General features: G+C 43.9%; 3 protein-coding genes across 3 annotated transcripts in view; 1 reads left to right on the forward strand and 2 right to left on the reverse strand.

Moving 5' to 3' along the window:
* The window catches only part of LOC310779709 (uncharacterized protein), a gene marked incomplete at its 5' end in the record, with an annotated part of 4918 nt that extends 4333 nt beyond the window's left edge, over positions 1-585 (reverse strand). The window contains 2 exons of the mRNA XM_083640209.1: positions 334-411; positions 513-585. Of these exons, the coding sequence (XP_083496335.1) occupies positions 334-411; positions 513-585 (151 nt within the window). The remainder of the gene's footprint in view (positions 1-333; positions 412-512) is intronic.
* A 17387-nt stretch (positions 586-17972) lies between these two features.
* LOC310780126 (low-density lipoprotein receptor-related protein 10-like) lies at positions 17973-30240 on the reverse strand. The gene is made up of 10 exons (XM_083640680.1): positions 30192-30240; positions 29171-29348; positions 28931-28963; positions 28463-28607; positions 27897-28090; positions 26399-27021; positions 25700-26136; positions 24622-24816; positions 22305-22434; positions 17973-20139 (listed from the first exon to the last, which is right to left on the reverse strand). The coding sequence occupies exons 2-10, from the start codon at positions 29217-29219 to the stop codon at positions 19447-19449; spliced, it is 2499 nt and encodes an 832-aa protein (XP_083496806.1). The 5' UTR covers positions 29220-29348; positions 30192-30240; the 3' UTR covers positions 17973-19446.
* Positions 30241-31032: 792 nt separating this feature from the next.
* LOC310780133 (matrix metalloproteinase-14-like) lies at positions 31033-55857 on the forward strand. The gene is made up of 10 exons (XM_083640687.1): positions 31033-31500; positions 45630-45778; positions 46204-46326; positions 47032-47339; positions 47636-47797; positions 48117-48256; positions 48709-48847; positions 49406-49556; positions 51851-51966; positions 53633-55857. Exons 1-10 carry the CDS (start codon positions 31420-31422, stop codon positions 53953-53955), a joined length of 1692 nt encoding a protein of 563 aa, XP_083496813.1. The 5' UTR covers positions 31033-31419; the 3' UTR covers positions 53956-55857.
* Positions 55858-61427: the final 5570 nt, after the last annotated feature.

A 61427-nucleotide genomic window follows, 5' to 3' on the forward strand; every position in this document is an offset into this window, starting at 1 on the left:
CCCTTTCTGAAAGATTTTTTAATGAATACAAAGGCATGTAACACTTTGAAAACATGTCCACATGTTAGGATTTTACCAGGAAAATATAATGAAATGTTGAATGGCTTAATTGAATGTTTAAAAAACATAATTAAAACGTACAGTGTCCAGTGATGTTGACTGCGTTGCTGAACTCTCCTGATCCAGACTCACACCAGTACACTGTACTACTAGACAGTATGCTGTTGATGTTGCATTTGGATCCAGTCATTGAGCCCCAGTCAGATGAACAGTGTGACAGGTCTCCTCTCTCATTAAACCTCTTCACTGTCCACTCAGTAGAGTTTCCCTCACAGCTCAGAGAGACAGACTCAGAGGAGAAGTACTGCGCTCTGTTGGGACTCACTGTGACAGAAGCTGATGAGCCTCCATCTGAAAGACAAAACACAATCAGAGGTCAAACACTTGTCACTCATCTTTATGAGCTGTCTACTTTGAAATGCAAAATAAGCTGTTATAAGAAACACACTCACCTCCAGACCAGATAAACTTAGGTTTGCTGTCATCAGTGTAAAACACAGGTTCTCCTCTGCCAGCTCTACACATATATCCTCCTGTGTGTGTGGGTCCATGAAGAATGTAGGAACCCTCTGCAGTGCCATTGTTGCTACCAGGCAGCAGCTCATAGGTGTAGGAGTTGTCTGATGGTTTGGGAACAGCCTTGTACCAGTAGAACCTCCATCCTGCAGATGAAGCTTCAACCTCACAGCTCAGAGTTACTGAGGCTCCAGGACTCAGCCACTCAGGAGAGACTGTGAGGACAGGTGTGGGTCTAGCTGTTGGAAAGAAGATTTATCAGAATTAAAACATGACATGAATATAGCCTCTTGCTGGTGTAATAAATGCAATGCTTGAGTGAAAGACAATCTGACTTACATGATACTGTCAATGTGGTGCGGTGACTCCACTCAGTAGAAGAATATAGGTCACTTCTCTGTGTGGCCTTACATGAGTAGTCTCCACTGTCAGACACATAAGCTCTGTCAATCTGATACACAGCTTGTTTCACAGGTTTGTTTGAGCTGCTTGTTCTCCATTCATACTCCCAGTCAGTGTCTCCTCCTCCCTGGATCTCACATGTGAGAGTGATGCTCTCTCCACTGTATATCTGAGGCCAGTTGGCCTGCAGGGTCACTATAGCGCTGTTTGCAACTGTTCACACCAAAAATCCACAATTAGGACACAAAAACAAATATAAAATCAACAGAGCAAATTGGGTAATCATGAATGCATGTTGTTTTATTACAAAACAAACTCACCTAGTTTGGTTATAGTGATGACATCACTGTACTGTGTGAAGTAAACCGGGGCTCCTCTCCCTCCTCTGCAGCTGTAGACTCCTCCCTCTGAGACTGAGATAGCTGTGGTTAGGATGACTGCACCATCCTTCATGATCAGTGTGGGAGAGCCTGTGGTTTGTTTGAACCAGTAGTATCTCCAGTCAGAAGAGCCCTCCACAGAGCAGGTCAGCATCACACTGCCCCCTGGTATGGTTGTTGGGTGAGCACTCAGTATGGCCTTTGGTTTACGTGCTGTAGAAGGAAAACATTTTAAAGTCACCATATGAAGACAAACACAGCTATTATTCACTATTCACACACTGTACAAGTTCAATTCTGCCAACAGCTCCTCTGTGTCACCACACTTTGACACCAGACACATGAACTTGAGTTAGAGTCTCACACTCAAGTCACACTGATGTTACAAACTGACTTCAGACTCCACTTTAAATCTACATGTCAGTGGGGGGGGGGGGGGTTGGTAGAGTCTTTGGTAGAGGGGGCTTTCGGGCCTTGTTGTTTAATTCAATAAATAAATAAATAAATAAATTCATTTCAAAAGCTGCAGTCCACTGAATGACGGCTCCTCCTCAGTTATTTCTTTCCGCACAAGAAGAAACCACAAGGTGACTATTTGTTCCTGATTGGTCCTGAGGGGACTGCATTATTCATGAGGGACAACATGTTTACTATTGTCTTGTTTAGATGTGTAGATAGATGAAAACATAAACACATGTGACATAGTGACATATTTATTATGAATGAAAGATGATCTGACTTACATGATACTGACAATGTGGTGGAGTGACTCCACTCAGTAGAAGAATATCGGTTTCTCTGTGTGGCCTTACATGAGTAGTCTCCACTGTGAGACTCAGAAGCTCTGATTATCTGATACACAGCTTGTTTCACAGGTTTGTTTGAGCTGCTTGTTCTCCATTCATACTTCCAGGCAGTGTCTCCTCCTCCCTGGATCTCACATGTGAGAGTGATGCTCTCTCCACTGTATATCTGAGGCCAGTTGGGTTGCAGGGTCACCTTGTTTGCAACTGTTCACACAAGAAATGCACAATTAGGATACAAATATACAAATAAAATCAACAGAACACAATTTGTAATCATGAATGCATGTTGTTTTATTTCAAAACAAACTCACCAAGTTTGGTTATAGTGACTGGATCACTGTCCTGTGTGAAGAAAATTGGCTTTCCTCTCCCTCCTCTGCACCTGTAGACTCCTCCTTTTGAGACACTGACAGCTCTCGTGAGGGTAGGTGTGGTTCGGCTGTTCCAGTAGTACTTCCAGTCAGAGCCCTCCACAGAGCAGGTCAGTGTCACACTGCCCTCTACTGGTATGACTGTTGTGTCAGCACGCAGTGTGACCTTTGGTTTAACTGCTGTTTTAGAAGTAAACATTTTACAAGTAAAGTCACCATATGAAGACAAACAGCTCTTCAGTATGTTCAGTACAAGTTCAGTTCTGCTGACAGCTACTCTGTGTCACCACACTTTGACTACACCAGGCATGACTCAAGTTTTTGACTTGCACTCAAGTCTCATACAAACCGACTTCAGACTCAACTCAAAATTGTAATTTAAACTACATTGTCCCAATGAATAATTAGTAACATTAGGTTAATACATATTTTCAGAATTTGAACATTTTTAAAATGTATTTGTGTGGGAAAACATTTGGATGGGGAGGGATGGTGGGCTCTGGCATTTTACAAAACTGAAATCTTTCCTTCACATTGAATTAAGTACCTTATTCTAAGTATTGTTACAGGCTTAATGGCATCAGCTGCAGTGCCGTTTTCAACAGCATTTGGTTACAAAGACTTTAAAGCTGAGCTTGCAGCGCAGCGCAGCACAGCACAGCACAGCACAGTACAGCACAGCACAGCACAGTACAGTACAGTACAGTACAGTACAGCACAGTACAGTACAGTACAGTACAGTACAGTACAGCACAGTACAGTACAGCACAGGACAGTACAGTACAGTACAGTACAGTACAGTACAGCACAGCACAGCACAGTACAGTACAGCACAGGACAGTACAGTACAGTACAGCACAGGACAGTACAGCACAGCACAGCACAGCACAGCACAGTACAGCACAGCACAGCACAGTACAGTACAGTACAGCACAGTACAGCACAGTACAGCACAGGACAGTACAGTACAGTACAGCACAGTACAGTACAGTACAGCACAGGACAGTACAGCACAGCACAGCACAGTACAGTACAGTACAGTACAGTACAGTACAGCACAGTACAGCACAGGACAGTACAGTACAGTACAGCACAGTACAGTACAGCACAGGACAGTACAGCACAGCACAGCACAGTACAGTACAGTACAGTACAGCACAGCACAGCACAGGACAGTACAGTACAGTACAGCACAGGACAGTACAGCACAGCACAGGACAGTACAGTACAGTACAGCACAGGACAGTACAGCACAGTACAGTACAGCACAGGACAGTACAGTACAGTACAGCACAGGACAGTACAGCACAGCACAGCACAGGACAGTACAGTACAGTACAGCACAGGACAGTACAGCACAGTACAGTACAGTACAGTACAGTACAGTACAGTACAGTACAGTACAGCACAGGACAGTACAGCACAGTACAGTACAGTACAGTACAGCACAGCACAGTACAGGACAGTACAGTACAGTACAGCACAGGACAGTACAGCACAGTACAGCACAGGACAGTACAGTACAGTACAGTACAGCACAGGACAGTACAGCACAGTACAGTACAGTACAGTACAGTACAGTACAGTACAGGACAGTACAGCACAGTACAGTACAGTACAGTACAGTACAGTACAGCACAGGACAGTACAGCACAGCACAGTACAGTACAGCACAGTACAGCACAGGACAGTACAGCACAGCACAGTACAGTACAGTACAGCACAGTAAGTGATCCTGAACTGTGCACTCGTAGTTCCCATCAGCATCTTTGTTTCGGTTAGGCTACAGTTCATCATCATTTACAAGTGGTGTGTGATGTAGTTAACAGGAGTAATCTAAGGCTCAGAAGGCTCAGTGGAGGTTGTACTTCCTACATCAGCTCAGGAAGTACAAACTGCCTCACGAACTGCTGAAACAGTTCTACACTGACATCATCCAGTCTGTCCTCTGCAACTCCATCTTTGTCTGGTTTGGGTTGGCCACTAAACAGAACAGGCACAGACTACAACAGACAGTCAGCACCACAGAAAATAATTATCGGTGCCAACCTGCTCTCCATCCAAGACTTGTACTCCTCCAGAGTCAAGAAAAGGCCAGGAAAGATCATCACTGACCCATCTCACCCTGGCCATGATCTGTTTTGCTAATGTCTAATGTAGCCTTCTTGCTTTGCCTCTTAGACACTTTACATCACACTTATTGTATATAGTTACTGTAAATTAGAGTTTCTGTAATTTTTTGCTAATGTCTAAATGTACCCTTCTTGCCATGGCTGTTTTAGCTTGTGCATACCTTTCTTACTTTTCTTTCTGTACGTGAGTACTTTGAGAGCAAAGCAAACTGGAGTCCAATTCAATAAAGCTGATTGTGATTCTAATGGAGTAGATTAGAAAGTTCTGGTAGAAGTAGCAGCTATAATACTCTAATGTAACAAGTGTAGTCCAACTGCCCAAACCCCATGTCAGTGGGCGGGATTCAACTGTGCTCAGGGGGCAGTGTGTGTGTGTGGGGGGGGGGGGGGGGCAATTTAAAAAAGGGCAGTCCACTGAATGACGGCTCCCCTTCAGTTATTTCTTTCTCACACGAGAAGAAACCACAAGGTGACATATGTGTTACTGATTGGCCCTGAGAGGGCCAATGCTGTTTTAGAAGTAAAACATTGTACAGGTAAAGTCACCATATGAAGACAAACACAGCTCTTCATGCACACAATGTTAGTTCAGTTGTGCTGACAGCTACTCTGTGTCACCACACTGTCTTTGACTACACCAGGCATGACTCAAGTTTTTGACTTGCACTCAAGTCCCATGTACAACTGACTTCAGACTCAACTCAAAATTGCAATTTAAACTACACTGTCCCAATGAATAATTAGTATTTCATAATTTGAACATTTTTAAAATGTATTTGTGTGGGAAAACATTTGGATGGGGAGGAATGGTGGCCTGTGACATTTTACAAAACTGAAATGTTTAATTTAATTTAATTGTTTTTCACTTTAAGGGTTCTGGTATTGTCATTTTAAAACGATACACAGGCTTAATGGCATCAGCTGCAGTGTCGTTTTCAACAGCATTTGGTTACAAAGACTTTCAAAGCTGAGCTTGTATTGTGTTTGTCCTATCACAGAGCAGTACAGTAAGTGATCCTGTATCAAAGCTGAGCTTGTATTGTGTTTGTCCTATCACAGAGCAGTACACTAAGTGATCCTGTATCAAAGCTGAGCTTGTGTTGTGTTTGTCCTATCACAGAGCAGTACATTAAGTGATCCTGCTGTACACTCATACTAGTTCCCAAAATAATCTTGCGACTCGCCAAGAGGTCTCAACCCTTAGATCAGAATCACTACTTTAGGTTAAGTTCAACAAAGATGGTATTGAGTGATAATAGGTTTGATGACTTACCTGATACAGTCAGAGTGACTTTATTGCTCTCCTTTGTATGGTTTCTGTCACCTTTGAGAACACCAATACACTGGTATTCACCACTGTGGCCTGATTCTATACGGAATTTGAAACGTTTAGACTTAAGGCTCAAAATGTGTTGACCATCTCTGTTGATTTCGTAAGTCCAGTCCTCTCCGTCTCCTTCCTTCATGTCACATATGAAGGTAACAGGCTCTCCAGTAAATACATGGGACCGGTCGGGTTCAAGGGTCAGAACAGCATCTGTTCTCACTACACAAACACATACAGCACTACACTATTAGAACAACACAAACACATACAGCACTACACTATTAGAACAACACAAACACATACAGCACTACACTATTATAACAACACAAACACATACAGCACTACACTATTAGAACAACACAAACACATACAGCACTACACTATTAGAACAACACAAACACATACAGCACTACACTATTAGAACAACACAAACACATACAGCACTACACTATTAGAACAACACAAACACATACATCACTACACTATTAGAACAACACAAACACAAACAGCACTACACTATTAGAACAACACAAACACATACAGCACTACACTATTATAACAACACAAACACATACAACACTACACTATTAGAACAACACAAACACATACAGCACTACACTATTAGAACAACACAAACACATACAGCACTACACTATTAGAACAACACAAACACATACAGCACTACACTATTAGAACAACACAAACACATACAGCACTACACTATTAGAACAACACAAACACATACAGCACTACACTATTATAACAACACAAACACATACAGCACTACACTATTAGAACAACACAAACACATACAGCACTACACTATTATAACAACACAAACACATACAGCACTACACTATTAGAACAACACAAACACATACAGCACTACACTATTAGAACAACACAAACACATACAGCACTACACTATTAGAACAACACAAACACATACAGCACTACACTATTAGAACAACACAAACACATACAGCACTACACTATTAGAACAACACAAACACATACAGCACTACACTATTAGAACAACACAAACACATACAGCACTACACTATTAGAACAACACAAACACATACAACACTACACTATTAGAACAACACAAACACATACAGCACTACACTATTAGAACAACACAAACACATACAACACTACACTATTAGAACAACACAAACACATACAGCACTACACTATTAGAACAACACAAACACATACAGCACTACACTATTAGAACAACACAAACACATACAGCACTACACTATTAGAACAACACAAACACATACAACACTACACTATTAGAACAACACAAACACATACAGCACTACACTATTAGAACAACACAAACACATACAGCACTACACTATTAGAACAACACAAACACATACAGCACTACACTATTAGAACAACACAAACACATACAGCACTACACTATTAGAACAACACAAACACATACAACACTACACTATTAGAACAACACAAACACATACAGCACTACACTATTAGAACAACACAAACACATACAGCACTACACTATTAGAACAACACAAACACATACAGCACTACACTATTAGAACAACACAAACACATACAGCACTACACTATTAGAACAACACAAACACATACAACACTACACTATTAGAACAACACAAACACATACAGCACTACACTATTAGAACAACACAAACACATACAGCACTACACTATTAGAACAACACAAACACATACAGCACTACACTATTAGAACAACACAAACACATACAGCACTACACTATTAGAACAACACAAACACATACAGCACTACACTATTAGAACAACACAAACACATACAGCACTACACTATTAGAACAACACAAACACATACAACACTACACTATTAGAACAACACAAACACATACAGCACTACACTATTAGAACAACACAAACACATACAGCACTACACTATTAGAACAACACAAACACATACAGCACTACACTATTAGAACAACACAAACACATACAACACTACACTATTAGAACAACACAAACACATACAGCACTACACTATTAGAACAACACAAACACATACAGCACTACACTATTAGAACAACACAAACACATACAGCACTACACTATTAGAACAACACAAACACATACAGCACTACACTATTAGAACAACACAAACACATACAGCACTACACTATTAGAACAACACAAACACATACAGCACTACACTATTAGAACAACACAAACACATACAGCACTACACTATTAGAACAACACAAACACATACAGCACTACACTATTAGAACAACACAAACACATACAGCACTACACTATTAGAACAACACAAACACATACAGCACTACACAATTAGAACAACATAAATATATACTGGAAAGTTTTGTTTTAAGTTATATCAAATTTGAAACACTTGGTCATGTTTTACAGACCTGTCCTGTCATCACCTTCAGCATGTCCTTGGTAGAGGAGTGTACTCATCACTAAAATAAAGATTAAAACCTCATCAGACACTATCAAACTGTCAAAATAACAATCAACAAAGTTCAAACAGCGTGACTTTCATCAATAAATAGAAACATTGATTACAGCCACTAGACTGTGCTCTATTCAAACTGTCAGTGACAAAGACATGAGACAAACCACTGATGCTGTGTTCTGTTCACCACAACATTGTCATTATTCTGCAGCATTGGAAGACAGAAAGTCAGTATGTTTTACTCACAGAATAACAGGAGCCCAGCACAGAGCCAGGTGCACCCCATCCTCACATCCAGCTCAGCTCCTCTCTGTCTCTCTGCTTCTGACTGACTGTTCCACTTCCTACAGAGTGAGCTTATAACCTCTGTGCAGGAAGAGACAGACAGAGAGCTGCTGTGAGACAGAATTCACACCTTGGCAGTCTGAGTTCTAACTTAGTTTAGACCATCGCTGTTTCCTTCCTCTTTATTGGAAGCCCTCACAAAATGTTTATTTTGACCAAGACATATTTTTAATATGTATGATTACAGGCGCAGAAAATACATGTAATTGTTGCATAAGATACGTATACGTCATGACATCAGATCCTTGCATCAGTGTTTTAAATAAAGTGACATCAGAGGCTGACATGGTGAGGATTGGGGTTAAGCAGTGGCATTGTGTAAATCTTTCTGTTTAAAGTTGACTCTTGTTGAGCACATATAGTATAATACTATACGTTGATGTACTGTATAACATGGATTGGGAACTTGGGACAAAGAAAAAGAGGTGTGTGTGTGTGTGTGTGTGTGTGTGTGTGTGTGTGTGTGTGTGTGTGTGTGTGTGTGTGTGTGTGTGTGTGTGTGTGTGTGTGTGTGTGTGTGTGTGTGTGTGTGTGTGTGTGTGTGTGTGTGTGTCTGCGCGTCACTGAGTGACATACAGTATATTAAATATGGACGACATGTCTCAACCTCCTGCTGGTATAGTGAGGCCAAAATACTCCAGATTCACTTTTAGAGAGCTCATATCCTGTCCATTCTGTCAATCAGGTCTGTGGTGTGTAGACACACCACAGAAGAAGAAAGTTAGCCGTGTCATAAGCAGACTGATCTCCAACACATGATGGAGGGTCGGCCAGGAGAGCAATAAGATGCAGGCAGGCCGAGGAGGAGAGAGTGCTCACCACTTCTCCTCAAAGCTCTCCACTTTAAGATCACCACTCAAACAGTGTCAGATTTTTTATTTTTACATAATTATTTCCTTTTCAAACAAATGGATTAACCGCCCTTTGATTAACAGTATCTGTTAAAAAAAATTATGTGGGGCTTCTTACCCTATTGTTGTAGAATGGAATTTCACCACTCCTCATCTGCTATATAATAATTAACAACACCTATGGTTTAAGAGCAGGCTTCACAGAGAATCACACATATTCACATAAGGACCTAGGCTGCACTGACCTGGTACAGTATATTGGAGTATTTGCTCCTCAACAGCTTTTTACACATGGATGTAGATACACATGACAAGTATCTACATGCTGATGACATGGTCCTGTAGGAGTTTCATTAAGTCCTGCTTGTTGAACATGTCTGATCTGCTGGGTTTACTAACATTATAAGCCAGCTGAAGGCTCATAGCTGCTGCTGCCATGGATTTACATCATAGTACTACAGTAGACTAGAGGAATAACCTGCAGTGTATCACAGTGTCAGTATCATAGTACTACAGTAGACTAGAGGAATAACCTGCAGTGTATCACAGTATCAGCATCATAGTACTACAGTAGACTAGATGAATAACCTGCAGTGTATCACAGTGTCAGCATCATAGTACTACAGTAGACTAGAGGAATAACCTGCAGTGTATCACAGTGTCAGCATCATAGTACTACAGTAGACTAGAGGAATAACCTGCAGTGTATCACAGTGTCAGTATCATAGTACTACAGTAGACTAGAGGAATAACCTGCAGTGTATCACAGTGTCAGCATCATAGTACTACAGGCAGTGGAGACAAAGTAGCCAGCTAGTGTTTGTTAGCCACTGGGCTACTTGTGGGATGAAAACAGACGTATATTGGAGTAATTGGGGGATTCTGTGCCTTGCTCAAGGTTAGAAGTCAGTGAGTGAAGGAGAGGATCACATGTGGTTCAAACTGGTGACTTTCCAGCATGGAGTTCATTTCTCCAACTATTACAAACTATTACTTCCATTACTAAGCATAATGTACAGTAGATCGATCTCCCTTGTATTTTCATGAAGTCCTCATTGAACTGTGCATATATCAAATGCTTGGTGTCAACCACTAACATTAGGCCCACTGATGGCTTACAGGTTACATTACACTCGGAAGAAAAAATAAAATAAAATAAACACTGAAGCAAAACTATTTATTTTCTTCTTCTTTTTGTCCAAGTGAAATCGTCTCTCCTGATTCTTAATATAGCTGACTCGCTTGGTTTGATCAATAAAACAATTTCTATTATTAAGCATTTTACTAAATGTCTATGGAAGAATCAATGGCTGATGGAATCTCTTGGTTCGTATGCCTAACCCAGAAGAGGGTGTGACTTTGGCACTTTATATAGGCGTTTAGCTTGACAGTTATTAGAGTGTGTGTACGGACAATAACGTTATATGCAGTTGGGTCCTCTCCAGTATTTCCGTGACCGGGAAAAAAAGTCAAGACGAACTCACCTCTCTTCTCCACACCACAACAACCAAAAATGATACAGCTGATCAACGGACAGGGCTGGCAGTTAATGAAAGCAGAACTTGGACACTGGCTACAACTTAAAGGTGAGCTAAGCTGTTACAGAAATCATCTTATAAAGGGTTATATAGCGTACAGATACCCCACCTTACATTTACATTTGTTGAACTTTATACTTACTTTATATTATTTATTTTGTTATTGAACTCGAAATTTATTACAAGTGTTAGATTATGATTTAGTTATGAGTTATGATTACAAGACTTACAAAAATTTTACTTGAGACAGGTGTGATGTTTACGTGTGTGTGTGTGTGTGTGTGTGTGTGTGTGTGTGTGTGTGTGTGCGTGCGTGCGTGCGTGCGTGCGTGTGTGTGTGTGTGTGTGTGCAGGGATAGCGGAACGCATCTGAACTTGGGGGGGCCGGGGGGGCGTGTTGGGGGGGCGTGTCCCCCCGTCGGGGGGGCGTGCCCCCCCCCCCCACACACACACACGTCTGTGAACCACCATCATTGATTATTATTATTATCATCATATAAAGATTTTGGTTGTTTGAAGCCAGATTCATATAGGAATATCTCATTTTAAATTAACATTAGGATTAGACGGTTGTGATGTCAGTATTCAGTCTTAACAATCATATATTTGCTCCTTTTCTCACTCACTCCTATGTCACCACCTGCTCTCACTGCAGGGTTTGAGATTCAACTTTTTTTTTATCACCAGCCAATATGGCTGCTAGATTTTAAAGTTACGAGCCAATTAATTTCAACTAGCCAAAATGTTTTTCTTGAAATAAACCAGAATATGAGGGCGACTGGGTTTTACAGCAGGGCTATTCAACTAAATTGTTCAGGGGGCCACATTGTCAGAAACCTAAGGGACCGGGGGCCGGACCGTTCCCCGAGCCAGTACACTTGACACAATGCGCCACCATATTTTTGCAGCCGCGCTGGAACTATTATTAAGTAGGGGGTGCTGTAAGAAATGGAATCTCGGCAGCGCCGAAGAAAATTTTATGTTTTTTGGACTTTTATCCATATTTAGAAGAATATTTAATTTTAAATTAACATTAGGATTATACTGTTGTGATGTCATTATTCAGTATCTTCTCCTTTTCTATTATTAGTATTAGTATTAATATTAAATACTGAGTATCTCATGAAAAACTATTAATATTGCATCTTTTGTGTTTAGCTCCGTCTCACACCAGAACCAAATTACAGAGGGGGCCTGCCCCTAGCTTGGGGGGGCCAAGGGGGGTCCGGGGGGATTCTCCCCCGGAAGAAGATTTTGTACATTTTAAAGTAAAATTCGTCAAACTGGTGCATTTGAGAGCAAAAGGAAGAGGCTAAATCTATGAGGAACTACACACATCTCTAATGTGTTGTGACTTTACAAATAGGCCTAAACAATTAATATTAAATGTATTTACACATTGTGCACAAATTGCATTCATTGTGACAAATTTACAATAGTTAATTAATATCCAGCCAGAATCATTGCAAATGGAGGTTCAAAGTAACAGTTAGCAATAGCATTCAGTTAATCAATGCCTAATGACAGCCAGATTCCGTTTTAAACTTTAAAACAGAAAAACGGAAAAACGTTTTTAGCACACACAAAAAAAAAAAAAAAAAATTGAATGGGGGGGCCAGTTTAGGGAATGGAGGGGCCCAGCCCGGTCAGGCCCCCCTCCAACGCCGGGCCTGTCTCACAGCATTGTAACATTGTAGTGCAGCAAGAAAGGAAAACTACTGTAAACATTTGAACCACATTTCTTGTTTAGAACCTATAGCTAGCAACATCGCCATCTCCTGAAAAACATTAATATTGCACCTTTCTTGTGGCTACATCACAGCATCTACTGAAAAACATTTATAGTGGATCTGACTTGTTTAGTTCACTTTAGATTCACATCACATCTGAAAAACAACCAGTCGAGTGTAATAAGTAAATGAGGTTTAATTGTAAAAAAAAAAAAAAAAAAAAAAAATCTAAAAAAAAAAAAAAAAAAAAAAATTTTTTTTTTTTTGGGAGATGAAAAGTACCCGGGCCGCGGCCCGGGTGGCCCGGGCGGTTCCGCGATCCCTGTGTGTGTGTGTGTTTGTGAATGAGTATGAAACCAATGAGCAACAGATAGTATTGGATCAGCATCTTCACGGTCGCTGCGGCCATGTTGTTGACACAGCGCAGCTCTCAACTAAGCCGTTTTCCCACATGCGTACCGGAAAATTACCTGTAAGTCAATATCGGACATTTCCCTTCACACCTGGGCGCTCGCATGTGGGAATATAGCAGCGAAATTGCCTGTATGTTGGGGGGCGGGGGGAGGGGGGGAGCTTATTTTGGGGGTCGGCAAAACTCCGATGGTGAAATAAGTTTGCTTGTCACACAATAAATCACACTCGTTTGACTTAAGAGCAGCGTCAAGCCAGCGTAATAAACACAGCCGATTTCCCCCCTCCCCTCTCTGCTCGAGAGAGGCCAGTCCTTCAGTCCTCCGCACTTCGCAGCAGCCTGACACAGGACAGACACAGCGAGAATGGCAGAGGCTTGCAAGCCGCCCAACGCTTGTAGCCTATGTATGTAGAGAAAGCAAACGCACGAAGCGAAATGTGGAAGTAGTTTGCTTTGATGTGCGTGAATGATTAGATGATGCACGCTGGAAGTGAACGTTAAGCAACGTGTGTACACCTCGCCCATGAGAGAAGGACCGGCAAATGACTGGACCCGTTCTACACTTGTGTCCCTGATCGCGCATACCGCTCTTCTGACTGGCTCGAAACTGGTGAAATGTCCGCGACGACGGGGTCGCGCTTATACCGGAAAACAACTTTCACACATGAAGGCATTAGACCGCGTTCCGGTCATTTAGCGGTAAAAAGCGCATGTGGGAAAACAGCTCTAGTGACAGCTTCTCTGAGCAGCGCTTATAGGAAGCTAGCCACCGTTAGCGTTACCTCTATCGTTCCTGTTGTGTTAGGATGGTGGCCTGAGTTATACATGGCTGTGGTCATGACAGCAATAAAGTCCCTGACAGCTCCTCACAGCAAAGTCTGTTCACCTCATTGTTTCTTTTGTTTATTATTACAGGCATTAACGGCAGCATACAAGCAACAACCCTGGGGTTTTTATTGCTGTCATCACCATCGCCATTTAGTAATAGAACAGAAAGACAATAAGGCTGTTAGTAGCTGTCAGCTGCAGCGCTGTGCGTGCAGGACGCCATGACCGCGGAGACCATGATGATGCTGATGCAATAGCATCTATACAGAGAAACAAAGTGTTAAACAGGATGAGGTTTCATTTGCGTATTGACGCATTATGACACCTCTCAGAGAAACACAGGCGTGTGATAAAGGAAGTGACCTGCTCTGGTTTCATACCAACATGCAACAAGTCAAGACAACCTTACATATATGTTATAGGATGAATGATATACATGACTAAGCCCTTTGACTATAGGGCTATAAGTTAGTGACAACATCATGTAGTTCAGGCTATCAGGCTCTGTCTCAGGGCCTCCTGAGCATTCAGTTCTCCATCCATGGCTCTAATTAGGATGATGCTGTGATACAGTTTCAGTGAAAAGTTTGTGTCAGTGAGGCCATTTACACCTGGCATTAACATGCGTTTTCTGCCATCAGATTGCAATCTGATGTCAGAAATGGTTGTCCTCTCAATCCGCAAAGGAAATTAGGTGTGTGGAAGAGAGAGAGAGAGAGAGGGGGGGAGAGATAGGGGGGGGGTGGGGGGCAGAGGGGTGGTGGGAGGAAGAACGGTGAACATGCAGAGGAGGAAGTGGTCACCAATTCCCGTCAAAGCGCTCCACTTTACGCTTACCACTCAAAAGGTGTCAGATTTTCATATGGTAGACAGAAATAGCTGTTCTGTTCTGTTCTGTTCTGTTCTGTTCTGTTCAAACAAATGAATGTCTCTCTCTTTGATTCACATAATCTTCTGTAAAAATAAATACATTTTAAAATAAAATAAAATAAAGACATAAAGGCTCTCTTACTCTCTGGTCTCCTTCAGCATCTGGCTTCACTTTCACAGTCAACCTGCCCAATAGATGGATGGCCCACATGTTGTCCGTTGAACTGAACAGGTATATTGGAGTAATTGTGGATTATGTGTCTTGCTCAAGGTTCACAGAAGTCGTTGAAGGAGAGGAGAGGATCACATGGAGGATGGAGCACATGGGGTTCAAACCTTCCATTCACATACAGTTATACATACATACATACATACATACAGCTATCAGCTGATGGCTTATAGCTGCTGCTGCCATGCATTTTCAGTGCATGTGCATTGGAAGATAGATTTTTCAATTTCACATTTATATGATCACAAAACAACTTATACAGTGGAAATGGCTGTTTTTGTTGCCTTTATGTTTTATTAATTAAAGAAACAGCTTTAATTAGGGGATGACAACATCATCATGTAGTTCAGACTATCAGGCTCTGGCTCAGGGCCTCCTGAGCTTTGGGGCCTCTGGACCTGTGCCCAGCTGGCCCGTTCAGTTCTCCATCCATGGCTCTAATTAGAATGATGCTGTGATACAGTTTCAGTGAAAGGTTTGTGTCAGTGAGGCCATTTACACCTGGCGTTGACATGCGTTTTCTGCCATCAGATTGCAATCTGATGGCAGAAATGGTTGTCCTCTCAATCCGCATAAAGTTGCTGTATCACTGGCTTCCCATCTCGGCACGCATGACGCATTCAATTCAAAACCCTAGTTCTGGCCTACAGGGCAGTAGGTACACCAGACAGCCCCTCGGTACTTACAATCTATGGTCAGGCTCCAAATCTCTCACCGTTCCCTTCGCTCCTCCACCAGTGCAGGACGCCTCGCCCCTCCTCCACTACGGGGGCTCAAAAGTCGCTCATCCCGTTCGCGACTCTTCTCGTCCCTGGCACCTCAATGCTGGAATGAGCTTCCACCTTCGGTCAGGACGGCCGAATCACTCCCGATCTGTCGGAAAAGACTAAAGACTCACCTTTTCAGGCTCCATCTGGGCCCTTCTTGATCTAACTTCTTTCTCTCTTTAAAAAAAAAAAAAAAGAAAAAACTAAACTTGTACCACTGTTCCTTCAGAAGTTGTAGTTGTCATAGACTGTGTTGCATAGTTGATTCCTCTATTGCTGACAAAAATGTGTTATTGTAAGTCGCTTTGGATAAAAGCGTCTGCCAAATGACGTAATGTAATGTAATGTAATGTAGAACCACTGAGAGGTTTCAAGTGTAAAGTGTTTTGACTAGTCGATACAGTCGAAAAGTTCTCTATAGCCTAAATACAGTATCTTACAGTAATGTTGTTGCAGAATGGAATTTAACAGCCAAAAGGTCAACAGTGAACCACTTGATGAAAACCACTTTTGAGATCAAAAACGGAGTCGTTAGGAGTTGTTAGAAGTTGTCTTAAATGAAGTGTTAACATATATCTTGGCCAAGAGTTGCACTCTTTCATGAATGGACACACAGGCTTACATGCCAACAGACAGTCAAAGATACTTATAGGACACATATCAGATGACATCTGTCTTGGCGTACATTTTGAAGGCCACTGTAGACTCAACCTATCTGTTATTCTGGTCCTGTACAGGGCACAGTGGGAGAGAGAGGAACTGCAAATGTAGGCTACAGGTTATCTGAATAATGTGTTTGTCTGTGTATGTATATCTACAGTAACCATTTTATTTACTACAGAACTACTCTGTCTGCCCTTACAGTAGACTCCACTGTCAGACTCAGAAGCTCTGATGATCTCAGCTTGGGTCAGAAGTTTGTAGCTGCTTGTTCTCCATTCATACTCCCAGTCAGTGTCTCCCCATCCCTGGATCTCACATCTCAGAGTGAAGGTGTCTCCTCTGTATATCTGAGGCCAGTTGGGTTGCAGGGTCACAACAGCCCTGTTTGCAACTGTTCACACCAAGAATCCACAATTATGATACAAATAGAAATATAAAATCAACACAACAAATTGGGTAATCATGAATGCATGTTGTTTTATTCCAAAACAAACTCACCAGTTTTGATTATGGTTTTTGCATCACTGTCCTGTGTGTAGTAAACCGGGTCTCCTCTCCCTCCTCTGCAGCTGTAGACTCCTCCCTCTGAGACTCTGATAACTCTGTTTAGGTTGGCTGCACCATCCTTCATGATCAGTGTGGGAGAGCCTGTGGTTTGTCTGTACCAGTAGTATTTCCAGCCAGAGCCCTTCACAAAGCAGGTCAGGCTCACACTGCCCCCTACTGGTATGACTGTTGTTTCAGCACGCAGTGTGGCCTTTGGTTTAACTCAGGGGTGGCCAAACTACGGCCCGCGGGCCAACTGCGGCCCGCTGCCCGTTTTTAAGTGGCCCGCCATAAAAAAAAAGTAATGTTCAGTGCGGGGGATTCAACTGTGTTCAGGGGGCAGTCAGTGGGGAGGGTGGTAGAGTCTTTGGTAGAGGGGGCTTTCAGGCCTTGTTGATTCATTCAATAAATAAATGCATAAATAAATGCATAAATGCATAAATAAAGAAAGAAAGAAATAAATAAATAAATGCATTTCAAAAGCTGCAGTCCACTGAATGACGGCTCGTCCTCAGTTATTTCTTTCCCACATAAGAAGAAACCACAAGGTGACTGAACTGAATTGAAAACAAAAGTTAAAAATGAAATAAAAATTAAACAGTCTATTTGCATCTGGGCACAAATATAGACACAAATAAAAACCAATGAAAAAGACAAAACCATAATAATAATGCATGCATCCTCCCCCCACACACACACAGCACACCATGTAAAAGTGCAAATCGTTTAATCTCAGCCACATCTTTACTTACTGTATATACAGTGAATTTGACCCCAATAAATTCATAAAATCATTTTCTCTCTTACCTCATTACATCGCAAATGTAAAACTTCCAAACTCCTCCACACCGATCCTTACATTCAACAAAGCAAAGTAAACATAACAATTTAAGACAGGATGGGGGGGGGGAGGGGAACTTGCTAAAATAAAAACATAAAATACACAATAATACAAATGGCACACTACTAGTCCGTTGTGTCAAAAACGTGATAGAACGCGATTGATAGAACGCGATCAGGTCCCCTCAGGGGCTGACGATTCAAGTTGAGGTTATGCTGTGAATTTGGGGGGCCCCCCCTTTCGTCACGAGGGGCGCCTCGTCTTCCTGTCCACACGACACACACACAGATCCTACCTCAGGCACGAGAGATTGTCTTGTGAAACATCTTCTTTTGAGACACAGATGACATACATTCACTTGGGAGGTGTACCCAACCCCATGTGCATCCGGAAAACACACATGCGCTCATACAGTTCTCATACGTCGCTGTGTACGCTAAAACTGGGGTCCCCAAACATTATTGCCAGCTCGCAGAATAGACATGCATTACCGTGTTATTATAATAGAGCCATTTTTGTGGGTCTGTGTCTGCTAGGGTGAGGAAACATTGGGTATGTTTCAGTGTGCAGCGTGTTTCTCGGGAATCATCATCTACAGTCAGGAAACTCCTCAAAAAAGGCACTTAAATAGGGGAGACAACAATGATTTCATTTGTCACGTCAGGTGAAAAATACCGTGAGATAAGATGTTCTTGGCAGAAGTAAGTGGAGATGAAACACATCTACGAACATACTCCACTGTCTAAGGTAAGACTTCCAAACACACTGAAATGCACACATGCATCCGCACATAATGCAGTCATACAAACAACATTTACATTTTCATCATGTTCTCTAAAAACTCTAATCATTCAAATTTGACAGTAGACTTAAGTAGCGGGATCGGGAAGATTCTTCTGTGCAATGTGTACCTCCTTCAAATTACACCCTAGCATGATTCATTAAGTGCACACACATCCAACACACACACACACACACACACACACACAGACGACACACACACACACACACACACACACACACACACACACCCCAACCACACTCTCATACACACCGGTATACTTTAAGGAGGTCTTGTGATAACGTTAAAAAAAATTCAATGATCAAATACTAGATTCCATCAGCAAGTCAGCAAATCCAACGCAAAGCCATTTAAAAAAAGGCACCAGACTTGCACAAGTGAGGGAGAGCCTCTCGCCGTGGCGCCGGACCCCTCTCTGCTCCAGTTCAAACAAAATGTGGTAAGACTGGGTCATCGGTGGGTGGAGAAGTCGGGGGTGCGGTGCGGTGCGGTGCGGTGCGGGGTAGGGGATGAGTGGGTGGGGGGGGGGGTTTGTGCCAGGCGTTGATTTAGGTCAGCATGGCCACGTCATCCTCTGACGCCGTGTCTTCGGACAGGGGGATAAGCAGCACCTCGTCATCCGAGGAGGAGGAGGAGGAGAAAGAGGGGGAGGCGGAGAGGAGGGCCATGGAGTCAGAGGAGGAGGAGGAAGAGGGCGAGGCTCTGAAGAGGGAGATGCTCAGGCCGAGCGTGTGGAGGATGGAGGCCAGAGAGGGGCTGCTGGGCGGGACGGCCACGGGGCGAGTCTGGGGGGACGGGGTGTTTGGGGACGGGGTGGGGGGCGCGTAAGGAGGCGGGGTCGGCGGAGCGTACGGAGGCGGAGGCGGGGAGGAGACGGGGGGCGGTAGGCTCAGAGGAGGAGGAGGAGGAGGTGCGTCCTGCTGCTGCTGCTGCTGCTGCTGCTCCGTCTGAGCCGGCAGGCCCAGCTTCTGAGGCACCGGCTGGTTGAGCGCCTCCACCGCCGAGGTGCTCGAGGAGGAGGCGGCAGGCGGCTCCTGGCTGGCGGGGGCGGCGTCCGACGGCTGCTGGGCGGAGCCGGACGCCTGAGAGGGCCTGGAGGGCGGCGCCCGGGGGATTAAGCCCCACCTCCGCATGCGACGGACGGCCCGGCGGATGAACCGGGGACGGCGTCTGCGGCGCGGCGAGCTCCCGGTGTCCTGGCGGAGGAGCTGAAGGATTCCCCTCAGCGACAGAGACGAGGTCTGAGACGGGAGGGGTGGAGAGGAGGGGGAAAGAGGAAGAGGAACACAATAAAATCACGGTTAAAAAACAAACAATCAAACCCTTGGCTCCATTTGTCACCGTTGCGCTAACGAGTGGCGTCAAAATGATGTTAAGTTACTACGCTGATCCAAGAGGAGGGAGCCACTAGCTGGTATGGCTAAACCCAGCCAGACAGAGTGGGCTTTGTTTGATACAGTTAATCCTCCCTCAGCTGTCTACACGGTCTAATAAAGCAGCTGAGTGAGAGCCTCCATTGTAGCGCCACAGTAACCCTATCTACCACACCACCACACTCTCCTGCTGCAGCCTGTAACCTATCTACCACACCACCACGCTCTGCTGCTGCAGCCTGTAACCTATCTACCACACCACCACACTCTCCTGCTGCAGCCTGTAACCTATCTACCACACCACCACGCTCTGCTGCTGCAGCCTGTAACGTATCTACCACACCACCACGCTCTCCTGCTGCAGCCTGTAACCTATCTACCACACCACCACGCTCTGCTGCTGCAGCCTGTAACCTATCTACCACACCACCACGCTCTCCTGCTGCAGCCTGTAACCTATCTACCACACCACCACGCTCTCCTGCTGCAGCCTGTAACCTATCTACCACACCACCACGCTCTCCTGCTGCAGCTTGTAACCTGTCTACCACACCACCACGCTCTGCTGCTGCAGCCTGTAACCTATCTACCACACCACCACGCTCTCCTGCTGCAGCCTGTAACCTATCTACCACACCACCACGCTCTCCTGCTGCAGCTTGTAACCTGTCTACCACACCACCACGCTCTCCTGCTGCAGCCTGTAACCTATCTACCACACCACTAGGGCTGTGAATCTTCACTGGCCTCACGATTCGATTCGATTACGATTCAGAGGGCTACGATTCGATTCGATTACGATTATCGATGCATCTTAAATCGATGCATCACTTTTTTCCGCAATACATGATTTATTTTTTCTCACCTTCTTTTTTCTCACTGTGTGGCTACTTTTAAAATAAAAGTGCATTTGGAATTGCATTGTATTATGATCCATAATTAAAATAAACAACTGCATGTACTTCCATTATATTTTATTTGATTATTTAAAATATATATATATATAATAATAATAATAATAATAATAATAATCGACTTTTGACATTTGTGAATCGATGCAGAATCGTGCACGTCCGCATCGCGATGCATCTTATAATCGATTATTTTTGACACCCCTACACACCACCACGCTCTGCTGCTGCAGCCTTCAGCCCTCTGCTGAGACATCACATCAGGCATTTCGTAAAATGCTTATAAAAACGGTTCAGCTACATTTAGAATCGGGAGCGACCATAGAACATTTCACTCCAAAAAAAACCAACACAGAAAAAGTATTTTCTTTAAATCCGCGATTTCTTTACATTTTCGGAGTGAAATGTTATGTGATCTCTCCCGTTTCTAAATATATCTGAACCGTTTGGTTTGACGAAGTATTTTACGAAATGTCTATGGGAAAATAAATGGCGGATGCAAATCTCTGGTACAGTGCTGAAGCAGGAAGTGACGTTCCACTTTGGCTCTCTATATTTCTAGTATGTATGATGATCACTATGGTCTCTATCATATCAGTTTAAAAGGAGGTGGGTCAGTTCCAACTCTCTATCAAGCCCTGAAGTACCCAATCCATTTCTTATGGTCCTGTATGGCTCAGTGGGAAGAGCATGGCTTTAACATAGCCTGGGTAAACCCAGCCGCCACGTGACCTGCTCTCAGACCTGCTCTCAGTTACTACCTTGTGACTAGTGAGCAGTGTCTGTCTGAGAGCAGGTCACTGGAGGCTGGGTTTACCCAGGCTAGCTTTAACACTGCCTGAGTGAGTGGCCTCATTCCCACTGCACCTAAAATAAACAGAACTGTAAGGTGCTTTGAATAAAAGTGCCACTAAATAGCTTGCGAACTGTAATTAATATTCTCAAGTAATGCTGGTTTGTGAGAGAGAGGACACTGAGGCCGAACGAAGCCTTCACAAAAAGACGTGTGAAACTCAAACTGCATGTAAGGCTTACATGCAGTTTGAGTTTCACACCTCTTTTTCCCGTTTACATTGTAAGCAATGAGGAAGCAGTGGTTCTGCTGATCCTCTGTGGCCTCACCTCATTGGGGTTTTCCGTGGGGAAGTCCTCCACAGGGGGGATGATGCCCTGGGCGATCAGCTGACCGTAGGAGGGAGGAGCCTGCTGCTGGATTAGCTCCGCTTCCTGGCGGCTGATTGGAGCAAACATACTGCCAGAAAACAGACCCATTAGGATGCATTCACACTCTTCCAACTAAAAAACCCCAAAAAGAAACAAAAAAACAGCACCTTTTTGGCCATGACAGCTAATGTTGACACTGCATATGTGATTGCCGCAGGATTTTTTATTAATAGTTTTATTTTATTTTTTATGCAGAGCACTTTCTAAAGTTGAAGATGTTCCATTTTTAGAGGTGCGTTCATGACTTGGCCCACTTTGAGACAATTAATCACAAGAAGAGGAGGCAGGAAGTGGCAGCATGCAGGGAGGTGACGGTTTACAACAACCACCAGACTGAAACAGAGAAAGTAGGGAGGAGGTTAGGGTTGTCCCGATCCGATCACGTGATCGGAAATCGGGGCCGATCACGTGACTGCAGACTCGATCCGGACTCGGACATTATGACCCGATCATATGTCCGAGTCATTATTTTTATCAGATTTTTTATATATGGGCTATTGGTGATTCAAAATAAATTAGAATAAAATTAGTATTACTACCACCGTTTACAGAGTCAGACCTTGTCTGTGTCAAACGACACTCAGCCAGACAGCCTCACAAAAACACCGCACCGCATGCGCAGAGAGCACGCCAGTTTGTTTTGAAGCTGAGCCGCGCTGCCGCTATCATGTCTGCTGTGTGGAAATATTTCAAAGTGAACGACGAGAACGACAGTGAAAAGGCGAAAAAGATCACAGAAAAGATAGCCGAGATGATAGCAATGAGTGACCAGCCACTCTCTCTGGTAGACGACCCGGGTTTTATCATGCTTATGGAGTACATGGAACCACGATACGACATGCCCTCTCGACACTATATCACTGAAAAGGCTCTGCCAGCGCTCCAGAAAAAGATAAGCGACAAGCTGCTTGTCCTATTGAAAGACGTGCCTGATGTCGCGTTTACCACAGATATTTGGAGTTCGTCTGTGTTTTCATGGCCCTTCTAAGCCTCACTGCGCAATGGATCAACTCCAGTTTTGTTTTAAGCCGTGCGACTTTGCATGCACAGGAATTTCGTGGATCCCACACAGCAGAGCGCATCCAGCAGGCGATGGAGAGGATGCTGAACAACTGGGGAATAGACAAGAACCGAGTCCATATCATTTTGCGCGATAACGCTGCAAATATGAAGAAAGCCATGCTGGATATGGGAGTACAGAGTGTGGGCTGTGTAGCGCACACATTACAACTTGTCGTGCACGAGGGCCTGCTTTCCCAGCGCAGCGTCACAGACACACTGGCACTGATATTGCACTAAGTTCTAATGTTGCACTAGTTCTAATGTGAAGAATATTTTTTCTATTCTGACTTGAAAATCTTTAAGCTACCTCATAAGTGCTCAGTTTACAATACACTGCACTGCTTGAATATTGGCTCATTTGTTTTATTTGATATTTTTATTTTTTTATTTTTTATTTTAATGCCTGACTGGCATTTTAAGTTAAGCTGCTGTTTGTTTTAACACTAGACTATTGAGTCTGTGATGTTGCATTAAGTTCTAATGTTGCACTACGGTAGTTCTAATGTGAAGAATAATTTTTCTGTTCTGACTTGAGAATGTTCAAGCTACCTCATAACTAGTGCTCAGTTTACAATACACTGCACTACTTGCATGCACAGTTGTGCATGATAAGTGTTACATGTTAAAATATAATAAAAATAAGGGACATCCTGGATAATTTTCTTCGCTCTTCATTTTTAAAATGTATTATAAAAGTATCGGATCGGGACTCGGTATCGGCAGATACTCAAAATCAAAGGACTCGGACTCGGACTTGGGGGCAAAAAAACCTGATCGGGACATCCCTAGAGGAGGTGTTACTCTTTCAATAAAGAGGCAGTATGACACAACAGTATTGGCTGTGCTGGGGGGAGGTTCTGCCATGGGTTTGACAGGTGAATGCGAGTATTGTTTGCTGATGCTGGCAGTCACTGCAATCTCTCTCTAAACATAAAATGGGGTAATTGATTATTTAGTGGAATATAGTAGCGACGTGAATTTTCATTCCAAAATGAGATAGACCAATTCAAAAAACACTGAGTCGAAAACAAACCGCTGGCATGAAAGTAAAGCACACCATAGAATAGTATTGAAATTATACGTCATTTTAAGAAAGAAAGAAACCCCTTTAAATTCCAGTTTGAGATCAGGGTGATAATATGCAACTAATTACCTGTACTCCCTGGTCCTGAGTGAGTACAGTTTACAGGTGCAGCCCATGGCGATGACCAGCAGCAGCCCGCAGACCAGGCTGCCCACCGTCGCCGCGGTGATGACCTTGCGGGGCAGGATGACGGTACAGTTGACCTCATCCGTTCCGTCCTTACAGTCCACCTGGCCGTCGCAGCGCCAGCTCTCAAACACACACCTGCAGACGGGAGAAGGAGGCAGAAGACGAATGAATGAATCAGATTCACTTTGATGTGAAATTTAATCCTGAAGGCAGGGGGACAAAATAATCAAATGAACCGATACCGAAAAACTTTAAGCAAATGCAAAACCATCATTCTGACGCATGATGCCACAGAGTGTTATTTTATTTGATGATGTACATTTGATACTTTTCATTATATGCAGGGTTATTACAATTAGGGCTGCAACTAATGATTATTTTCACTATTGATTAATCATTTAATCTGATAAAATTTAAAAAATACTGACAAATGTTCATCACAAGTTACCAGGGTGATTACTTACAATGGTTTACGTGGTCTGACCAGCAGCCAAAAAAAAACCAACAACCTCAAAGTATTAATTTGATAACTGAGAAAAGCAAGAAAATTTGACCATTTGCTAACCAGTAAAGAAAATTGGTAATTTTACTTTTTGTCAATTTTACATTGACAAAAACAATGAATTGATTGAGGGTACTCACTTCTTCAAGATTCATTCTAATAGCCATATATATATATATAAGCAATCTTAGTTCAAATTGGTTAAGTGGGCGGGTGGTGTCTGTGGCGGCGGTGTCTGTCACGATTGTGATGTCACCACTGATGACATCACAATTCAGTCTACGTATCAAAATTATAATCGATTAATCTCCTATCAATTGACCAATCAATGAATCAACTAATCATTCCAGCCCTAGTTACAATATTCTCAGTTATTACATCAGTTCCGACAAACATGAATGTAAACCCACAAAACACGGAATTAGCAAATAAATTAATAAATTAATAAATTAATAATAAATTGAAACCACTCAGATGCTCAATTTTGTACACATGCTCGCTCACTCGCACCCCTACCTGTCGCTGTCACAATGGAAAGTCCCTGGCTGGCACACGGTGCAGTCCCTCTCGTCGCTGCCGTCGGCGCAGTACAGCTGGTAGTTGCATCGCTCCTTGACTGGGTAGCACACTGGCCGGCCAACGAAGTGGCTGGGTGCCACCGCCCTCTGGCCCGCCCCTCCGCAGGCAAACTGCTCACGGGTGCAGCCCCTGCACCCCTCCTCGTCCTTCCCCGTCTCGGGACAGTCCCACCTCCCGTCGCAGCGCTGCTCCTGGGTGTAGCAGCCCCCCGCCGGCCCCCCGCACCGGCCCTCCCACGGGGGGCAGTAGCCTCCCACACGGAACGTGGCGTTGAAGCCGCCCCCTTTGGAGTCCAGGTGAGTCCGGTACGTCAGCGACAGCACGCCGGTCCGCGACTCCACCTGGACCAACTTGTCGTTGGAGGCGGGGGTGATCTGTCGGAATGCATGGAGGTGAAGACATCATGTTACAAAGGTCTTTAATTAAAAAAAGATGTGGGCTGCTTAATAAATATTTGACTAAATATACAGTAAGAATCTTCTGTTCTAGTGTGTGCTTTCCCCTGTTACAAGATATAAGCATCTGCTAAATTACATAACGCAATGTAATGTAATATATTATTTATAGGTTATAGGGATTGAACAGGTCTACCACATGCACAGATGTATGAACTCCATCTCTCCTACACACGCTCACCGTTTTGATGACTTCCCCAGTGCCTTGGTGTCTGTTGTGGACAGTGAGCACGTCCCCGAAGCCCAGCCTCAGCTGCTGCAGGTCCAGTCTCAGCGGCCTGGAGTCCTGGGGGTCCAGGGTCCACACGCAGTACAGCGGGACGCCCCGGTTGGCGGGGGGGGAGAAGGTCCCATAGAAGGTCTGCAGGAGCCCCCCGCAGGGCCACTCGACGGGAGCGGGCGTCACCACGGGCTCCCTGCGAGCCAGAGGCTGCTCTCGGTCCACCTGGGCCTCCTCTCTGTCCCTCTCCCTCAGCAGGTCCCACAACTCCGACTCTGTGTCGGGGTCCAGCTCCTCTGCTCTATCTGGGCTCCGGTACTTATCGATAGCCTTGTGTCTGTCCGAGTCGACCCTATCATCACGGTTCCTCTCCGTGTAGGTCTCCACTGTGGTCTCTTCCGCCTGTGGCCTGCCGTAGCCGGAGTCTTTGGGGGTTTCCAGGGGTTCTAGCTCTCCGCTGCAGCCCTGTTCGTCGGTGCCGAGACCCTCGTTGAGGCACTCCACCTGGCCGTTACAGCGCCAAGAGAGCGGCACGCAGCGCCCCCCTCGGCACTCGAAGGACGTCACCGGGCATTCTCCAGTGTCTGGAGCAGGAAGAGAAGGCCATACAAGACGAAAGAAAGAGGGTGAGATTAAGATGATCTTTTGACAGGAAAAACGAACTGAAACATTATCACATGACGTCCCTTGATATCCCCTACAAATTTTATTTAGATGTTCATGGCAGATGGGAACACTTTACACTGTGTATTATTCCACATTAATTGGTCACACAAACAAACGTTAAAGGGTCAGCTCACCCTAAAATTCAAAATACATATTTTTCCTCTCACCTGTAGTGCTATTTATCCATCTATATCGTTTTGGGATAGTTGCCTGCATTTTGGAGATATGGGCCGCAGAGATGTCTGTCTTCTCTCCAATACAATGGAACTGGATGGCACTCGGCTTGTGATGCTCGAAGCACCAAAAAAAATACATTTGAAAAACTCAACAGCAATGTCTCTTTCCAGAAATCATGACTCGGTTACTCAAAATAATGCGCAGACTTTGTTGTGAGCATGTAGGAACTATTTTCTTTTGCAGTCTCATGCAGGAACTAGCTAGCAGCTAGCAGGTGTAGTTCGGTGAAAAGAAAATAGTTCCTCCATGAAACTGCTCACAACAAGGTCTGTGGTATTATCTTGAGTAACGGGGTCATGATTTCTGGAAAGAGACATTGCTGTTGAGTTTTTCAACCGTATTTCTTTGAGCACTTTGAGCACCGCAAGCCGAATGCCATCCAGTTCCATTGTATTGGGGAGAAGGCCGAAACTCTGCGGCCGATATCTCCAAAACTCAGGCAACTGACACAAAACGATATAGATGGATAAATAGCACGACAGGTGAGAGGGAATATATGTATTTTGGATTTTAGGCTGAGCTGTCCCTTTAAGTATAAAACATCACAGCATCACACCTCTGGCGTAGCTCAGTCGAAACGACGACACGGGGAACAGATGTGGGTAGAAGTGGTGCATCACTGTAATGTTTCCCCCTCGTAACTCGATGGGCGGCGGCGGCTTGGTTCCACAAAGCACAAACGGCTCGCCGCCAGCTGATGATTTCACAGAGACCCATTCATTCTTACACCGCACAGAAAACTGGGAAAAGCTGAGGAACGAACGAGAGACAGAGAAAAAGAACAAACAAAGCATCGCCGTGAATAAACAGCGGAGACAATCAGATTAGTAACACGCAATAACTTTGCGTTTAGGCTTCATTGTATCCTAAACACTGAAAATCTTCACAAGGGATATTCACAAGATGACGTTCACTAATAGTTTTAAGTTCGTACCAAAAGCATACAGTACAAGACCGGTCTCATATTACCACTTTGTATGTTTTTCCAGTTCAGTTCAGTCTATTTTTATTTGCAACAAATACATTTGGGGGAAAATCATTTACATTTAGTCCTTCATGGATTAAGACGGAAGTATTAAGGCAGCAATATTGTGAAAGTTGTTTTCCGTATTTCCGGTATACCTGAGAATGACAGGTTCATCTTCTGGACCCTTGATGACCCAGCAGTCATAGGTAGGACCGAAGCGGTAGGCCCAGCTGTGGTAAGCAGAACTTGTGATCTCGCCCCATTCGCTATCAAAGACCTGAAGGGAACGTCCGCAACGGGCTGAGAGAGGGAGAGAGTAAAGAGCAACGACTCAGAATTTAATTTAAATCAAAGAAAGGACTCTGGCTATTTTTGGTCAAACTTTAATTTCCTCACACCACTTTAGCTTGTTTTAACACAAATAGAGACTTTTGGAACAGTGGTGTGGCACAAAAATGTCAGGCAACTGAACGTGTCTGATACACATCTGTTGTCATTATAACCATGATGACATGCTACTGTAGCGTGAGGTATGGCATGGAACTAGAACGTGATACTGACAAAACCTTTGATGACAAGTACAGATGTAACATGAGATAGTGCCGACTATTCCGTCTCCTTACCAGAGCAGAGAGCAGGCTCAAAGTGACTGGATGCTGTAATAATAATAAGCAAAAATAGCAAAAACAAGTTAGGCAAGCCTGAATGTTCGTTTAGTGTCACCATGGCTGGCACTGATCGTAAATTTACTGTCATACGATATGAAAAGTGCGAACATTCCCTTTGCTCGATAAATACTCAAGGTGTTTTTCATAGAGAGATAGAGAGATCAACAAACAGAGTCATAGATAGGATTTACTCACCTATGATGCTGACAGCTAGGAGGGCACAGAGGTTGTAAGTGACTGTCATTGTGATCAAGCTTCTCCTTTGAAACGTCGGAAATCATGAAAAACGGTTCAAAAGAAATAATAAAAGAGTAAAAATGTTTGTGTCAGAGAAGCGCCATTTTTGAGGAGGCCTTGTTCAGGAAGACTTCACCTGTGGAAGAGGAGAGGATGATAAAGATGCTTTGTTTCTAGAACAACTGGATATCAGCCAATGTTCAACCATAAGCCTATTAGATGCCTGTACAACTCTCCTCACATCAAATAAGCGGTCTGTCAAATACATCAATATTAAAAGAACTAGCTAAGACTCAAGTTTAAGTAGAGGAATTGGGTGACAATGACAACATTCAGCCATTACTTATTACTAGCCTAGCCTCACTGCTACAACTACAACAAATAAAGCTAGCAAACAAATACATCAACACTAAAAGCAGAGTAGAATGCGTGCTCATACAGTCAATGGTGCTCTCTTGAAGGTTGAGGTTATTGTGATCTTGAACACAATGTTCACACCCACACCCACACCCACAATTTCCTGCCATTATCTTTCCCAGCAATGACGCAAAACAACAGAGCATTTCCAAGGTAAAATCTTCGTCCAACAACGTGAATAGATAGTTTCACTTTCTTTCAAATTAAAAATCATTCTAATTATCTCGTGTTATAATATGAGCCTACCCGATACGGCGGGGTCAGAAAAAGTTTCACTTTCGTGTCCTGCGCTGCCATGTAGCTTTGAAGCTCTGAAGAGGAAGGGAGCAGCTGTTCGTGTTCTCAGAAGAGAGAACGGCTAGCTAGCTAGTTAACTAGCAAGCTAATGCTAACGCTAACTTCCTCGTTTTCCATTTAGTCACGTTTTCTAGGTCGTGACACTCCGTGAAAAGCTTTCAAGCACCACCCAGAGGATCTTATGACGCAAATAAACTATAACGTGCGAGACTGGAGCTATAACAATATGATGAAAGTGATAGAAAAGACGAGTGGAATACGTTACCATCAGTCGGCCTGTCTTGTTGACAAGTTCTGTGCTTGCTACTTCCGTATCCCCCCCACCCCTCCTGCTCCTGCTTGACAGGAGAGGGGCGGGGCTTAACACCGTTTGTTAAATCGTTTTCTTTCCATTAATAAAACATGTATTTCTCTGGACATAATATGTTTTTGATACGTGTGGATATTTACGTATTATTATATGTAGGGCGATTGATTGTTGAGTGAAGGTGAAGCCGGTGAAACTGTGATTTCATTTCTCAACACTAGGTGTCAGCATCGCTCGATCCAACAGATGGACCTAAACAACCCAAGCAGAGGCAGCATCAATAAAGTGGGGTCCAGGACACCCGATTTCAGTCAGGGTCTCCCCAGCAAAATGAAGAATAGCCTAGTTTAATTTCACTTTTATTTCACCCAGAGTCATTTAAAGCTTTGACCGCGAGAAAATTATATCGGACTGTCTATCTGATGTGCAGGCTACTGTATCTCTACCTATAGATCATTACCAATATCTTCTTGGATTGTTAATTGGGTCAACATCTTATCATAATGGTTGTAGCCTACTCTGTCTATTTGGAGGCCACGACAATATTTGGAATCCCCTGAATTGGGCTCATGCTAATATTAATTTAATTGTCTATAAACAATAGCTAATCGATAAATCAGCCAGCTGTCGCCATGAAAATATAGGCTAGTGTTACGTCGGCACATCTGGAGGAGGATCTAAAAGGGAAATCTCTCTCTCTCTCTCTCTCGCTCTCTCTCTCCCTCTCGCTCGCTCTCTCTCTCTCTCCCTCTCGCTCTCGCTCTCTCTCTCTCTCCCTCTCTCTGACCACGTCGCCACATATTGGTGCTATCAACATTAGACACAAGACAAACTTGACCTGACAAAGGACCAGCCAAAACTATGACGCTTAAAGATCGGACCATTTGTCATAGCTGATCTTTTTTCTTTTGTATTTTGCGGTTTTCTATTTTGCTCTTTGATGCGTAAAGGAGTTGTTTTTGTGCAGAACAGCGACCTGTGCGCAAACAGTGTCCATGTGGAGACAACTTTTAGCCTAAAGTTTTTTTTTGGGCACATTATTATTCCATAGATAATAACCGAACGGAATAGCATCAATTTTTGTTCTGTCTTTGTTGCCGGCGTCCGGACTGTGGGACATCTGTAGGTCGTTATAATAGTTTTGTTGAACTTCACTGGGGTAGCCTACTTTTGCAGATTGAAGAATATGCTGCCCCAGCTTCTCACGCTGGCCTGCGCTCTGTACTTTGGCTTTACCTGCGCAACTGCAAATGTCTTAAAAGCCGAGGTAAGTGTCATGACAGATTAAAACATGAATACATGATGTATGTTTATGTTCTCATGGCGAGATGTTTTGGCCAATAATGTGTTTGGACGGCGAGTAGGCATTTTCCCATTTGCAAATCATGCCACTGCATATGGTAGCCAGCTATCCAACGGAGAGAGAAAAATCACTGCAATTCCTATGAATGATAGCCTATCCCTTTGGAGACTTTATAGTGTCAATACTTTATAAAGACGAATAGACCTATATCACATACTTTACTATAGGCTTCGTAATCCCAATATTCCTATAGAAATGTATAGCTTTCCTGTGGTATATGAGTATCTTTCTAAAATGTAATGTCTTCTGTAGTAGCTGTCCCTTTGTTAAGGATGGGGAAATGATCATGCTGTTACAGCCACACGGGGATAGTTTATCTGTCCTAGATGTTTACTCTGTCTCTTCCAAACACTCCCTCCCCTAACCTTCTCTTCCTGTGCACTGATGGAAAGCTCCCATCTGAATAGGAACGGTAACAGGAGATGACACTGTGTGTGTGTGTGTGTGTGTGTGTGTGTGTGTGTGTGTGTGTGTGTGTGTGTGTGTGTGTGTGTGCCGCCGCAGGGAAAATGCCCTGAATCTAAACTGTGTGCCCTGAGAGAGAGAGAGGGAAGAGGGAGTGGGGGGATCAGCAGCAGCGTTCTGAAAACTCAGCTGAGCAGCTGCTTTGTTCTGAGGAGAATGGGGGTGGTGGTGTTACAGGGGAGGAGGGGGTTCATGGTTTTCATCTGCCTGTGTCGACACCACCACCACCACCACCACCAGGCATGGAGCGAGCGGAGGGAGGAAGCTGTCCTGCATTAACAGCAAGCTGGACATGGGGGGGGGGGCTCTCGTCTGGGAGATGGGGGGGGCCCACAGGCGTCATGCAGGCTTTTGAAAAGTCAGGCCCGGAGGAGACACTAAACAAGCGTCTAGCCTCCTTCACCTAAACACATTCTGTCACCAGGGCCCATGCAGCTCTGACAATGATTAGGCTCGCTCACCCCCAGGCGCCTCCGGGCTCGGCCCGTTTTACATTTTGCTCTCTAGGTAGGTTGTTCCTAACCAGCATTCAGCAACGTTCCACTTGTTGATAACATCGGTAATAATAACCAGTGGTCATCATTGCAATGCACAAATGACGGGTGTTTGATGTGGACATACAGTACTGCACAGGTCTTGGTGTTTGATGTGGACATGCGGTATACAGTACTGCACAGGTCTTGGTGTTTGATGTGGACATGTGGTGGTATACAGTACTGCACAGGTCTTGGGAACACATTCAGTCACCCTATAAGGAGGTGTTTTAATTTGACAAGACAGGAGCCACAGTTGTCACAGGAAACAGTCGATGAAATTGGTTCAGTGGGCAGAAAAAGAAGAAGTCCATTATGACTATTGTGGGGGGAAAAGCCCGATGTTACCTAAGTGTCAGTTCTGTGTCAGTTCTGCAAAAGTAAAGATAGCCTATACACAATAGGTAGGTCAAGCCTGCAGGTCTTGGTAGACAGGATGTGCATGAAGGAACGAAGGAGGACCTTAGTCACTGACCACAAGCAGCTGGCGTCTGAGTCAAGCCAGACATGGTGGATCACTCAGGGAGAGAGACAGAGAGAGAGAGAGACAGAGATACAGTATTAGAGAGAGAGAGAGAGAGAGAGAGAGAGTTTAGAGAGGTCACAGGTCGCTGACCTCCGGGGGGACAGACGAGCAGAGTGATGAACAGCTGTAAACAAAGTAAAAACAACAACAGCATTGCTCTTTTTAGTGCCACATGCAGCTGCTGTGAAGCTGTGTGGCTTAATATCTATAACAGCTAAACAGTCTCACTGTAATAATAATAATAACAACCCAGTTACCGCATGGGGGCTGATATTGATGCAGTTCTGTTGTGCCAGGTAGACTACAGTATGCCTACCTAAGACACATGAGCTGATACAGGTCTCATCCAGGTCCTCTGTCTTGTCTACCAGCATGGGTCTGTGTCACTGTTTATACCCACTTATGGATGGTTTTACCCACTGCTGCTGCCGCTGCTGCTGCTTGCGGTGGTACTAACGAGCGTCAGACTGATGCCGAAAGAGGATTATCGTTAATTATGGGTTCTGGATTACATCACCTGAGAGTTGTATATATGCAACCTATGATCAAGTCGTCTGTGTGTGGAGAAAGTAGACTAAACTGAGGGGATGTGGAAGAACGCAGGGTTCTCAGAGAAAGTGTGAGACACCATTTTCAGAGCAAAGACAGGAATAGACACATAGGAACGAAACATACATAATTAATTATACATGAATGTATAATTAATAGGGTTGAGGTCCTATATACTTATAGGTCTAATATAGGCTACTTATAGGTCTAAGCAGGGGATGAATGTGTATCTTGAGAACAGAGGAAGGACAGAAACTGAAGTTAGAGGAATGTTGTGGTTTTACCCCGTGTTGCTAAACTTCTGCACATCGCTCTCTGACGTCACCCTGACCTGACCGGCTAAACACACTATTAGATCTATGCTGAGCGAGTAGAGACACTCCACCAATGGAGAGAGAAGATTTCCACCGTTCTGTAAAAACGAAACGTCGTCGTTCCTGCTCCACTTCAACGACAGCCACCGTGCTTTATAGGGCTGCAACAGACGATTATTTTCATGATCGATTAATCTGTCTATTATTTTCTCGATTAATCGATTAGTTGTTTGGTCTATAAAATGTCGGAAAATGGTGAAAAAATGTCGATCGGTGTTTCCCAAAGCCCAAGATGATGCCCTCAAATGTCTTGTTTTGTCCACAACCCAAAGATATTTAGTTTACTGTCATAGAGGTCATAAAGAAACCAGACAATATTCACATTTAAGAAGCTCCAATCAGAGAATTCTGACCTTTTTTTCTTTCAAAATTACTCAAAGCGATTAATCGATTATCAAAATAGTTGTAGATTATTTTTCTGTCGATTGACTAATCGATTCAGCGTTGCAGCTCTAGTGCTTTACCTTTGTCCTCTCCAACATCTGTTTTGATTCACACAATGTTTTTTGCCTTGTCTAAACCTTTTTTCTTTTTAATATATAAAATGCCCGGTTGGACATTGTAAGCAGAGGAAGTGGGCAGCAATGAAAACAAAGTGGGTCTGCTTACAGGATCTCAGCCTTATGGCTTTAAAAGAAATTCCTAGAGTTTCTCCAGCAAGGTAACAGAAGCCATCTGGAGCCTTGTGTCATGTGATCACAGCAGAGGGGATATAGATAGAGTCAAAACACATGTGGGTTCAATTCTCTATATCTTGACCTGAGCGCTTGTTGATGTAGCATCAAAGCCTGCTGCAAAGCCCTGGCTAGCTGAAGCTCTGCTGCACGCTGCTCTGACAACCAGCGGTGGTTGTTGTCACTTAAGAAACGTCCAAATAATCAGCTGGATCCACCCTTAATGGGAAACTGGTGGACTTCAAGGAGAGAGAGAGGGCGCTTATCTACACAAGAGATTGACGCAAGGGTTGGCGGTTCGATCCCCGCTCCCTCCCAGCTGCCGTCGCTGTGTCCTTGGGCAAGACACTTAACCCTCCTTGCTCCCGATGGTGTGTAGGCACCCTGCGTGGCAGCCTGCCACCATCGGTGTATGAATGGGTGAATGTAGACTATCTACTCATTGTAAAGCGCTTTGGATAAAAGCGCTATATAAATGCAGACCATTTACCATTTACCAAGGAGGGTTAAGTGTCTTGCCCAAGGACACAGCGACGGCAGCTGGGAGGGAGCAGGGATCGAACCGCCAACCCTTGCGTCATTGGCCGACCCGCTCTACCTCCTGAGCTAAAGCTCCTGATCTATCAATCAATTGATTGATTGATAGATTGATTGATTGATTGGTGGCTTGCTGTTTGATAGTAATGAAACAGCATTACAGACATTTAACTTGAATTATTGTGAATTGTTGCGGTCCTATGGCGTTTGTCACTCTGGTTGTATATCATCTCTTCGTCTTTTAATTAACTTTATTTGAGCATTTCTGTATAAAATTATCCATTGATCTGTCATAACAATTTAGCATACAAGTAAATACATTTTAAAACATGTGTATGTGTATATATACATACGAATATATGAAATATATGATACAGATAGTAATCACAAAAGTGGAGAAACATTTAGGACATAAAATTGAAGGAACATTTATATTCTGCATGTATTACAGCCACAATCTATCAATAGATTGTTATAAATGCAGTATTGTTATGCTGGCACATGTCCAGAGATCATGTTATTAGACCCGTTTGAGCCCGTATATACTGTAGATATGGAAATGAGGGTGATATATTGCATGGCGCTGGTGTGGGTGCTAACTGGGTCAGAGACGCCAAGAAATGAAGGCAATGTGAGATTCAGCCACTCATGACCAGAATTCCCCGTTTTTTCCGTTGGTACGGCCCGAGAGGAACAACTGACGCAGTCCCTCAAATTTAAATTGGCCCATACTTCTATCCCCCCTCTTGCCCCACTTCTTCTCCTCCATTACCACTCTTCCTTCTTAATGTCTTTACCTCTCCTTCTTCTCTCGCTTCTTCAGATCATTTATGGGTTCTACTTTCCCGTTCCCCCTATCTGTCCTTTTCCTCGCTCGGGGAAAGAAGATCCGGCTCATTTCTCTGGCTGAAGAAAACCAGATTCACTGTAAAAAAAAAAACAAGGCCATGGAGTTTTTTCCAGCAGGCAGCTTGAAAATGTGACCGCTCTGCTCTCCAGTATCTTGACACTTTGGCAGCATCGTTAGTTATTATGACCTTAATAGAATACTTTGGCATGTTGTTTAACAGACACGTTACTGCACCGGCACTGCATGCATGGCTAAATATGTGTGTGCCCTACAAACGTAGCCAATCGAAACCCAGATCTGACGTGCTTTGTCCTTATTCTTAGCCATTTTCCTTAGTCAGACACCCAAAACCACTTTGCCACTGACAGCTCCCCTCTTGATCACTACAGACAGATAGTATAGAACACTATCGTAGTAAAGATGTCACTTCCCTTGACACATATCATCATTCTTTGTTTCCTAGCAAGCAGGCTACCGCAATGGATATAATTACATGGGGAATTTTGCATTTTCTTTATAACTGTTACAGGAACTTGTGGTTGGCTTCTTCTTCTTTTTTTTTTTTACAGTGCAGCAGCCAGACAAAAGGATCACTACTCCTCCCAGCTCAGCTCAGTCTCATGACTGCGTGTGACACAATAGTGCGTGACTATAGCTGGCAGTTACATGTCTTGTGATGCATGATGGGACATTGGGACATCACATGTATGTTGCCCAGTGTAGCGTCATGGTCACCGGTTACTCCCCATGCTTACTCCTCAGTGGACTGAGTGCTGTTGCGAAACATAAGTGTAAGCTTTCAGGATTTTAAGTGTCCCGATCTTTACATCCAGACGTCTGCATTCGCAGACGATTGCGGGGAGTCATTTTTTTAGTGTTTTGGAAGCATAATATACATAAACAACAGAGTTTTTGTTTTTAAGCATTTTCAGTACGAGGCTGATTGTCACTGACATTATTATACAGTATAGGATTGTAGGGTCACAGTGGGGTCAAAGTATCCCAGGGATGCAAACTAGTCACCTTTAGGTGACAGTCACCTTTTTGATCCTAAAATAGGGCACTTTAATTGAATGGTTTTGGTTTTGATTTTGATTTTGGTTTTGTGTCTGCCCTTGGTATCTGTCACCTTTTTCACTCTGGTGAGTTTGCATCCCTGGAATCATCCCTTCCTCCGGTCAGTGTGGTCGTCGAGTCTAGTCGGACTCGAGCATTTGTGAATTCACACTCGGAAGTAGTTAGAGACGAGGACTCGGAATTGTTAATTGATAACGACCGTTTTTATTTTTGCTTTGTTTTTTTTGTAATAGGCCCTAATCAATTGGCATAAGATACTAATAACTATGTTGATGCTGTGAGATTATTCGACTTTGTACAACGGCAGAGACACGTGTGTTCCACCTACATGTGGATTCACACTCATGTTCAGTAACTCTGGACTGTGACTCAGGTCATGGGGACTTGACACAGACTCTTCTTTGGATGACACAGACTTGAACACTGGGGACTCGAGACTTGGACTCGAGATAATAGTGACTTGACTACACAACACTGACTCCAGTGAACTACCTCTAGAGCAGAATCATAACAGAATCGGAATCGGAATCACTTTTATTGCCACAATACGCAAGATTACATACGAAGAATTTGTCTTAGTGTATGTCAAAGAATTTGCCTTAGTGTCAGTCAGTATGTCAAAGAATTTGCCTTAGTGTCAGTATGCAGTATAGCGGTCACGTCAATATTCAGAGACAAAGAAATAGGAAAATGATCTGGCAAGTGCACTCCAACACGAGTAGGAGGAGTGTTCAGTAGGCATTAAATATGAATTTACAGTCCAAGTTAAATAGGATCATATCCCACGTGTGTGTGTGTGTGTGTGTGTGTGTGTTACATCACGCTGGCTGTGTTTCTCTGTCTGTGTATTATACCTGCAGACCACACGTCACTCCCCCCACATGGCGGGCACGCAGACCCAGCGGTCTGTTTACTGAGACAGCAGCCAGGCCTTTGACCACACATGGGTCTGCTGCAGCTCGCTCTACCTAGTCGCCCCCGGCCCCTCCGAGGCCGACAATACCGGCCATGTACAAGTCCCAATAAATAGCACCTTTGATTGTGGCTGCCGGGAGTTCCAGGGGGGAGAGGTGCATGCTGGGATACCTGGCGTCCGGACCCGGGTGGAGGTGGCGAGAGGGGAGGAGAGGAGCAGAGGGGAGAAGCCCGGGGTTCTTGACGGTGTGTGGGGAAACTTTTCATCCAAGCCGAGCGGAGAGTGTTTTTATAGACCCAGACGCGTCACCGCACTGGAGCCACAGGACACACTAGCAGCAGTCAGTGGAGAGAGAGAGAGAGAGAGAGAGACAGGGAGCTGAGAGAGAGACATGCAGACAGACAGGGAGAGAGAGAGAGAGAGAGAGAGAGAGAGAGAGAGAGAGAGAGAGTTAGAGACAGATGGACAGAGATAGTTGGGGACAAATTAAATGAAGTAGAAGATGGCATGCCATCGACGACCATTTCAATCCAAAGAGATATCGAGGAGATGGTTTGTGGGTGAGAGGGCAGTCTGCAGGCATGGAGAGAGGGGGAGAAGTTCATCATAAGCAAACCTTGTTCTCTGGCCTCTCTCTACCCTCCACAGAACTACAGTAGCTGTGTGTGCCCAGGCCATATATACGCCCAGGTATCACTGCTCAGATACTACATCTCCAATCCATCCTCAGTCTTCTCACTCTCCTAAGCTCCTCTTCCTTCTCCTTGGAGGATCTGGGAGGGATGGGGGGGGGGGGGGGGGGGTTGAAGAAAAAATAGCTCCAACGGTGGAACCAGAGCGAGATGTCTGAGGTTTACATGGATGCTGAAGAAGGAATTCAATCTGGGTCATTCCACCGACTTCATTTGTGGTGAAGATGGAGACACGCACTGGATGGCTTTGCACAGCTCATAGACACACACGCACAGAGAAACACACAGCCAGGCATGCCTTTGTGCGGTATACGACACGTTTTGGATCCTCTACAACTTCCCAACAGGAGGTTATGGAGAAAAATATTTGACTCCATCTTGGATTCAGAGAGAATATAGACACAGTTCTCCGAGCCGGTAAAGTGATCTCCGAGGCTGTGTGTCTCGGCCCACTCTCAGACCAGCAGCACCAGGCAGGGGAAAGAATAGGCTGGCCTTTCATGGGTAAATATAAAGACTGGTGGTTTTCCGGTTGACATGAGGACAGCAGGCTTGTGCCTGGGCCGTCCTGAGAGGGGGAGAGAGACCAAGAGAGAGAGAGAGAGAGAGAGAGAGAGAGAGAGAGAGAGAGAGACAGAGAGAGAGAGAGATATGGCAGAGAGGTCTTACAAATTAAGCTTTGAAGAAGCCGATCGTTGTTGAAAATGTGACTTTTTCCATGTCTAACCATCACGAGGTTGTCTTTGGCCGTGATTGTCTAGACAAGAGCTTTGGGGGTCATCGCGACTGAATTATGACATCGTTGTTTTGACAGATTCTCCGTGTTTTATTTGGCTCCGGGTTCCTCGTCTCGTCTGTCCCTTACGACCCCACAACAAAGTTCAACTCAGAGGGAGGAAGGCTTTGCTGCCACTTTTTAAGAGTTTGTAAAGAGGATAATGTCGCCGTTAAACTTTGGAAATAGAATAGTGTTACCATGCTTTCTTACCTCACATGTCAAAGCTGTGCCCCTTCTCACTGTTTCACCATTCTGTGTGTGTGTGCACGCGCGCGCGCGTGTGTGTGTGTGTGTGTGTGTGTGTGTGTGTGTGTGTGTGTGTGTGCGCGTGTGTGTGTGTGTGTGTGTGTGTGTGTGTGTGTGTGCACATGTGTGTGTGTGTGTGTGTGTGTGTGTGTGTGTGTGTGTGTGTGTGTGTGTGTGTGTGCGTGTTGGCTTTTGTAAGGGAGGGTTTCTATGTTTGTGAAGACAACACTGTTTTGGTTCAGAGTCAAGTTGGTACTGGTTTTGCAAATGCTGAATACGAAAGTTCCCTCAAACACATGGACATTAATGTGTGCGTGCGTGCGTGCACACACACACACACACACACACACACACACACACACATACACACAATCTTTCGTATACACACGAACACACAGAGGCAGGTCCAAACGAGCACCGATGTCAGTCGTCATACACCCGCTCATACAGGTTCACTCGAGTGGCCTATCCCTTCTTTCTGTTGACTGGCCAGTATGTATGGTGAACCCATTGACTAAGATGTTTTCAGTTGGTTCCTGTGTTGATGTATGATGTCTGAGGCCAGTATGTATGGTGAACCCATTGACTAAGATGTTTTCAGTTGGTTCCTGTGTTGATGTATGATGTCTGAGGCCAGTATGTATGGTGAACCCATTGACTAAGATGTTTTCAGTTGGTTCCTGTGTTGATGTATGATGTCTGAGGCCAGTATGTATGGTGAACCCATTGACTAAGATGTTTTCAGTTGGTTCCTGTGTTGATGTATGATGTCTGAGGCCAGTATGTATGGTGAACCCATTGACTAAGATGTTTTCAGTTGGTTCCTGTGTTGATGTATGATGTCTGAGGCCAGTATGTATGGTAAACCCATTGACTAAGATGTTTTCAGTTGGTTCCTGTGTTGATGTATGATGTCTGAGGCCAGTATGTATGGTGAACCCATTGACTAAGATGTTTTCAGTTGGTTCCTGTGTTGATGTATGATGTCTGAGGCCAGTATGTATGGTGAACCCATTGACTAAGATGTTTTCAGACAGTTCCTGTGTTGATGTATGATGTCTGAGGCCAGTATGTATGGTGAACCCATTGACTAAGATGTTTTCAGTTGGTTCCTGTGTTGATGTATGATGTCTGAGGCCAGTATGTATGGTGAACCCATTGACTAAGATGTTTTCAGACAGTTCCTGTGTTGATGTATGATGTCTGAGGCCAGTATGTATGGTGAACCCATTGACTAAGATGTTTTCAGACAGTTCCTGTGTTGATGTATGATGTCTGAGGCCAGTATGTATGGTGAACCCATTGACTAAGATGTTTTCAGTTGGTTCCTGTGTTGATGTATGATGTCTGAGGCCAGTATGTATGCTGAACCCATTGACTAAGATGTTTTCAGTTGGTTCCTGTGTTGATGTATGATGTCTGAGGCCAGTATGTATGGTGAACCCATTGACTAAGATGTTTTCAGACGGTTGTGTTGATGTATGATGTCTGAGGCCAGTATGTATGGTGAACCCATTGACTAAGATGTTTTCAGTTGGTTCCTGTGTTGATGTATGATGTCTGAGGCCAGTATGTATGGTGAACCCATTGACTAAGATGTTTTCAGACAGTTCCTGTGTTGATGTATGATGTCTGAGGCCAGTATGTATGGTGAACCCATTGACTAAGATGTTTTCAGTTGGTTCCTGTGTTGATGTATGATGTCTGAGGCCAGTATGTATGGTGAACCCATTGACTAAGATGTTTTCAGACGGTTCCTGTGTTGATGTATGATGTCTGAGGCCAGTATGTATGGTGAATCCATTGACTAAGATGTTTTCAGTCAGTTCCTGTGTTGATGTATGATGTCTGAGGCCAGTATGTATGGTGAACCCATTGACTAAGATGTTTTCAGTCAGTTCCTGTGTTGATGTATGATGTCTGAGGCCAGTATGTATGGTGAACCCATTGACTAAGATGTTTTCAGGCGGTTCCTGTGTTGATGTATGATGTCTGAGGCCAGTATGTATGGTGAACCCATTGACTAAGATGTTTTCAGTTGGTTCCTGTGTTGATGTATGATGTCTGAGGCCAGTATGTATGGTGAACCCATTGACTAAGATGTTTTCAGTTGGTTCCTGTGTTGATGTATGATGTCTGAGGCCAGTATGTATGGTGAACCCATTGACTAAGATGTTTTCAGTTGGTTCCTGTGTTGATGTATGATGTCTGAGGCCAGTATGTATGGTGAACCCATTGACTAAGATGTTTTCAGACGGTTCCTGTGTTGATGTATGATGTCTGAGGCCAGTATGTATGGTGAACCCATTGACTAAGATGTTTTCAGTTGGTTCCTGTGTTGATGTATGATGTCTGAGGCCAGTATGTATGGTGAACCCATTGACTAAGATGTTTTCAGACAGTTCCTGTGTTGATGTATGATGTCTGAGGCCAGTATGTATGGTGAACCCATTGACTAAGATGTTTTCAGTTGGTTCCTGTGTTGATGTATGATGTCTGAGGCCAGTATGTATGCTGAACCCATTGACTAAGATGTTTTCAGTTGGTTCCTGTGTTGATGTATGATGTCTGAGGCCAGTATGTATGGTGAACCCATTGACTAAGATGTTTTCAGTTGGTTCCTGTGTTGATGTATGATGTCTGAGGCCAGTATGTATGGTGAACCCATTGACTAAGATGTTTTCAGTTGGTTCCTGTGTTGATGTATGATGTCTGAGGCCAGTATGTATGGTGAACCCATTGACTAAGATGTTTTCAGACCGTTCCTGTGTTGATGTATGATGTCTGAGGCCAGTATGTATGGTGAACCCATTGACTAAGATGTTTTCAGACAGTTCCTGTGTTGATGTATGATGTCTGAGGCCAGTATGTATGCTGAACCTATTGACTAAGATGTTTTCAGTTGGTTCCTGTGTTGATGTATGATGTCTGAGGCCAGTATGTATGGTGAACCCATTGACTAAGATGTTTTCAGTTGGTTCCTGTGTTGATGTATGATGTCTGAGGCCAGTATGTATGGTGAACCCATTGACTAAGATGTTTTCAGTTGGTTCCTGTGTTGATGTATGATGTCTGAGGCCAGTATGTATGGTGAACCCATTGACTAAGATGTTTTCAGTTGGTTCCTGTGTTGATGTATGATGTCTGAGGCCAGTATGTATGGTGAACCCATTGACTAAGATGTTTTCAGTTGGTTCCTGTGTTGATGTATGATGTCTGAGGCCAGTATGTATGGTGAACCCATTGACTAAGATGTTTTCAGACGGTTCCTGTGTTGATGTATGATGTCTGAGGCCAGTATGTATGGTGAACCCATTGACTAAGATGTTTTCAGACAGTTCCTGTGTTGATGTATGATGTCTGAGGCCAGTATGTATGGTGAACCCATTGACTAAGATGTTTTCAGTTGGTTCCTGTGTTGATGTATGATGTCTGAGGCCAGTATGTATGCTGAACCTATTGACTAAGATGTTTTCAGTTGGTTCCTGTGTTGATGTATGATGTCTGAGGCCAGTATGTATGGTGAACCCATTGACTAAGATGTTTTCAGACAGTTCCTGTGTTGATGTATGATGTCTGAGGCCAGTATGTATGGTGAACCCATTGACTAAGATGTTTTCAGACAGTTCCTGTGTTGATGTATGATGTCTGAGGCCAGTATGTATGCTGAACCTATTGACTAAGATGTTTTCAGTTGGTTCCTGTGTTGATGTATGATGTCTGAGGCCAGTATGTATGGTGAACCCATTGACTAAGATGTTTTCAGACAGTTCCTGTGTTGATGTATGATGTCTGAGGCTAGTATGTATGGTGAACCCATTGACTAAGATGTTTTCAGTTGGTTCCTGTGTTGATGTATGATGTCTGAGGCCAGTATGTATGGTGAACCCATTGACTAAGATGTTTTCAGACGGTTCCTGTGTTGATGTATGATGTCTGACTGTGAGACGACAGAGTCACTCACAGAGAAAGAAAAAGAGAAAGTTTTGGATAATGATGTACTGTATTGTCAAACTCCAAATGTCTGCTGCCAAATAAGAAGTATGTCTCTTATAGTATGATCTTTATATTTTAACAGATAAACACCTGTTTCCAATCACTGCTGGGGCGTACAATAAAAAAAAATGATGATGATGGAGTCTGTGAAAATATTAACAATTTATCAACCAAGGACTTCCTTTTTTTGTTGCTCCACCCCAGGGATGCAAACTAGTCACCTTTTTGATCCCAAAATAGGGCACTTAATTGAATGATTTTGAGTGGCTTTGTGTCGGCCTTGATATCTGTCACCTTTTTCACTCCGGTGAGATTGCATCCCTGCACCCCCTCTGCCGATCTGCGGAGAGTTGTAGGCTAGCACATGCTTGCTCCGACACATGTGCAGCTGCTGGCAGCTTCTTTTCACCTGACAGCGAGGAGTTCAGGACGTAGTAGTGCGTGGGAGGATCACGCTATTCCCCACTATAGTTCCCCTCCCCCCCCCCCGAACAGACCAACCATCAGAGGAGGCACTAGTGCAGTGACCAGGACTCATTACCCCACCGGCCTCCATCAGAGGAGGCACTAGTGCAGTGACCAGGACTCATTACCCCACCGGCCTCGCACCTGCAAACATGGCCACTTGTGTCTGTAGGAACATCTGACCAAGCCGGAAGTACGGATTTCGGGAATTGAACCCGGGTCTCCGTGGTGGTAGGCGAGTGGTTTTACCTCGACACTACACAGGGACTTCATATATAATCCTTAAAAAAAAGTTTTTGTTTTGTGATACCGGCAGTTTTGTAATAGTGGGTGTCACTTTTTCAGATGGGGGAAATCTTTTTCTGGAAGAAAACTCCAAAAATACTGTATACAAGAGTCTAAATATGTATTAATTGTATATAATATTTAATAATGATGGTTGTGTTCAGACAGTATGCATTATCGCAACTTTGGTAGTTCAGTTGATGAGATTTGTATATGATATTTTGTATATCCATATGCCAGTGGAAGAGATTATATTTTGCATTTTGCATTTTTTGCTCATTATGCATGCATGGGGGGACTAGTTGGTTTGGAAGGCTGATTTTGGGATAAACATAGTCCCACAGCAGTGTTTCCCTCCCAAACATTTCTTGGCAGACTAAAAAGACCGCTGATATTAAAACACTCAACACCAATGAAATTCTCTCAGGCAGAGTTATAGCTTCTAAACTGTGTTCAGCTGTGCGAAGTGACAAAAGTAACATATTACATGTAATATATTACTTTTAGCAGTAACTCTAATATAACTCATTACAATATGATTTCAGTAATATTATACCAGTTACTCTGTCAAGTAACACAAGTTACAAATTGAGTTATTTTTTTTATTTTTTTTAATCAAAGTACATATTTAAATAAATATACAATAATTTCCTAATCAAATTGTGTGGTTTTATGCAAATAGCCACTATAGATGACAATAACAAAGGAAAAGGATGACATTTAGAATTTTGGATTGTTTACACTGATTGAAGATCGTATCAATTATTTTTCAGGAGGGTTCCAGGGCGGCGATGTCATTCTGCTACTGCAGTTATTTTGGTGAAAGTAATGCAAAAGTAGTGTTATAAGTAATGAGTTACTCTACACAGAGAGTAATATTGTAAAGTAACTTATTACTTGCAAATGAAAGTAACTAGTAATATGTAGTATATTACATTTTGAAAGTAACTTTCCCAACACTGTTAGTTAGCAATAATCTAACTGGGCTGTTAGGTGTCTTATCTATCATAAACATAATCAAACTCTTTCTCTCCCCCCACCCCCCGGTCCTCCCTCTCTCTCTCTTGCAGGCTTGGCTGCAGCAGTATGGCTACCTGCCTCCAGGTGATGGCAGAGCCCAGGCTATGCGCTCAGTCCAACTCATGGCCGACGCCATAGCAAACATGCAGAGGTTTTACGGCCTGACGGTGACCGGCACCATGGACTCCAAAACAAAAGAGTGAGTGCTGGCTGAGAGGAAAGTTTGGACAATCAAATCCAAAGACAAACTCAAACACAGACACAGCCGCTTGCTTTCCAAATCATGGTGATGTTGTTCGGAGATACCGTGCAAGTATGTCCACTCTACCAGCCACTTAGTCGGGTAACCAACCAGCATTTGGAGGCATTTTCTACACGTAGGCTGGTAAAATAATAAAAGTGTCCCGTAAATTGAGGGATTTACTGTAACCTAAATAAATAAATGATTCAAATAGTTTCTCCCCTGCATGCAAGTGAAGACTTGAAGTGAGCTGCAAGTGGAATTAACGGTCATTTACTGGAGATGACAAAAGAGCTAAAACAAAAAAAAAAAAGTGTTTATTTCGAGGAAGTCAGAATCTTGTACACAGTTTGGAATTGGGATGTTTATCTTGCTGTTGCCAGGGCGATGAGCCGGCCGCGGTGTGGCGTAGCAGATAAGTTTGGCCCGGGGCTGAAGAGCAACCTGAGGAAGAAGAGATACGCCGTCCAGGGTCTGAAATGGGACAAGGCCGAGGTGACCTTCAGGTGAGGAGACGCGCTCAATGCACCAACACTTTGGTTTTACTAATACAATTGTATAAGTACAGGTTTGTGCAAGTTTGAGGATAACTATCCTCTACAGTATGCAAATGAAATGCCCTTTTAACTAAACAGCAGCCAGCCAGAGCACCTAATATTGTATCAGGGAGTCCAAAATGACATAGACATTAACCTAGCTATTTCACTTTTTTATGTAGGAGTCGGAGAACTTAGCTAAGGTGTATAAATGCCCAAAGAAATAATATATTCATGTGAGATTGCTCTGATAAAGACTCGACCAATGAATGTAACACTGCAAAGAATATCCATCATTATCATGTTCTTCTTAAAACAATTGAGAAAAAAAAAGTATTCCAGTGGGGTGAGATAATGTTCCAATGAGAAATTAACTTGCTTCAAGAATTTCCTTGACTTAAAAGTGTCATTTTCTTGATAATAGTGGAATACTCTGCCATATTCTGCTTTGTTTCAACACATTGACACTATAAGAGTCTGTTAGATCTTAGACTGAATACAAGACTAAAGAGTTAAGATGGTTTTGTTTGTTGATGATTTTTGCAATGGACATGAGTTGATCTCTTGTAGTAAAGGAAAATGGCCTTGATCTATGTGCTGGATCGCACATACTACACGCCTATCCTTTCCCCCAATTCCAATATTTATTTCCGATTTCTCCATCCTCTACCAAAGCATACAGAACTACACCCCTAAGATCGGGGAGCGCGCCACGTACGAGGCGATCCGCAAGGCCTTCAGGGTGTGGGAGAGCGCGATCCCCCTCACCTTCAGAGAGATCCCCTACAGCCAGATCCGGGACAAGGTGGACAAGTTCGCAGACATCATGCTCTCCTTCTCCGAGGGCTTCCACGGCGACAGCACGCCGTTCGACGGCGAGGGCGGCTTCCTGGCTCACGCCTACTTCCCCGGCCACGGCATCGGGGGAGACACGCACTTTGACCTCGCCGAACCCTGGACCACCGGAAACGTCGACCAGGGAGGTAAGAGAAGGGGGAGAGGGAACGGTCCAGCTGGGAAGGGACGGGCAGGGATTTCAAGACACTTAAGACATCCGAGAGTGTTTTCATTATGTTGCTGGAAACCTGTAATTGTCCTAATCATACTGTTGCCTTGACAATGTCTAGACTTTGGTCTGCACAGTACTCTTGTACTTTTGTAACTGTCTGTCTTGAAGCTCTGCAATTTTCCTCTTACTCTCTCTGTCTTCTCTAATGTGTAGCAGCGCTTTGCTTTTCCTCCCTTCGTCTCTTAATGATCATATCTAATCTCTCTCTAGGTAATGATGTGTTCCTGGTAGCGGTCCACGAGTTGGGTCACGCTCTGGGTCTGGAGCACTCCAACAACCCGTCCGCCATCATGGCGCCCTTCTACCAGTGGATGGACACTGAAAACTTCGAGCTTCCCGACGACGACCGCAGAGGAATCCAAACAATCTACGGTTGGTGACTCGACCTAGAAGAATTGGACATTTTGTGGTGGACCAAACATGTCTGCGCTGATATTCCTGAAACATTGCCATGGAAATCTCTGTTGAATGTTGTGGCAATGCCTTGGAATGCTCTTGCGACGCCCAACGGGGTGTCGAGATTCTGTGTCCAATTTATATTTAATTGGTTTTGGTGTTCAGTTGTTGCCGTTTACAAACCCACATGATGCTGACGAGCACACAATGGTGTTGTTTAAAAAAAAATATATGTCTCCTGCTTTTTCTTTTAAAGTAATATTTCTCACCTCTCTCCCTCAATCTTTCCCCCCAGGAACCAAGTCTGGAGCGCCCCCTCCTCCCCCTCGACCCACCAAGCCCTCCACCCCCGACAGGCCCGACCACGGCCCAGACGTCTGTGAGGGACACTTTGACACCATCGCCGTCCTCCGAGGGGAGATGTTTGTGTTTAAGGTATTTCCGACGCATGTGGAGACACTGGTCCTCACACGCAGGCACTTCACAAAAAATATCCTCATCGAAATTCATCGAATAAGCTTTGAATGATCCGGCTCTATTTCACTGGTTCACGGGTTTCAACATGACACCACAGGACACCACCAGAGGTCCTTGAGGGCATTCCAGGTGTCCCCAGCAAACTGAAGAATTGTTCAACTTTAGCATTATTTCAATTCATTCGTATCTATGTGGGTCAAATCACCTTAAAACATGAACCTATCCCTCCAGATTATTGAGATTCATTGCTATCGAAGACATTTTTGAGTGGAGAATCTGTGAAATAATGGCCAATTCCCGACGTTTGTATGATCTCGCTTTCCCGCCCCAAGTGTGACATGAGTTCAAAATTGGTCGGGAATAAGGTCTATTGTAGCTCCAATCTAACTCCAAGCATGATGTGTTTGCAGGACAAGTGGCTTTGGCGTGTGCGTAACAACAAGGTGTTGCCAGGCTACCCCATGCCCATTGGTCACTTCTGGAGGGGCCTGCCTTCAAACATCAACGCAGCCTATGAGAGGGACGATGGGAAGTTTGTCTTCTTCAAGGGTAGGTTGTCTTTGAGATAAGATTTCAACCAGATATGGGACGATTACATCATCGCTGGCCATCTGACTACCCAGTCTAATGATCTGACTAATAAGAGTCTGGGACAGACGGACGATATTTTGGTGTTTCCGGTTGTAGAGCGGACATGGCGCGCCAAGACTTCCGCTTCCGTCATCGTTTACAGTCTGACGATGTCTCATATGCGGTTATCTGTTTATAGAAATGAGCTGAAATGGCGTCTGGACCTAAAACACCTCAAATTAAATCAACTCCAACTCCATTCTCGCATCAATCGGACTGGAAACAATGACCGCAAGAGACAAGAGAAAGTCTTGACACGGACATCCGTTCTACATCGGAAACCCAGAAATATCGTCCATCTGTCCCAGAGTCTTATTAGTCGTCAGACTGATAAGATCTCTGGGTTCCCAGATTGAGTCATGTGTTAACGACCTTGCTTCTGAACCTCAATCTCTGACCTCCCTTCTCCTCATTCCTTCCTCTAGTTTTCTTATCCTCATCCTTTCTAACTATCAACCTCTCTCCTCTTTTCTCCAGGTGACAGGTACTGGGTCTTCAGTGAGTCCAGCATGGAGAAGGACTCTCCTAAGAGCCTGAAAGACCTGGGCACCGGTCTACCCAAAGACAAGATGGACGCTGCTCTCTTCTACACGCCAACAGGACAGACGTACTTCTTCAGAGGCACTAAGTGAGTCCATCTTCTGTCCAGGATGGACCTCGCTCTCTCCCGAATACTAGCAGGGAACTTGCTGTATATACATTTTGTTGAGTCCACTCACTGTCTATTGGGCATCGTTCATTGTCCACTTGCAGTATAAGTTCTGTTGTCCTTGTAACATGCCAAATATATACTTACGCCCCTACATAAGCTGTTGATATGTTCCTGAATCAGTCACCAATACTTTTAATTGTACTTGTGGGCAGGGGCGGACTGGGATCATAATTCAGGCTGGGCATTAGATACCAAGCAGGCCAGGCCAATACGGGCCAACGTGCGTGCCGGCGTCCGAAGGGCGGCGACGAAAAATTTGGGCCATTTGAAGCTCAATTTGGGCCGTTTGAAGCCCAATTTGGGCTGTTTGAAGCCAGATTTGGGCCGTTTGAAGCCCAATTTGGGTCGTTTAAAGCCAGATTTGGGCCGTTTGAAGCCCAATTTGGGCCGTTTGAAGCCCAATTTGGGCCAAGTCCAATTTTACAATGAGATGCACCCACTTTAACCCTGAATAAAGTAATAAAACCACTAGTAAACCAGTAGGCGGCGCCTGGCCTGCTCTTCAGTGAGTGGCCTGACTGCGGGCACAATTTTTTTTTTTTTTTGCAGGCCAGGCCAGGCCAGGCCACCGGGCATTTGCCCGACGTGCCCGATTATGCAGTCCGCCCCTGCTTGTGGGGAAAAGAGTTGGGTACTAGGGTGAAAAAACACGACAGTGCTCATATCGCACACAGAAGATGAGTGACGCGATGTACTGCGAACGCATTCCTGCAGCAACATGCGCCGATTATATCTGTTTCTCTTGAAACGTCAAAACATAGTTGTTGTTTTTTCCTCATATTTAACTTCCAGAAATACACAGGGGGGGGGGGGGGGGGAGAAGATAGAACACAGACGTGGTTAGCAAACAAGGACATTACCCACGAGCTCTCACCCCTCCCTTCACACGTAAGGGGGGGGAGGGAGAACAAAAACACAAAGATTCAAAACAAAGTTAGTTTGTGCTTAGTGGGATAGTGTGATAGCACAGCTGTGCAGGCCTGTCATAACCTGCTACAGTACATTCTCTCCATACTTCTCTATGCCCATGCTGCTGTACAGTTAGCATGGGGCATTTCATTCATGTGACTCATATTCTGCCCTTTTTATCTTTATCCCATTTCAACCGAAGAATGGATACCGTGGCCACATAAACGTTTAAATATCCCTGCTTATACCATGGTCTGGGTGAATACTCGATTCTGATTGGCTGCAAGGTGTCCATTAAAAAGTGATATTGTACAGTGATAATGGACACCTAGCTAAATGGTCTGTTCACCGTTCATATCAATGCGCCATAGTTTCATCAGTGTTATCAGGAGAGCAGTTTGAGCTCTATACCCCCGTTAAGGGTTAATATGACAATTTTGGAACTTGAGAAAAAAATTGAGTCGGTCAAAGTAAGTATTTAAATCACCCCTGTGTGCTCAGTTTATCAAAAATAACTCTTATTTACAATTTTGATTTTCGTTTCGGAGATTTTTTAACCTCGCGTCACCAGGCTCTTCTCGGCGAGAAAGAGAAGATTTCCCTCGGCTCGTGCACGAGCGGAGAGAGAGAGAGAGAGAGAGAGAGAGAGAGAGAGAGAGAGAGAGAGAGAGAGAGAGAGAGAGAGAGAGAGAGAGAGAGACAACTCTCTCTGCATTTCACCACATCAGCAGCACACGCAGGGCGCTGCTCTCTCACTCTCACTTCCTGAAACTCTTCGCTCTTAAATGTTAATATACTTGGCCAATACGTATCTATCATACAAAATAAAGCAAGCTGCCAAACGGTAATGTCTTCATTTAATGTAGAACGCAAAACATCGTTAAACCTGCATTCCTGTAATAAAGTTAACGTTTGAGTCGGCTTTAAAACGGAGCGGGTGGTGGAGGTGGGAGGGACTATTTTATTTCGTGGAAGACTGATTTACAGTATGAATAACAGACATTTAGCCATTTAGATTGCTTTATTTATTACACATGGAAATATAAATGACTGGTCTTATTGTTTTGTTGGCAAGTGACCATGGTATAAGCGGGTTAATGCACTTCGAGGTGTCCATTATCACTTTTTAAGGGACTTCGCGGAGGCAACCATCCTCGGCTTCGCCTCGGACGGTTCACGCCTCCACGTCGTCCCTTAAAAAGTGATAATGGACACCTCGTCGTACATTAACCCTTACATATTACACCCATTTTATTCATTTCATTCCTTTGATGTCGCTTCTTCTTTCTGGTATTTTGCAGGTACTTCCGTTTCAACGAGCAGACTCGCACCGTGGACAGAGACTACCCCAAGCCCATCAGCACGTGGAGCGGCGCACCAGACAACATCAAAGCTACCATCATGAGTGAAGACGGATGTGAGTGTTCCTCTCCTATGAAACGCCTAAGTGCTACATTCCAAATTTGTGTCTCACTTGTTTTTATATATATATATACGATGAGTGGTTTCAGCCGAGCAGTCTGATTGGTCAAAGACGCGTTTCCAACTGTCACTGTAATTCCGGTGACGCATGGCGACTCATGCTTTATTGGTTGCTTTACCAACTCTTGCTTAGCAATACTTCTTCTTTTCACCTTTTCTTATTGTATGCATGTGTATTAGGGATGTCAATGGTTAACCGTTAATCGATTAACCGTCGCTAACGTCGTTGTTCGGTTATTGCTGTCGGTCTATCAGTTAATATTATTATTATTATTATTTTTTTTTTTTGTCTATTTACTCAATGAGCTCATGCCCAAACAAGGCGTGTCTATTTAGATGCTGAAATGTTAATGCTTTTTGTGTTAGAATTATGCCTTTATTTTTTGTTGGCTTTGCTGAATTTTATAAGTTTATTGCCACATTTTGATCAGGTAATCATTCCAAAATCATTCTGGCTCTTATATGGATGACAAGGAAATATATTTTTGAGAGCTTTATTTCCTGTAATGTTTACATAAACAGGAAATAAAGCTCTCAAAAATATATTTCCTTGTCATCCATATAAGAGCCAGAATGATTTTGGAATGATTACCTGATCAAAATGTGGCAATAAACTTATAAATTTCAGCAAAGCCAACAAAAAATAAAGGCATAATTCTAACACAAAAAGCATTAACATTTCAGCATCTAAATAGACACGCCTTGTTTGGGCATGAGCTCATTGAGTAAATAGACATTTTTTTTTTTTTTTTTTTTTTTTTTTATATTAAAAAATTATGAATTAACCGATAGGTTAATCGATTATTAGCGTCGGTTAATCGAAAGTGAAATTAACCGAAAATTGACATCCCTAATGTGTATGCGTGTATGTATAGCATTTTGAAGAAAGCGTTTCAGTCAGTACACAAGCATGTTCTAACTGTTGTAAGGGGGAAAAGGGGGAGGGGTATAATATGCTTGAAGGGAAAATCCACCCTAAAACGCTTAAACACCCAAGCCTAAAAAAACAGTTGGAGAATGCGTTTTGCGTGGCATGCGTTTTGAGTAAAGGGCGCGACTCAACAAACAAAATAAATAAAAAATTAAAACAAAATGAACAAAATGACTCCTGGAATCTATTGAGATGATATTATAGATTGATGATATATAACAAGGTAAGGCAAATCTGAGGGTGTCTTTCTCCTGTAAGGATGTTCTGTACTACTCTGATTATGAGTACCTGTTTGCAAAGGCAGGAGCATGTTGCACCCAGAGTCGTGTATATAGAAGAGTCGCGACATCTCCATTCACTCCAATGGACCAGTTTTTTACTCTCGAGTTCGAGTTTTTTTATTTTTATCAAATTGTACATTATCAGCTTTATTTTAGCATTCAAAAGTAGCGCCAGACCCCTTCCTGGCTGTTCATTGGCTAATGAGTCACGCATTTTGGTCCTCCGCTGACGCCACTCTCTCTCTCAATTGCTCTGGTTGCACCACCGTCATACCCATAATGACAGTGCTATAAGGTCACTGAGGTCACTGTGTGTTTTATAATCAAGCATCGACTATTAAAAAAAAAATTAAATAAGGTGACTAACTTCCCATTTCGCTCCTCCTTAGCGTACACATACTTCTACAAAGCCAACAAGTACTGGAAGTTCAACAACCAGTACATGAAGGTGGAGTCCGGCTACCCCAAGTCGGTGCTCAGCGAGTGGATGGGCTGCGACGGCGAGGAGCCCAAGAAGGGCGGGCGGGAAGAGGAGGTGATCATCATCGAGGTGGACGAATCGGAGGGCGGGGCGGGCCCGGCGGCCGTGGTCATCCCTCTCCTCCTGTTGGTGCTGGTGGTGGTCACTCTGGGGGCGCTGTTGTTCTTCCGGAAGTACGGCACGCCTCGACGCCTCCTCTACTGCCAGAGATCTCTGCTGGACAAGGTGTAGAGACGGAGGAGGAGTGTCGGATGATTGACAGACTGCCACAGAGGGACAGAGAGAGAGGGAGAGAGAGAGAGAGAGAGAGAGAGAGAGAGAGGACTGGTGAAGTGGATCCAAGACCGGGACACTGGGGGAAAAGGGGGGGAGGGAGAAAAGAAAGAGGAGGAGAGACCGATTGGAGAGTTGGAAAGGGGGGATGGTATTTCAGGGTTTTGGGTGGTTTGTATGCGCCACAAAAAAAAGAGAGAAAGCGACTAGAAGCTGCATCAGGAAAAACGTGTATTTGTATGTTAACTCTTTCCATGTACTGCTCTGTGTTCTGAGATGGAGGCAGGGAATTTATACAGAGGGACTCCTCTTCATCGACGACTTGACTTGACACCCATCTGTTGCAAATCAATACATCTCTCTTGGCCCTTCCCTCCAGCCTCTCCTCTCTCGCGTCCCAGAGAACAACGACGACAACAACAACAGAATCCCTCCTCTCCTCTAACTGGACGACTCCAGCTGAACTGCTGTCTGATTCATATTTTCACCCAACCCCCCCCAACCCCCCCCATAAACTTTTATTTAGAATTCTGCGTTTCAGTTTGGGCGTTTTACTCTGAAATTCACGGTTCCATTATTAGTTTTGCTGTAAAATCCGTTGGTTTCATTTGACGAGTTTTACTCTGGAATCCATTATTGCAATATGACCTTTTTTGCTCTGAAATCCGTGGTTTTCACTGAGATTTTGACGTGCAGCCGTGGAAAATCACCCGTGTTTCTCTCTTCTCTACCACTAAGAGGATTCTCTCCCATCTCCTAAATGCTAAAGCCTGACCTTCTGACCTTCTGACCGGTACTTGGTCAAGTGGCTCCAGATGGAGACTGTGTCCAGCTTCAGGCACTGTTACCCACCTGCTTGTGGGCGTATCTGATGAGGTTGAATTTAATCGCACAGCATGGCCCTAATGCACAGTGTTGGCATAGATTGATGTAGACGTAACATATTTCAAAATATGCATGGATGGAACTTTTACTAGCAGCCGGTGACTAGTTGGTACTTTTCAGACCTGGACAGTGCAAAACTGGCAGAATTGACGTGGGGCTCCTTATAGGATCCTTAGGTTGCACCCCGGTCAAAATGTCGTAGAATGAAGACGGCCCCGCGTGAGGTTTTTGCCACCGTCATGTCTTCACGCAGCTATGTAACTGCAACCTACAGAGGGGAGACTCTTCTTTCAGTGTAAGCAGTCAGACGGAGAAAAAAAAATATATATATAACAAAATGTTTTAGCTCACAAATGACAGTTTTCAAAACATTCCAGTACATTTATTATCAATCAAACTAATAAGAGCAGAGCTGCTTGTCCAAATGTTTGATTGAGTCGGTACAGTTTCCAACAATATGGTGCAATTGTTCTGTTTTTAATTATTATCATTGTTATGGATAATTATTGTTGTTATAACTATGGTTATTGTTATTATTGTTCTCCTAGTAAAGTTATGATGATCATTTTTTGCTGTTGTACATTGTCATTTGGAGTCCTGCTGGACAGAGGCATAAGGTGACAATGATGGAAATGTTTTTTACATTCAAGTTCCCGGTTTACATTCAGTGTGTGGTGAATTAGATCTGTACAAGAGGGAGTAGAGTACGCTGGGTTTCTTTTATTCTGAAACACTCTTGCTCTCCTCACAGAATTACAATGCTATTTATGAACTATGATTCAGATGGTGCTCACTGTTTTCTTTTTCTTTTTCTTTTCACAAATCAAAAGAATTGATTTTAGCTCATAACAATGATAATGGTAATAATATTTATAATGATGATGATATCAATAAAATGGAATGAGATTTTTTCTCTCTGCCTTTTTTCACTTTTGTATTTCATTAGATAAAGTGAAATAAAATTATTTTCTACAATCTTGCATGCACTTTCTTCCCGGGCCTTTAGATATGATTTTTGCTTGCATAATTCATCCACACTCAGTCAGACACACAGACACACACATTCACACAGACACAGACACACAGACACACAGACACACACACACACACACACACACACACACACACACACACACAGACACACACACACACACACACACACACACACACACGCACGCACGCACGCACGCACACACACACACACACACACACACACACACACACACACACACACACACACACACACACACACACACACACACACACACACAGCCCAAGCTGAACAACATTTCAATTTCCGAAAAGTGAAGGAAAAAAGTAATCCCAATTGGCAACATCAATCTACACTTAAAATACTACAAATCTACACTTAAAATAATAAATTTATGGCCACATTTCACCACAACTTGAAGAGCATTTTAATGGCGGTTCTTCTTAGTTCCTGAACAGGAGATTCTCCAATAGTGGCACTGCGGCACGGTGATGTCATGAGGACGGTCCAATCCCCATTTAGACAAGCAGCCAAAGTGCCCTTGAGCAAGACAGCTGATCTGTGACCTCTGACCTCTAAAGGAAAGTCTGTATGAGATTCAATGAATAAGGTCACAGAGCCAGAGAGGATGGGAGAGAGAGAGATGATAAAAAACCCCAGGTCACGTTTAAACCCTCGACTTCCTGGCAGCCCGCGGGCGGGGCATGCCACTGTTCCCCGACTTCTTCTACAGTCAGGCCCGTAGCTACCATTGAGGACACCGAGGTCAGAGGTCATGACCTCGGTATTCATTCTTTTTTTTTTATTATTATTTTTGTTTTAGAAAAATAGCACCGCCCCCCAGATCTATTCATCTGTCATTGATGTTTTATAGCCCTCGTAAATAACATGATATATGACAGTTGATCAGAAATGCAACAATTTGCTTCCTCTCTGTGTGCTATATAGAAGGAAGAGACATAACTCACCACAACGTTCACATTTTGCATTGGGGCTAGATTGGGGCTAGACTTTGGGGACAGTTCTATTGAAGTGAATGGGTAAGTAACTCGCCTGTAAGTGATGTTTGTGTAGATGGGCCATTGTATTTAATTGAGCAGTATTCTGCCATGTGACCTGTATGCAGAATATAAATTATATTATATGGGGAGACATTTATTTTTTGTATCATTTTAAAGCAACATCACAGTAAAGAGGATATTAATCTAACATGATGTCTGTAGTTCTTTATAGATCTAGCCTCTTAATTTTGCTCTCAAAGTGCACCAGATTGAAGCATTTTACTTTTAAATGGACAAAACTTTCTAACTTCCCCCCCCCAAGCCGCGCTAAAATGACCTTGGTATTTCTCAAACCCCGGCTACGGGCCGGTCTACAGTTCTGTATAGAATTGGAGGCGACTGATGAAGCAGCCTAGATAGAGTCGCAGTGCATCATGGGGGTTGAGTCGCAGTGCATCATGGGGGATAGAGTCGCAGTGCATCATGGGGGTTGTTTTGGACACGGACCCGGCGGTCATGTGTCCAGTAGCGGGGCGGAAAAAGTGATGGAACGGTCACATTTTTTCAGAGAGCTGCGTTCCAACTGAGTTTCTCCTTAATAGCATCTCCTCATTCTTGAAACATCTGAGCTCCTTGGCCGGGCCTATACGTGCACGCGTGTGTGTGTGTGTGTGTTCAGTTTATTGTCACCTGCATAAGAAAATAAATTTTATGCGTGCAAAAGAAAGAATAGTGCATAAAAAGAATGAGAAAGAAAGACTGAGAGGGAGGGACAAAGGGAGAGGGAAAAAGAGAGAGGGAGAGGGAGAGAGAGAGAGGGGTGAGAGAGAGAGAGAGAGAGAGAGAGAGAGAGGGGTGAGAGAGAGAGAGAGAGAGAGAGAGAGAGAGAGAGAGGGGTGTGTGAGAGAGAGAGAGAGAGAGAGAGGGGTGAGAGAGAGAGAGAGGTGAGAAGGGCAGTCAAAGCTGAAATGATTTCATAGGTTTTGGGAGATTTTTCCCCCTTCGACGTTTCTAACCAAAAATCCTTTTTGCAAGCAGCCTCCCTGCCTCTCTCCTATTTCCTCACCCGCTGCAAAATTGTTCTTTTTTATGAGGCTTCAGTCCCAAACCACTCCTCCTCTCACCACAAGTATCTCTGCTGCTCTGTTTTTGCTCTTTCTTTCTCTGCGCTTTCCTCTCCTCCCCCCTCTCCCCATACGCTCCCTTCACCCAGTATCCTTTAGTTGGTGTGATCGCCATGAGGCAAACGACTGCCAACAATTATATATATAGAGAAAGAAAGAGAAAAGAGAAGATATATATATATATATATATATATATATATATATATATATATATAATCTTATCTTTCTAAACACTCACTACTACCTGGTATTATATTAAATCACATTGCACTTCTTGTAGATATGAAATAAACCCACACACACATTTGTTCCACTTTTACCAATTTGGTTGACACACTGTCAACAGTCAACTTTCAGTCAAGGAACTCAGTGACCTCACACAGTGTGATGCCACAATGAAGAACCATGTCATGTCCGAACTCGTGCAGTGTCCACAGACACAGAGGCATTTCACTTCTCAGCACGATGGAGGAGACACGGACAGGACAGAGGTGATATGAAGAAAGGCAAGCGTGTCCAGCAATAGACTTATCAGAAGGGTTCCCGGGTAAGGCCCGCCCGCAGACAAGCAAGGTAGAGAGCCTGCCTACCTCCTCTCCCTGAGGAGACAGAAGAGACCAAGGTCCTCGACCACCTACAAGACAACAAGAGATGGGAGGAGGATTGGACTAGTAGGCAGAAGACGATGGAGATGCACTCTCAAGCGAGCTCTGGACCTGGACTTCCTGATCCAGACTCAGGCACAGAAACAGACCGTCCAGAACTATACCTCGAGCTGCAGAAAAACCCTATTAGCTAATAGCCAGTGGACCAAGGCTTCAGAGAAGGCCCTGCCAGAGCTCCAGCTGCAGTTGCAGAAAACCCAACAGGTTTCAGAGCAGCAGGCCAGAAAGATTCGGGCCTTTGAGGAGAAGAACAAGGCTCTTAACAACGAAATAGAGGAGCTCCACAGGGAGGGGGACCGCAGCAGAGAAAGACCCGGCTACTATCCAGGACCTGCGTTGTCAACTTGTGAACAAGGCTGTCAGAGGCGGATGCTAACCTCAAAGTAGTGCTGAAAGACACTCTCCAAAAGCAGAAAGACGAGGCATTGGAGAAGTGCCTGGCCTCCCAGCTGGATCTGAAGCAGGCTGAGGAGCGGCTGGAGAGACACCTCCTCCTCCAGTGGCAGGAGAGGGTCGATCTCATCAGGGCCAAAAACCACATCCATCCAGTGGGCCATGGAGGACAGGGAGTGAGCGTGGGCTGAGAGGGAGAACTTTGTAACGGGCAAGATCACTGATCTGCAGAGGGCCATCAATGAGACTTTGGAGAAGATCAAGAACAGAAGAAGAAGCATAGCTGCCTGTGAAGACGATGCTGACTCACACCCGCAAAGAAAGGAAGAAGACAAATTAGGAGATATCCACTAGGACTCCAACACACTCCCAATTCTGTGAAGAACCTGAGCACCATAACAACTGTGCTACCAAATTTGCATCCTCAATAAAAAGATATCTGCAATGATATCAAAATAATGTACTGCCTGGTGGTTGCAATTCTGTAAAAGAATTGCAAGTTGCACTGAAGTCAACAGTAAAAACTACTCAGAAATGTGAGCTCAGGTGACATTTTACTCAAAAAGAACAGGGATATTAACTTTACAATAGGTTGGATGCGAGACATTTTTGTTTGGTTTGGCTGATCAGATCCTACTGACCTCTGACCTTCCTGGATGGGGCCAAGCAAAATTAGAGTTTCCTTACACACATTCATTATTTTATAAATGGGATGGGGTGGTTAAATTGAAGTTAGAAGGGTTTCGCTGAGACACGAACACAACATTGTTCAAATGTGGACTTGGAAATTACAGTATAATCTAATCCACCATTTTCACGAGTGATAAATATAATATACTAAATGTGCAGATATGCATGCAATATCATGTCAATTACTTTAACACTTTTAGATTTTCTGAAATCTGCTTCACTTGTGTGGATATACTGTACACCAGTGGTTCTCAAATGGGGGCCCGTGGACCTCCAGGGGTCCTTGAGGGGGTTCCCAGCCAAAAGGGCGGTAATTTATTTTCGCTATAATTCCATTCATAAGTAACACAATGATTATTTTGGTCATGGGTTTTAGAGACTTTCTGTAATAAAACATCTAAAAGCATCAATCTTATTATCATATGGGGGGACCGTGGGACAAAATCCTATCAAATGGGGGTCCGTGGTCTAATTTTTGTCAGTTTAGGGGTCCTTCATGTGAAAAGATTTGAGAACCACTGCCTGTACACCACCCGGACTTCTTTCCATTCTCTCCATCTTTATTTTATTTTCCTCCTCACATCTGTTCATCCACTCTCAGTCCATGGCCAAACTCTCTCTCTCTCTCTGTCACCTGGTAGTTCGCTTTGTCTCCACGGATCTCTCCCGTGCACAAGAACCATTTCAACTCATTCATCTGCTCCAGACATATTTCCATTGCAATGCTTCATCTTTTGCTCTCAGATCTTCACACTGGATGAACAAGTGACGAGGGAAAGAATGTGTGATGAACACATGGATCATGTAGATGCTGCTAGATTGTATGGGAAGGCCTAATAGTGCCATTCTCAATCTTTCAGTAGTTATATGGTTAATAGTCACCAAAGCACATATCATATAGCTTATACATCTGCAAAGAAAAACGGTGGCGTTGGCCAAGAGGAAAAATATTAGTTTCTTCTTTGGTTCACACAAAAATCATTTTGTGTTTGTGTGTGTGTGCGCGTGTGCCCCTTTTCGTTTTTGTCCCACTGTCCTATTTAGGATTTATCTTGTTCCATTGCTGCAGTCTGAATTGTTGTGAAGACACCTTGGTGGACAGAAGACAACTTGGTGGACAGACACACAGTTGGACATGAGAGACACATTTAACGGATGTAAAAAAAACAAAAAAACAAAACATTCCAAGGCAGAAACCAAATATTTGATCACTTAGTGTTAATTTCATGCGGTAATGTGTATGTGTGTGTCTCTCTGCCAGGCATTTGCTCTCTCTCCATCTCGTCTTGTAGGTCATGGAGATGAAGAGAGCGATGGGACCTTGGGCAGCCATGTTAGTTTCCATTCTGGCTCCTCTGGATCCCCCCCCCCTCTCTCTCTCTCTCTCCTCTGGATCCCCCCCCCCCCCTCTCTCTCTCTCTCCCTCCTCTGGACTCTCTCCCCCCTCTCTCTCTCCCTCCCTCTCTGTCTCTCCCTCCTCTGGACTCTCTCCCCCCTCTCTCCCTCCCTCCCTCTCTGTCTCTCCCTCCTCTGGACTCTCTCCCTCTCGGTCTCTCCCTCCTCTGGACTCCCCCCCCCTCTCTGTCTCTCCCTCCTCTGGACTCTCTCCCCCCCTCTCTCTCTCTCTGTCTCTCCCTCCTCTGGATTCTCCCCTCCCTCTCTCTGTCTCTCCCTCCTCTGG

This window comes from Poromitra crassiceps (genome assembly GCF_964638095.1).
Source record: "Poromitra crassiceps genome assembly, chromosome: 7".
Taxonomy (NCBI): domain Eukaryota; kingdom Metazoa; phylum Chordata; class Actinopteri; order Beryciformes; family Melamphaidae; genus Poromitra; species Poromitra crassiceps.

Excerpts from the sequence above, each read along its gene's own strand:
- LOC310780126 (XM_083640680.1), bottom strand. The coding sequence starts at position 29,219 with ATGACAGTCACTTACAACCTCTGTGCCCTCCTAGCTGTCAGCATCATA. Across the intron at positions 27,022-27,896 it reads TCGACTGAGCTACGCCAGAG|ACACTGGAGAATGCCCGGTG; the intron begins GTGTGATGCTGT and ends TTCCTGCTCCAG. Across the intron at positions 20,140-22,304 it reads CCACGGAAAACCCCAATGAG|ACCTCGTCTCTGTCGCTGAG; the intron begins GTGAGGCCACAG and ends CTCCCGTCTCAG.
- LOC310780133 (XM_083640687.1), top strand. The coding sequence starts at position 31,420 with ATGCTGCCCCAGCTTCTCACGCTGGCCTGCGCTCTGTACTTTGGCTTT. Across the intron at positions 47,340-47,635 it reads CGGAAACGTCGACCAGGGAG|GTAATGATGTGTTCCTGGTA; the intron begins GTAAGAGAAGGG and ends ATCTCTCTCTAG. Across the intron at positions 48,848-49,405 it reads GAAGTTTGTCTTCTTCAAGG|GTGACAGGTACTGGGTCTTC; the intron begins GTAGGTTGTCTT and ends TCTTTTCTCCAG.